This window comes from Juglans microcarpa x Juglans regia, chromosome 6D, assembly GCF_004785595.1.
Source record: "Juglans microcarpa x Juglans regia isolate MS1-56 chromosome 6D, Jm3101_v1.0, whole genome shotgun sequence".
NCBI lineage: Eukaryota > Viridiplantae > Streptophyta > Magnoliopsida > Fagales > Juglandaceae > Juglans > Juglans microcarpa x Juglans regia.
This window is the reverse complement of record NC_054604.1, coordinates 9,870,494-9,933,468: the sequence shown is the minus strand read 5'-3', so window position 1 is coordinate 9,933,468 and position 62,975 is coordinate 9,870,494. Positions and strand designations below refer to the sequence as shown.

At 37.4% G+C, this 62,975-nt stretch overlaps 3 protein-coding genes across 8 annotated transcripts; 1 reads left to right on the top strand and 2 right to left on the bottom strand.

Moving 5' to 3' along the window:
• Window positions 1–6,951: 6,951 nt before the first annotated feature.
• On the bottom strand, window positions 6,952–11,303 carry LOC121236013 (tubulin-folding cofactor A). 2 transcript variants are annotated; one of them, XM_041132499.1, is made up of 4 exons: window positions 11,150–11,303; window positions 8,281–8,439; window positions 7,975–8,061; window positions 6,952–7,097 (listed from the first exon to the last, which is right to left on the bottom strand). In XM_041132499.1, the coding sequence occupies exons 2-4, from the start codon at window positions 8,431–8,433 to the stop codon at window positions 6,996–6,998; spliced, it is 342 nt and encodes a 113-aa protein (XP_040988433.1). In that variant the 5' UTR covers window positions 8,434–8,439; window positions 11,150–11,303; the 3' UTR covers window positions 6,952–6,995. The 2 variants fall into 2 exon arrangements, with proteins under 2 accessions (XP_040988433.1, XP_040988432.1); XM_041132498.1 differs by having other exon boundaries at window positions 6,953–7,097; window positions 11,121–11,293.
• A 17,688-nt stretch (window positions 11,304–28,991) lies between these two features.
• On the top strand, window positions 28,992–49,193 carry LOC121235170 (ribosomal RNA large subunit methyltransferase I). Of its 5 annotated transcripts, none has more exons than XM_041131450.1 (8): window positions 28,992–29,268; window positions 36,900–37,125; window positions 37,189–37,323; window positions 38,190–38,412; window positions 40,884–41,070; window positions 42,600–42,784; window positions 46,934–47,042; window positions 48,563–49,193. In XM_041131450.1, the coding sequence occupies exons 1-8, from the start codon at window positions 29,109–29,111 to the stop codon at window positions 48,634–48,636; spliced, it is 1,299 nt and encodes a 432-aa protein (XP_040987384.1). In that variant the 5' UTR covers window positions 28,992–29,108; the 3' UTR covers window positions 48,637–49,193. The 5 variants fall into 5 exon arrangements, with proteins under 5 accessions (XP_040987384.1, XP_040987386.1, XP_040987385.1 ...); XM_041131452.1 differs by having other exon boundaries at window positions 47,002–47,042; window positions 48,563–48,656; XM_041131448.1 differs by having other exon boundaries at window positions 28,994–29,268; window positions 46,905–47,042.
• Window positions 49,194–50,826: 1,633 nt separating this feature from the next.
• Window positions 50,827–58,360, bottom strand: LOC121234706 (ALA-interacting subunit 3-like). The gene is made up of 8 exons (XM_041130765.1): window positions 57,868–58,360; window positions 55,319–55,377; window positions 55,127–55,201; window positions 54,930–55,043; window positions 54,588–54,658; window positions 53,040–53,337; window positions 51,891–52,180; window positions 50,827–51,046 (listed from the first exon to the last, which is right to left on the bottom strand). The coding sequence occupies exons 1-8, from the start codon at window positions 57,953–57,955 to the stop codon at window positions 50,992–50,994; spliced, it is 1,050 nt and encodes a 349-aa protein (XP_040986699.1). The 5' UTR covers window positions 57,956–58,360; the 3' UTR covers window positions 50,827–50,991.
• Between the last annotated feature and the right edge of the window lie 4,615 nt (window positions 58,361–62,975).

Sequence of the window (62,975 nt, the reverse complement as noted above, 5' to 3'; positions counted from 1 at the left end):
TGATTTTTGTTGCCACATAGTTGTTCATAATTTTTTTCGAATCTCTTAGATTTTTGTTTTTTTAAAAAAAATTCAGTCATGAACTCTGTAGAATTTTAAATGATCTACATTTTTATGTTCACCTGTACTAGTAGGGGTGAAAGAAAGTCGGTCTAGACCGAAAATAACACTGGTCGGTTTCGGTCCAGGGAATTCAAAGTTTCGATCTTCGGTTCAGTCCCAGGGTGGGGGTTTCTCGTACTGGACCAGACCGAACTGACCGAGTAGGAAATTAGTTCTTTTATTTTTTATATATATTATTTTATATAATAATTATATAATAAATTATGTAATTTTCATCTAACCTAACCCCATTTACAATATAAAATTTTAAATATATAATTACAAATTAGTATTCTATTAATTGTATATTAGCAATTAACCTAATAACCTATCACCAATTCATCATTAACTAATTACTAACATATACATCTATGATCTAATTAAAGTTATTAGATAAGGTTTTTGTAAAATACCTAAGTTGTAAGTAAATATAAAGCAATTAAAAATATTATTGTAAATTGTAATTAACTAATGTATGATATCAATTAATTAACCTATCACCAATTCACCATTAACTAATTACTAACATCTACATCTATGCGACTACGAGACTATGACCTAAGTTACAAGTAAATATAAAGCATGTATAGATATATGGATAATTAAATTATTTATGTTTATTGCTTCATATACAAAATGTAAAAAGTTATATATAGCTCAATATAACCTTAACTAATATTTATACTAATACTATTATATAGTTATACTAATACTAATACTATTATATAGTTATAACTTATACTAATCACTGATTCATTATAACTAAATCACTAAAACTATATATAGTATTAACATCACTATGACTATATCACTATAACCATATATTATTATATAGTATTAATATCACTATTAGTATAGTATATAGATTAGTAATAATTTAGTATCAATGTATTATTATATAATATATAATATAATATATATTCCATAATGTATAACATATAATATTAGTATCACACTTGAATTATAATATATATATATATATATATATATACACTATATGTAGTAGTAACACTATAATAATATAATATATAGTATTAGTATATATTAATATATTATAAGAGTTATAGCATTTATATGTATAATAGCATAGTTAACTTAATATGTTAGTATTAATATTACTATAACTATATATAGTATTAATATCACTATTAGTATAGTATATAGTATTAGTATTATTATTAGTATTGGTATAGTTTATAGTTATTTAGTATTACAATTCTAATTTATTATATAACTTTTTGCAAAATACCTAATACAATGATTTATTAATCATATACAAAATATAAAAACTTAAAAATTTAATATATTGATAATTATCATAGATTCGGAATACATTTATATACTCTAAGTAACAAATTAGGAATTAACATCATAAATATAATTATAATTAATTTTTTTAATGAGTTAATTAAATAATCCAAATTAAATAGTTTACTTAATTTAAATTTTATTAATTTAAATAATTTTTTAAATTAATTTATGCGCCAAAAAGATAAAAGAATCACAAGTTAAAAACACACATAATGTGCCAAATAAGAAACGACATCGTTTAGTACAAAATTGGATCTAAACAGTGTCGTTTTGATCCAATTTCAATCCAAACGGCGTTATTCACCCCCGTGATTTCTCAACCCCCCCCCTCCAGCAGCAATCTGTCGCATCCCCTCCCCTCTCTAGCCCCTCCGTCACACTTTCTCTGTTTCTCTATTTCTCTCTCATCCTCGGCATGATACTCTCTGTCATTTGATTGTGTTTTATTTTTTGGGAATTCATTTTGGTGTTGAAATCCATGTTGATTTTATTATTTTCTTATGTAATTTTTCTTTTTCTTGTGTTGAATTCCATGTTGAAATCCATCTAATTTTTCTGTTCCATTTTTTTTTTGTAAGTTTTAGTTTTAGATTTAGTTTTAGTTTTAGTTTTGAATTTGTACGAATGGAAATATACGGAGATAAATGTAAAAAATAGGGTCCATTAAGGATGTGTACGGATGAATTTGTATGTATTTGACTTGTGTTTATGATCACTAACTAGTAGAGGCTATATATTACATCTCATGAGGGTTGTCTCTCTAGCTAATTTTCAGCATGCATGCATCATCTTTCCAACCTAATCACTTTGCTCAACCTAGTAGCTATGATATGATATGCATTGCATTGTATATTAATAAAGCAATTTTTTTGATACTTTAAGAAAGTAGTTATTAACATTGTGCATATTTGGACATTAAAATATGGAAGAAAAATATCAAAATAAATACTTGATGCTCAACTTGATCACTATATCTATGATCTATTATTCAAAATCATGCTTGATCACTATATCTCACTTTAATAGTTTTGGCATCTCACTTTAATCATGCTTGATCACTATATCTATTATTCAAAATCAGTTGTTGCTATTCTAATTTTTTTTTTTTTTAAATCTAAATGTTGATTGATTATTTTTCTAGATGAACCCTATTCTAGAATTAAGGGAACAAGACTCTACTACAGATGATGTAGAATCAACACAGCCTACACATGGGCAAGACATTCCTCCACTCCCACCCAATGTAAGTACTAGTACTAAACCGAGTGTTAGTGGTAGGCCTAGGTCAATGGTTTGAGATCACTTTACAATAATACCAAAAGGTGATCCAAGTAAGGCTGCATGTAATTGCTGTGGTGCTTCGTATGCATGTGATATGAAGACCAGTGGTTTCAAACTACTCTCGGTTGGAAGGTGGGTGGAGAAAGTGGTAGTAGGGGATTTGTGCCCATAGCATTTAGTATTGAGGCTTGCAGACAAACTTTAGCATATATGATTATTTTAGATGAGTTGCCCTTTAGGTTCGTTGAAGGAGAGGGTTTCAAGAAGTTTATGCTTGTTCTTTGCCCTAAGTGGGTAGGGATTTCATCTCGTGTTACGGTTGCGAATGATTGTTTTAGTATGTATATGAGAGGAAAAAATAAGTTGAGAAGTGCTCTTCAAGGGCAACAAATTTTTCTCACTATGGATACATGGACATCTGTGCAAAATCTCAACTATATGTGTCTCACTGCATACTTTATTGATGATACTTGGAATCTATACAAGAAAATTCTTTCTTTTTGTTTGGTTGAGAATCACAAGGGTGATACATTTGGTAGGGTCATAGAGATGTGTTTGCATGACTGGGAGCGACCGAAAGTACTTACAATCACACTTGATAATGTAAGTTCTAATAACAAAGCAGTTTCTTATTTGAAGAAAAAAAAACCAAGTATAGGAGGCACACTGTTTTGGACCATGAATTCTTGCATGTTCAATATTTTGCCCACATTTTAAACTTAATCATCCGTGAGGGGTTGATGGAATTTGATGAGTCTATTGTGAATGTGAGAGGTGTTGTGAAATATGTTAAGTCCTCACCTCAAAGGTATAGTACATTTAAAAAATGTGTTGGGCTGGAAGAGATTGCATGCAAAAGTGGCATTTGTTAGATGTACCGACTAGGTGGAACTCCACCTATCTTATGCTGGAGGGGACTTTAAAATTTTGAAAAATTTTTGAACGGTTAGAAGAAGAAGATTCGGAATTCCTTACTAGTATTGGAGATGATGATGACAATGATGTGGTGAATAGGAGAACGTAAAAAAAGCTAGGGCCTCCCAATAATAACGATTGGAAAAATGTAAGGTTTTTTGTAAAGTTTCTTCAACTATTTCATGATGCAATTTTACATTTTTCGGGGGGTCAATATGTAACTTGCAATTCCTTTTTTCTGGAGTTAGTTACAATAGCCGATGTGATTGACTTGGAGTATGAAGAAGAAAGACCTATAGTGGGATTAATGACCACAAATATGACGAAAAATCTTGACAAATATTGGGACAAGTTGGATAATATGAATATGTTGCTGTTTGTTGGGATTATTCTTGATCCTCGGTACAAGATGCAATATCTTGACTTTGCATTGGAAGGGTGTATGCCAATGATCCCACAAAAGTAGTTGATTTGAGTTGGAAGGTAAAAAATGCTTTAACTCGCATGTATGAGGCATACAATGATAATGAGGAAGACAACAATTCTGATCTACAACAGCGGCGCACAAGTTCTCCATGTGAAGAAATAAATACTACAGATGGTAGTAGAGTTAAGCATAGGACGGCAGAAAAAATGACCCTATTTAAGCAACGGTTATAGTCAGAAAACTCTTTAGAAAGCAAGAGTGAGGTTGATAAATGCCTAGATAAAAGTTGTGAGAAGGCATTTGCAAGTTTTGACTTTCTTATTTGGTGGAAAGTAAATTCAGTTATATATCGCGTGCTTTCAAAAGTTACACGCAATGTATTTGCAATATCGGTATTTACAGTGGCCTCTAAAACTACATTTAGCATGGCGGGTCGTGTCCTTAATTCTTTTCGAAATAATTTATCTTCAATGATGGTTGAGGGTCTCATTTGTACACATAATTGGCTTCATTCTTCTTCTACTTCAATCATCCTTAGGACTTTAATGGATGACGTGGAGGATTTTGAGAGGCAGTTGGGTATGTTTCTTATTCACTTCATTTTATAATTTTTATGATCTATAATACTATATGTTACCACGGTTTTCCTCCGCCACAAGTGAGGATTCATTAATAAATTCGGGCAAGGGTCACTATTGGACATGTGACTACATTCTCTTTAATTAAAAAAAAATGTAAATTTATATAATTTGTTTGGTTTCTTTATTGTATAGAACTTGTTCGAGAGGGTAAAAATTTTATGGAGACGTCAAATACAATGTCTACAACCAATGCAAGTTAATGAGGTGAATCTGTTTTAGCTTGTTAGTTTTCAGTTTTCGATTTTCAGTTTGTTTTGGTGTTCTTTATCGTATAGAACTTGTTCTGAATTTTTATTCAAGCAATTCATTTTATACTCCAACTTTCTTAGAATAATTTCTTTTATTGCTTTTGTATGGTTAATTAGATGTGAATAACTGTTTTTCATTACTTTTGTATGGTTAATTAGAGTAATTGCTTTTATTGCTTTTTATTGCTTTGTGTCAATGTAAGTATCAAAAAAGGCTTAATTGTTTGATGATGATCCGATTCCTTGCTCTTAGTGTGATGAAAGTTGTGCATATTTGACTGTTTGACAGTCTGTTTTCTTGTCTCAACTCAAAGTTTGGTGCACAAAGTTTGGTGCACAAGCTGAAGCTGCTGCTAGACACAATTTGTTATTCTCCTGTTTGGTGCACAAGCTGCTGGTGGTGGACACAAGTTGTCATGTTTTCTTTTCTTTTCCAGAAAAACATGTTTATTAAACACTATGTATCTCTGTCATGTGGTTTGATAATTTCATGTCCAGCATGTGGACATTGCAGTATCTTAGAGAGTGCTTGGATTGTAATTTGTAATAACTTATATATATATATATATATATATATATATATATTTGGTTTTTTAACTTTTTTTTCATTTATTTCGACTCTTAGAGTTGGAGAATTGGAGTTTGTGTTATAACTTATAGCTAGGTGCCTTTGTTTTGTTTTTTTGCTTTCCTTTCTTTATTTGGAGTTTGAAATTTGGATGATTCCTAATTGGGTATTTTTTAAAATTTCTTTATATCTATTTTTTTATATAGATTATTTTTCTTTTATCATTATTTTTTTTCATATCAAGTTTTTTTGAGTATTTTTTAGCTTAAAATTGGAAAGTGGACCGAAAAACACAAGAGTAGCTGAGTAGGTCATTGGGCTGATTGGCCCATTTTGGATAGGGCCCAGACCGACCGTGACTGAAGGGGACCGATCCTATGGACTACTCGGTCCGGTCCAGGGTGGGAAAATCCTAGACCGAAAGGGTCTAGTATGGTCCATAAAACTCCCTATGGACCGAATTCACCCCTATGTACTAGTATAATTCACTGCATATGAGCTACAAAGAATGTGACTATTTTGTGGATTGATTATTAAACTTGTTGAAAGAATGACTCTCTTTGGGGCTTGTCACGATAGAGGGGAGGTGAGGATGCATGAAAGTTTGGATGAGCTTAGCATTGATTACTCTAGTTTTATGACTTTGGTACTTAGTTTAATGGCATGATTTCATAGGCCACACAAAATACAACCTGGTCTTTGTCTCATATTTGATTGCACTTCTCTAACCTATAAAAAGATTAAATCGCTCAATATTTAATTGAATCAATCATTTAAAGTGAATTTGATGCAAAGATCTCAAGAGGGGCAGATGTTCCTGATTAGGAAACACTTGATGAGGCTCAACCCCAAGAGGTTCTTCCTTCATATAAACACAGGCAACAAGATCCTTCCAAATTTTAACACTACTGTGAATTGTGAAATTGTAACACTGCTCATCCGAGTGTTTTAATCACCTATTGTTACTGTTGTGAAATTGTTTGACAATATTTTAATTGTAGAATGATGTTGTGAATTATGGAATGATGCAGTGTTTTACTTATTGGTGCAATTAGATGTTATAATTTTATTCTCTGGTGTAGAAGAGTTGTTTTGTTAAGATTTTTACAGTTTCTCTACCAATCATATGTTAATTATAATTTGATTATTAATTAATATATGATTGGTCAAATCATAAAGTATGACAAAAATAAATTATAAAAAAATATTACTATTAAGTTAATAATATTTTATTATTATTTTAGCTAATCGATAGATAATCCAATGGGAGAATAAGTTTTGAGTGAAATAGCCAAATGCAAAATCAGGTGATATTATGCAAATTATGACTTTGCATTTGCATAATCCAATGAAAGTGCTCTTAGTATTAAGTAAAACAGTGTATTGATATCTAAAATTAACATCACACAAACAAACAAATAGTTCCAGGTAGCCAGGTTTAAAACGAAAACAAACGCAACCCCTTCACTGACTGCCACTACCGATGAAAGCCCCCAACAACATTAAGCTTCAGTTGTGTGAAACAACTGCTCAACCTCCGCTAGGGTGCTTTGTGCTTCCAGTATTTCTGGGGCATCCTTTTGGTTCGACTCCTCAAGCTCAGCCTGAAATTTAATATCACATTTAGCAAAATGTAGTTTATAAAAACAATAGCCCCATATTCTTTTTACTTAATGTTCCATATTTTGGAGACGACTCCACTTTGGACAAGATACTTTCCTTGTTACTAAATGTGAGCGCCCATTAAGGTTGCTCAATGTGAAGGTCAGGTCACCAAAATTACGAAACAAATTGGTCATAATCCATAAAAGCTTGATTTTTTTTAGTTCCATACAATCAAAAGCTATCACAAGTGTATCATTAGTTGACTAATAGAAGAAGCCTTTAACCTACTGTTGCTAGAGGATTGTTGAGTGCAAAGAATCATTCCATTTTGAACCTAGAGTCCAGCCCATTTGGATATGTTACAAACCCCACACTAGAGGGTTAGGCCAGGGTTATTAACCTATTTATCCAGTACTAATATCATTCACTTCTAAGCTCCCCATTCTGAAACATGTAAAATTTATGATGATCCTGTTGGATAGACCTTTAACCTGCCTGTGCCAAAACATAATCTAATTGCCTAGAAAACAAACACCCACACTCACATTACCAGAGCGCATTCTATATAAGTGTGCCCAAAACCCACAGCTCGAAGGGGTGGAAGAGTCAGTAATCTACTTATCGGTCCTATCGCAATTAATCCATTACAGTTACAAAAATTTAACATAACTATGGAGGAAGATTCATATCTGGCCCCCAACAACAGTCTTCAAATTCTACCTAAAAAGGGCAAGGCATAAAAGACTTGGCATGTCTTTTTGGATACAACAACTTACAAAGAGTTGCATTCCGGTATATAACTAGGGCGACATACCTAGAATGAAAGCAATAAACAGTAATATTCAGAAGGCAAACCAAAAAGTAATGACTCAATACCAAAGTTCCTTTCAGGTCAGCTAATGAGGCCTCTAGGCGCTTGCGACAATCAGGAATCATCATCCTTGACTCAGCAAGCACATTCTCCTGTTCAAACACAACCAAAAGAGTGCGTCTAAGTAGGAAGTTGGAGGGAAATATTAGAATAGAATACACTCTCATTCCTTCAGCTGGGTAATAGGGCTTTTCAACAATGAATTACGAAGTATGATATAAGTTTCTCTTCTGGAAACGATATTAGTTGAAAAGGCAGCAGCAGCCAAGCAAATACAATTTATTCTGAAGTATGATTTTAGTTTGTCACACCTGTTGCTTAAGGTCATAAGGGTCAGCTCCTTTTTCCTTCATGTCTGCTGTTTTGGCAGCTTCTCTCTCAACCTCTTTCTCATATGAATGCAACTCCTTAATAATTCGTTTGCAAGTCGCTGACTTGATTTTCAGATTTCTTATGGTCGCCATAGGAACCTATTGAAGAAAGAATTTCACTGTGATTTGTACATGACAAGAAAGCTAGGATAGGCAAAATGCTGCTTGATGAATTTCTTCTCATTTGAGACATTATAGAGTTTACTAAAGATAATCATCACACAAACAAATTATTGAACATCTGAAAACAAGGTTCTAATTTTTTTGTTTTTTGGTAAGTAAAAGGTGGGGCAATAATGAGGCTCTGAATTTACATGCTATCATAAACAAATATGAGGTTCAAGTTTTTGCTACCATAACATTAAGGCCTCGTTTGTTTTTAGAAAACATCTCATCTCATTTCATCTCATCTCATCTAATCATTACAACTTTCCCAACTTCCAATACAAAATAAAATAAACAATTCAACTTTTTCAAATTCCAAAATAAAAATAATATTAAAAAAATATATTTTAACAATACTTTATTCAACTTTTTAACTTTAATCTCAACTCATCTCATCTCATCTCATCTCATCTACGAAAACAAACGAGCCCTAACTAAACAGAGGGAAAAGTACACTTTGCAATCCCAAACTAGCCACAGTTTTGCACTTTGTGACCAAACTATCAAAACTGACACTTTGCAACTACAAAATAACATACAATTTGCATCATCTTTCAATTCTAACCATTAATATAGATGAAAAATAGGTGATGTGACACAATCTTGATGGTCAGATCTTAACAAAAGGTACAAATTGTTAGGTTTTGGTAGTTTAAGTGTGCAATGTATCATTTTTGGTAGCTTGGAGAGCACAGTGTAAATTTCAATAGGTTTTTTGGAAGTAAAAGAAAGGTGGTAAAATGATGGCATTACCCCTCATATGGCAAAACCTATTGTAATTTTGAGGTGCAAAGTATATTTAACCCCTCAAAAGGCTCCCAAATAAAAATATGAGGAAACACAACATGATATGAGTATGCACTGTTTTCTTATATCCCAAGTAGTGCAAATAAGACTCTACTACTCATAACACAAACAAGCATACTCTCTCAATCAGGAATGCAAAACATAAATAAATTAAACAGCAGCATCCTTTCTAAAACAATTGGGTTTCAGAAGATAAGAATCGAGTTTCAAACATAAAATGCAAAAGAATTGGCTACTTTGTTGGTTTTTTGCATATAGGACATGAGAACCTTCAAATATCCGGCATAGACTGCATTGCATACTTTGTAACTACTTCTATTCAACCATTGAAATGCAAACGAAATGGCTACTTTGTTGTATCCACATCTGTTGTGAGTGCAACCTCAATCATAAAGCATACCTTTCTATTCAATGCCATATCAAAAGAACATAAAAAAAGTTTTAAAAAAAAATCAATCAAGTATTTGATAAAATTCATTAAATGACGACACATTATCCAAAGGCTACACAAGACATAATTTGTACACTTTTAAGAAACAAAACCCAAAAAAGAAAGAAGCCAGGTGATCCCAATCTTAGATTTCACTGTACAGCTCTAACCCGAGATGAACACTAGTCGGAACTATTCCAGTCTTAGAGTTTCCGATCAATTTTACAGCGCTTGATTAAGAAGTATGACTCAAAGAAGAAAGAAACAAAAGGATCCAGCGATTAAAACAAATATATCTAAAGAAAGAGAGAGACTAAATAAAACATGGATTCAAAACTCCAAATGAATCCAAGAAATCTAAGTTCAAGATTTACCCCTGGTTCAAGATTGGAGGAGAATGGGCAGTAAGAAAATAGGATGGTGGGCCGCGTGGCTGGGCTGTGACAGCTGGAGTTTGTCGTGCTTGGCCATGCAGATTGTAGATTGAGAGCGTGCGTATGAGCACTAATGCTGGGTTTTCTATTTTTCTAGCTAAATTTAAGCTAAAGATGGCATATTGGCTATTTTAGCTAATCTAGTTCTCATACATTCCACATTGATCTATAAGTTTGGCTAATCTCTTAAATTTTTTTTAATATTTCTCCAAAAGAAGTGAAAAGAAATCATCTAGACATGCCAAAGTATATGAAGAAACCACGAGGAAGAAGATCTTTGTTCAGGAACTTAGACAAATTGAATAGTGAATCAATAAAATACATCAAAAGGTACCAAAAATTACAAAAGACAGGAATGCTTTTGCACTAAAAAGCTCCGTGCATGCATCAAAATGAACTTCAAAAACATATGTGTGAACAATAATAACGATTCAAAGTCTTTAATTCAAGATCAAGCTTTGAGGGTCAAAAAATCCAAGAATGCATCAAAGAGATCAATGGTGAGAACTAAAAACGAGATAAAATGGATTTATCAAATGATTTATGCGCATTTACATCATAAACAAGAACACAGCATTCGGCCCCTCTATAAAATGCAGCCCCTAGACTTTGAAATGATCAAAATAAAACCATTTTGGGTTTTGTAACAAGCAGCCAGACAGCCATGAAACTTAAAAATTTACAACAAGCTATTGATTTTATTGAAGAACCCAGCAATGCAACCAAAACAATTATAAAAATGTGGGAGAGAACTGCATGCACAAACCCTAGAATACAGAAAAATCCAACCATATATTCCTAAATTTCCAAAGCTAAATCATCACAAATAACAAATTAGTCACCATAAAAAGTACAAAACAGAAGCGAGAGAGAGGGGGATGTTTAGAGCGGAAAAAATCGTCCAAGAGAGGTAGAGAAATGCGGGAGAGAGGAAGAGAAAATAATGGAGAGAGAAGGGTCGTCTATGGAGTACTTGGAAGGCGGCGGCGTCTTCGAAGAAGACCGTGGCGGTTGGTGCGGTGGTGAATTGCTCCGAGTTCACTGGCAGCGCGCAAGGCTTCGCGTGGACAGTAAGAAAATACGAGAATGAGGTGCCGAGCTCCTCCCTCCCCTTTGGTGGAGAAATTAAGCTCTAGTTAACTGTTTCGATCGGTTGATGTGATCGTTTAAAGGGCAGTTGAATAAAATATAATTAAAATATTATTTTCTAATATTATTATTAGTTTTTAAATTTAAAAAAGTTGAATTATTTATTATATTTTATGTAAAAATGTGATAAAGTTATAATGATGAGATGAATTGAGATGAGTTGAGAATTTCTTAAGGTCCATTTTGAGAAGTGATCTCAACTCATCATTATAATTTTTTAAAATTTCTACACAAAATATAATAAATAACTCAATTTTTTCAAATATCAAAACAATAATAATATTAAAAAATAATATTTTAACAATATTTTATTTAATTTATCTAAAAAATCTTATCTCTCAATCCAAACAGGACAAATAAAAGTTGGAGAAAAATTATTACAAAAAGAACGGGCATCATTCTATTCATCCATGTTTGCGATTGCGCCTGTTTATGAAGATGGAGATTACGGGTGTAACAGATTCGATCTGATCTAGTTTTTGACAAATTTTAAGATCAAATTGGTATGCACCGGTTATATATTTTTTAAAACCGATTACGTATTGATTACTCTCCTAACCGGTACCTCCGATTTTACCGGTTCAGTCTGGTTTTAATAGTATTAGTATTAGGACATAAAATATAATTAATACTAATATACATTAGTATATTAATGTATACTAATATAATTAATATACTAATGTATATTAGTATTATTAATATATTATGCATTTATGAATATATTGAGAATTTATTAAGCCATAAAATGTTATTAATATATATATTTTATGTTTAAAATATATGATCAAATAAATTTTTATATTTAAAATTAAAATTTTATGTTATAAATTATAAAGAAGTGATAACTACCCTATTACTACCCATCTATTACTCAATTATATTTCGATTTTTTTAATTTTTTTTTTATCATTTTCTTTTAATCATTTTTTTAACATCCTTAATCACTAAAAAAAATATATAACTTTACTAATACTCAATTCCTTAATCATTAAGTAAATTAAAAAATTAAAAAAAATCAAATACAAAAAGAGTAGTAGATGAATAGTAGTAAGGTAGTAACCTTATCATTATTCTAAATTATAATAACATTATTTTATATATATAAAATTTATAATATTATATATAAAAAAATATTATATACAATATTAAAAAAATTAATTTAAAATATATAATATAGTGAATCAATCAAGTCCGGTCCTAAAAAGCATAGAACTGGAACCGGACCGGTACTAGCTAGTTTTGGAACTAAGGGAACTGTCTCAGACCGGACCGGTTCCATCGGTTCGGGCCAGGCCGGGCCGATTTTCCAATTTCTCAATTAATTTTTACATCCCTAATAGAGATTAGTAATAAGTATTATAAATTTAAAAAATATTTTTTGAAATAAAAATGATATAAAACGTCATTTGATTTTTTAAAAATCATAATCATATCTTGATAGAAATTAAATTTACAATAAAAATAGCAGCAAAAATAATTTAATAAAATTTTCAATAAATATAATGAAAAAAAATCCTTTCAACGATCTATAAATAAAATAGCAATACAATTATGCATAAGATAAAGAGCAAAGTTGTAATTATGTAAAATTTATATAGGTATTTTTACCTATTGAAAGTTGTGGAATTACGTTATTTGATATTCAAGAAAGTTTGTTTGATTTCTTACTTTTTAGCTTTTTTAATATTAAAAATATTTTAATATGTGTCAAACAAACAATCTAATGTTATTATTAAAATGTTTTTAAGGTTACGAAACATGATCATGAATTATGATGAAGACGCACTTGCCGATATCATGACATATATGGTACATAAACATTGACTTCTAAAGAACTGACTTTAATAATAATATATATAACTAGCTAATGTATGATAATCATAATTTATGATCAAGGTACTTAACTCGCGGCGCTATTTTCTGAAATCTCGCCTCATAGTTCGTCACTTATACAAAGTACTGATGTCACTAAATTTCTAGAAGTACATGTCATAATATTCTATTTAATAGTTAAATGCATAGTGTGAGGGGAGTAATCCCCAGGGCTGGGCCCGAGTCCAAGGATAAGGCCTGAGCTGGGCTGAGTTGAGTAATACTTGGGGTTGGGTCCGGGGAGTGAGCTCGGGCTCAGGTCTAAGGATAAGGTTTGAGCTAGGCCGACAGGAGGCCCAAGAAGAGAAGCAACCAGACAGAGTATACTGACAAAAGGACGAGAGGTAGGGCAGAACAATTTGATACTACCATTGGCCAACAGTCAAAGACATCATTTATCCCTGACTCTATTGTCCGGATGACGCAGAAAGAGGAACGTGCCTGACCAGAACTGCCCTGCATTTAATGGAGTGTGGACAGGCATGCCATGACAGAAGCCACGCCGTATTGAGTGCATCTAGGGGGTTGACACGCTACAACATGCCCCCTAGGGTGTCAGCAACAGTCGTAATAAGGCCTGGCAGGTCTGCAGGGCAGCAAGGAGTTGGTAGGGACACCCGATCACAATACGGAGTTGCACACCAGCTAGCTTTGCCTCGGGATTCACTTCGGCCAAGTATATATACTTCATCCCTCAATCAAGAGGGGGGTTCACAATCTTGAATACTTAAACCCTCATATTCCTCGATTGATTATCTCTCTTTTTCTTAACTACACTGAAATTAACTTAAGCATCGGAGGTACCACGGCTCTCGAGCCCCTCATTCTTCATCTCTACATGAACCAGGTCCGAGCCCAACAGCGTGGCCGCGAAACACAACATCAACATATAATATGAAAAATAATTTAACAATTATTATTTTTATTAATAATTGCTAGTGTCACATAATTATCCTTGACATATATTTTTTTCTAATTGTAATCTTAATAATATAATTAGAATTTAATATTTAAAACTAAGCCCATAATACAATAAACCTATATGGTAAGGTAAGCCCAAAGTATGATTTATGATTTAAGGGCAAGAAAGAAATTTAAACACAAAAGTAAAGGATATTATCATGAGAGAAGCCTATGGCATTTTTGTAATAACTTAAGAAAAATGCTTTAGCCACCGTTCCCTCTTGCCGTTTTTGCTTCCCGCTTGACATGGACATACCACGCATGTTTTTTTTTTTCCTTCCCCCTCCATTTCGTCTTCCCCTCCAGAGTCCATTTAGTCTTTTTTTTTTTCTTTCGTTTTTGCTTTCCCCTTTTTTTCTTCCCATTTCATATTCGCCCTCCATTTTGTATTCCTTTTTTTTTTTTTTTTTGTGACAAGAAATAACAAGATCACCTGTTTGTATTTCCATTATGAGTTGAATTGAAGTTCTATTGAAAGGTAAATATTTCAATCTCTAAATAATTTCCTGAGATTCATATGGATGAGCTTACCTGAGTCCAATTCCTAGGTGAAACAAAAGCAGTGCAACACAAAAGGGAAAAAAAGAATATTCAACAAGTTTCACAAAGGAAGATTCATGAAGGTTTATCTTCTACATGGGTGGCAACCATTCACGCTACTGAACTCAAGCCAAATTATTTCGCAATGGTGCTGACCCTTTCTGCAAAAGTTATGGAGGTTATCATTTCATTTTCGTTTTTACAGATGGCAAGAAACAGGGATTTATGGTTTGAATCTTGAAAATATGTGCCAGTGTTGGGGGTTTGGATGGGAGACGGTTTGCAGAGAGATGAAATGCAGAGGGGCTTCGAAGTGCAGAGAGACAAAATGCCGAAAGAAAAAAAATGCAAAGAGATGAAATCAGAGGGGAACGAATCTGTAATGGGTTGGAGGGAAGATGAAATGAAAGGCTGGAGAGGGAAGACGAAATTGAATGGGATTCGGGAAGATGAAATAGAATGACGAAGACGAAATGAAATGAAATGGGGAAGACGATGTGGGAAGAAAAAAACAAATAGAAGCAAAAACGAAAGAAAAAAAAAGCATGCCACAGTGACATACCCACATCAAGCGAGAAGCAAAAAGGGGAAGGGGAACGGTGGCTGTAGCACTGCCCATAACTTAAAGTCTATGGCATGCCTTACAGAAGTGCGACACGGCAATAGGCTTAAAAAAGGCATTTACAATTACTTATAAATTTGTGGATAGAATAAAAGACAGGATGGAATTTCTTATGAAGTATAAAACTTGTCTGACAGAAGGGCTAAAAGGGAAAGTAATATCATTTGTTTTACACTTATGCCGCATGTGTAACTTGGAAGAACTTGAAAATGCCGAAAGAACGGGAAGTGAATAGAAGAGTCTTTCCAGAGCCTTGTAACAGCAACGATATCCAATGGCAACCACCTCCTATGCATACTTGAAAAATTAACTGGGATGCAGCAGTAAATAAAATTCGAGCTAGAGTTGGGATTGGAATAGTAGTCAGAAATTTTGAGGGAAGAATTATTGCTACTTTGAGGAAGAACAAATGTCTATTTCCTAACCCTTTATTGGCTGAATCTTATGGTGCACTACAAGCAGTAACTTTTGGATTGGAATTGGGACTTACAAAGATAATGCTTGAAGGGGACTCTTTACAAACTGTTCAAGCACTACAGAAAGGAGAGGACCAATGGACCAATTTTGGTATGTTTGTTTCTGAAGCCAAGGAGAAACTTAGGAACTTTGCTAGATGGGATGTCACTCATGTAAGAAGAGGTGGCAATGTAATGGCACAAGAAGCCTTAGTCATTTATGATGTAATTGTTACTATGGAGGACTCTTCTCCATGTATTTCAAATTTGATTTAATGGAAAAGCATAATAGCTTCTTTTCAAATAAAAAAAAAACTTGGAAGATAAAACAATTGAAAACAATGGGGTTCGGTGAGAGAAGAGCAGAGGAAAGAGATACAATGGGGTTCGGTGAGAGAGTAGCAAAGGAAAGAGAAAGGGGTGCGAGTACTATAGTAATAAGTCTCAAAAGGGATTAATTATGGTAGGTCTAGGCGTCAAATCAACAGCCTATAATTTAGTCTCAAGATAAAGCCGAAAATCAAGTTAAGAGATAAAACCAAGAAGAGATAGGACAAATTGACTCAGACTCTTAAGAGGAAAAGTACACAGACTCATAAGAGGAAAGGGACTCAGACTCCTAAAAGGAAAATGCTTCATAAAACAATCACTCCAAGGAAATAGACCTTTTTATATATGAAGAGATCTCCCATAAAACGGACGAACTCTCGACAAGCTCTATACACACAAGATCTCCCTACAGAAGCTTCCTACGCCAAACTCCACTACAGTACCTAAGGATCTTCCCTAAACTCTCATATTGTATTGTGAGATATGTGAGGCCATAAAAGAATGTAAAATCACCCATTATAATGGATTTCGTCCCCAAACAACCCGTGGACGTAGGTATTATGCCAAATCACGTAAATCACTGTGTCTCTCTTCATTTACTTTTATTCACTTATTTATTATTTATTATATGAATGAACGCGAAGAGTATCGTATCGAAGTCCAAACCATCATCGTGGATTGAGGATAATTCTTTCCTCCCTTTTGGTCTATTGTGCAAATTAAGGCATTTACAGTTGACACCGCCTGTGGGATCAACTAATCTTCTACATCGAAATTAGGAGAAGGATATTCTCTGACTCATGAGATCGTCTTCAAAAAACCAGATAAGGATGTGTGTTGAGCACATGCAGCATGCAATGCGCACGTAAGGTTGCACGTTGTGCACTCAGTTCCTTCACCAGGCGGAACCTATAGCCACCGATGACTCACTGGTAACCCATTGGTGATGCAACGGCAGCGGAGATACAACGATGGTGAAGACTTCCTCTGGTAACTCACCGGACCAGAGTGCTGTGTGCATTGCGGGCAGAGAGAAACAAGTTGCCGGAGGCCTGCACGTCGATGTATGTGAGTTGGCAGGGACCCCATCGGCAGCCACCAAAACAGCCGACGCTGTCTATAGCCAGCGTGGTAGTTCCCCCACCATGGGAGCCGCTCACGTCAGGCATAGTGCGAGCAAAGGATGCACACTGCCGAAGAACCACCAAAACTAGGCGTCCATGTGTCGGCATGCCTATCACTGACCATCGTCAAGCTCACCGGCTTCGTCTGTCACTGGAGCGATAGTTCCCGAACACAAAGATTTTCCTCTCCTCTTATCCTTGCCTCAATAGCGCACCGTGTGAACACTAAGAGCGTGATGGCGAGTGCCCCAAGGGAACCAGCTCAACCACCACCTAGCTCGCCAGCTTTTCCTGTTGCCAGCGTGAAGCCCCTCTACCACAAAAGTCCCAGACGCCGTGAAGCTCGCATCCTTGCCCAAGCTCACCACAGAATATGGTGTGATGCATGATAGTTCACCATACACGCCTTCGTAGAGCCTTAGCTAGAGGCCAACGTGCTCGGTGCTTGGTCCATTGGCATTTTTTGTGGCCGCCATGGCGTCATCGACCCCTAGCAAGCTCTAAACTGTCACTCCTAACCTCCACAACCATCCTCCAATGCGGCAGCTCCAGATTGAAACCGTGCAGCTCTGCCGTAGCTAACACCTTCACTAGTGCTCTTCGCCACCCTTGTGGCGAGCTACACCTCGCCACCCTTTACATGGCCCTTGGCAATCAACCATGGAAACCTCCCCGCCACAGGTCATGAAACTGCACGCCATGGGAGCTTCTCACCATATATTGTCGCCATCACCAAAGCTCGCATCAGAAGCCTCTCGACGTCAACACCACAACGTGCTCACCAGCCCAGCCCAACTGTGAGCTCGTGGAGTCACCACAACCATGCCATGCACCTCTGACTCTCTCTTTATTTGACACAATGATCCTCTGCCACCCGCCGGGTCTACCACAAAGCGAGGAAGCCATGGCTGAGGTTGTTGGCCTCTCTACTGCACGTGACGTCTGGCTCACTTTGGAGAACACTTTCAGCCATCGCTTGAAGGCCCGCGAATTACGTCTCAAGGACGATTTACAGTTGATGAAACGCGGCTCCAAACTAGTTGCAGAATACGCTTGTGCCTTCAAGGCCCTGTGTGACTAGCTTCATGCAATTGGACGGCCCATCGACGACACCGACAAAGTCCACTGGTTCCTCCGCGGCCTCGGCTCCGATTTCTCCAGCTTCTCTACCGCGCAGATGGCTCTCACCCCGCTCCCCTGTTTTGCAGATCTGGTCTCTAAAGCCGAAAGCTTTGAGATATTCCAGCGGTCCCTTGAGCCCTCTGCCACCACTGCTGCGGCGTTCACCGCCACCAACCGTGGCCTCGCAAATCACCATGGTCTCCCCTCTTCCAACCGAAGCAATCAACGGGGTCGTTCTAGAAACCCCGGCAGCAACTCTTCCAACCGTGGGCGCTTCACCTCTGGGCAGGGACGTCGCCCACCTCGATGCCAAATCTGCCACACAGAGGGTCACTATGCTGATCGATGCAACCAACGGTATGCCCGAAATGATTCCTCTGCTCACCTTGCCGAAGCATTCAGCACCTCTTGTTCTCTCTCTGGACCCGAAGCATCTGACTGGTATTTGGACACTGGGGCTTCGACCCATATGACCACCGATCCATCTACTTTGGATCAGTACACTAATTACACGGGTAAGGACTATGTGATTGTTGGAAACGGTGCATCTCTACCCATTACCCACACTGGTACTCTTTCTCCTGTTCCAAATATTCATTTATTAGATGTATTAGCTGTCCCTCATCTTACTAAAAATCTTCTTTCAATTAGTAAATTAACGTCTGATTTTCCTCTCTCCGTTACATTTACTAATACTTTTTTTACTGTCCAGAATCGTCAAACAGGAAGGGTGGTGGCGACCGGTAAAAGAGATGTATGTCTATATGTGCTGGACCGCGGAAATTCTGCCTTTATTTCTGTCCTTAAGAATAAATCCCTACATGCTTCATATGATTTATGGCATGCTCGCCTTGGACATGTGAACCATTCTATCATTTCTTTTTTAAATAAAAAAGGGCATCTTTATCTTACGTCTTTCTTGCCATCTCCCACTTTGTGTAGTACATGTCAACTTGCGAAAGATCATCATTTGCCTTATTCTCGAAATGAACATCGATCGTCTCATGTGTTAGATCTTATTCATTGCGACATCTGGGGTCCCTCTCCCGTCAAATCCACTTTGGGTTTTGCCTACTATGTTCTTTTCATTGATGATTATTCCCGATTCACTTGGCTCTATCCTTTAAAATTTAAATATGATTTTTTTGATATTTTCACTCAATTTCAAAAATTTGTGGAAAATCAACATTCAGCTCGTATCATGGTCTTCCAAAGCGATGGTGGTGCCGAATTTACTAGCAACTGTTTCAAAGCTCACCTACGTAACTCTGGCATCCACCATCAACTCTCTTGTCCATATACACCTGCCCAAAATGGTCGCACTGAAAGAAAACATCGCCATGTGACAGAGACGGGTTTGGCTCTTCTATTCCACTCTCACATTTCCCCTCGCTTCTGGGTTGACGCCTTTAGCACTGCAGCTTACATCATAAACCGGTTGCCCACACCGCTTCTTGGAGGTAAGTCACCTTTTGAACTTCTTTATGGCTCTTCTCCAAATTATGAGAATTTTCATCCCTTTGGTTGTCATGTTTATCCTTGTTTGCGTGATTATATGCCTAATAAACTTTCCCCTCGCAGTATTCCTTGCATTTTCTTGGGTTACAATCCTTCTTATAAAGGGTTTCGTTGCCTTGATCCCACCACCACTAGGCTATATATCACACGACATGCTCAATTTGATGAAACTCACTTCCCTTCCCTTGATAGCTCCCAGGCCCAACCCCTATCCTCTCTCCATATTTCCAATTTCTTGGAACCATGTCTCCTTCATACCGACTTACCCTCATCTTCCATCGCGCCCCCTTCCCAGCACGTTCCTCAATCCGGCTCTTCCCTGTGTGATCTTTGTACTGACCCTGTGGATGAGTCTGTGCAGGCTGTTGATTCTCTTACAGGTCCCTCTTCGCCGCACCCGGCTTCCAGCCTGCCTTCCATTGAGACCACTACTAAGACCATTGCAAATCCTTCTACTCCGGCATTTCCATTGGCTTCTCATCCTATGCTCACACGAGCTAAAGCTGGGATTTTCAAGACTCGGCATCCGGCGAATCTTGGCATTTTGGGATCCTCTGGACTTCTTCCTGCTTTTCTTGCCTCTACTGAGCCCAAAGGATTCAAATCTGCTGCCAAAAATCCTGCCTGGCTTGCAGTCATGGATGAAGAAGTACAAGCTTTGCAACAAAATCGCACTTGGGTTTTGGTTCCTCGCCCTGCCAACACCAACATTGTTGGTTCCAAATGGGTGTTTCGGACCAAATATCTACCTGATGGATCCATCGAGCGTCTCAAAGCTCGCCTTGTTGCCAAAGGCTATACACAGGTACCTGGTCTCGACTACACTGACACTTTTAGTCCTGTTATCAAGGCTACCACTGTCCGTGTTGTGCTTTCTCTTGCTGTGACCAACAAATGGCCTCTTCGGCAACTTGACGTCAAGAACGCCTTCCTCAATGGTACTCTTACTGAACATGTTTATATGGAGTAGCCGCCTGGGTATATTGATCCTCGTTTTCCTCATCATGTCTGTCACTTGAAGAAAGCTCTCTATGGTTTAAAGCAAGCGCCTCGTGCTTGGTTTCAGCGCTTCAGCTCTTTCCTCCTTACACTTGGTTTTTCTTGCAACCGTGCTAACACCTCTCTCTTTGTTTTTCATCAGCAGTCTAGCATCATTTATTTGCTTCTTTATGTTGATGATATTATTATTACTGGCAACAACTCGTCTCTTCTTGACAGTTTTACTCGCAAGCTTTATTCTGAGTTCGCCACCAAGGATTTGGGTTCTCTCAGTTATTTTCTTGGTCTTAAAGCCTCGCCCACTCCTGATGGTCTATTTCTCAGTCAGTTGAAATATGCACGGGATATTCTCACTCGAGCTCAGTTGCTTGACAGCAAACCTGTTCACACCCCCATGGTTGTTTCTCAACATCTTTCTGCTGATGGTCCTCCTTTCCCAGATCCTACTCTCTATCGCTCTCTTGTTGGTGCCCTTCAGTACTTGACCATCACACGTCCAGATATTGCCCATGCTGTCAATTCTGTCAGCCAATTTCTGCACGCCCCTACTGCAGATCACTTCCTTGCTATTAAGTGTATTCTTCGCTATGTCAAGGGTACACTTCACTTTGGTCTTACCTTTCGTCCGTCTGCCGTTCCTAGTACTCTAGTAGCTTACTCGGATGCCGACTGGGCAGGATGTCCAGATACTCGTCGTTCCACCTCAGGCTACTCTATTTATCTTGGCGACAATCTGGTTTCTTGGAGTGTCAAGAAGCAACCGCTGTCTTACGCTCCAGCTGTGAATCTGAGTATTGTGCACTTGCAATGACTGCAACCGAACTTCTTTGGCTTACACATCTTCTTCATGACCTCAAGGTTCCACTTCCGCTGCAGCCTCTTCTCTTACGTGACAACAAAAGTGTAATCTTTTTAAGTTTCAATCCCGTTTCCCACAAGCGGGCCAAGCATGTTGAGTTAAACTACCATTTCCTTAGGGAACTTGTTGTTGCTGGCAAATTTCGCACGCAGTATGTACCATCTCACTTACAGGTTGCTGACATCTTCACCAAAAGTGTCTCTCGCTCTCTTTTTGAATTCTTCCGATCCAAGCTTTACGTCCGTCCAAATCCGACGCTTAGCTTGCAGGGTGATGTTGAGGATACTTAGCCTTACTCTAAGGCTTAGCATATGCTTACAATATGTGACATATTTGACCCTTAATTCTAGGCTTAATTCTAGGAATATTTCATTGTATCAATTTACTCCTACTTACCATATATTTTGTAATCAGTCTTTATGCTATTTGATTTGTATACTGTAAATGGTTATAAATAGAATATACTAACCACTTCACAAGTGTGGTGGTTTCATCAAACCCTCTCACAAACCATCACCCTCGCGACAATCATGAGCAATGAGCAAGCACACCAGAAAATGCCGAAGAAAGTTTCTGTCACTGACAATGGGGTCATCACCATAGGCGAGCAAGTTGATGATGATCGTGGGCGAGTGAGCTAGCTGTCCAGCTTGCCATACCCTAACACGGGTCCATTACCAACCCTGCAATAGGCAAGGAGCCTACCAACCCAACGGAAAGAGGAGCAACCATCCCGCCACAAGCATCCAACTCCTTAGGGCTTAGTCATAGCTCGTGGGCTATGATTTCCCTTCAGGCCCAGCTACTGCATGGGCCTCTGGGCATAGCGATTTGGAAGGTGTTGCATTTTCCTGAAGATAATAGTCTAGCAGAAATCACCTCTAGTTTCAGGAAGTTGATATGCAGCATTGAGACTCTTAGAGTGACGGAAACTCCACTTGCTACAGACCTCCTCACCATAGTGGCTGGCAAAAAGCATACCACAAGGGTTGGAAGCCAACAAGCAAACCACGTGCAGGTTGTATTCTTGCAGACGACTACATGGCAGTATGGACACCCACATTCCCGCCATGAGAAAACACAAAGACCGATGGTGATCATTTATGCCACCGGACAGCTTCTACAAAGGCGCAGAACAACGCCATAAATCCGAGCATTCCCACAGTCCCCGCCACACTAGTGGCAGACAAGACCTCACCTAAAGGAACACAACCTTTGGCAGTCAGCGATACTCCCACAGAGCTTGCCACCCTTGTGGCGGACAACTAGAACGCAACACCTCCAGCGGGCAACGAGCATGCAGTACGTTTAGGTTTCACGCCAAGGTGACCAAGGTTCCGCATCACAAAGCTCCTCACCACCCTATGGCGACCAAGGTTTCAGGCCACGAAATTTCCTCGCCACCCTCATCGACTTTGTACACACTCGACCATGGAGAATTTCCTCACCCACAACCGAGTGAAGCCACCAATGCCAACCATCCGATCCATCAATATTTTTTTCCATGGACTCCATGTGAGTTAGAAAAGACAGACAACTTCCCTATGCAAAAATTATTCATCAGCGAACAATTCCAATAAGGAAAAATGGAAAACAATGGCAAAAGAAATGGTTTGTCTTTCTCAAACTTTCTATTTTAATTTTTACTAACATATTTGATTTTTGGAGATTTTATCCACCGTAACTCCTCGAAATTCCACAAGAATTCGAGTGACTACACGCCTTAAGAATATACTTCACAGAAATTACCCGTGGCATGGAACATAGGCTATAAAAGCTCGTCTCAGGTGTCGTCTAGGCTTCTTAATATGTTTGTATCAGAATAGACTGCTTGGTATCGATTGCAGGCATCCCGGGCCTTCACCAATGCTAAAGCATGATCTCATGTGAGCATCGCCTGTGTGTCACCAACTTTCACCACACTCTAATGAAATGACTCAAGTTTACAACTCTCAAAATTGTAATTAGTACCATGCTAACTTATTTGGTTTTAGGTAAAACCTCTCAGGACGGTCGAACTCAGCCTCCCATCATGATAATGTGGTTGAGCATCCCTCAAGCACCAAAGTCGAGTTCCTAGACTCGAGGTGAGCAATAGCCCCACCAAAGTCGAGTCCCTGGACTCGGGGTGAACAACAGCCCCACCAAAGTACGACCTCAACAGTTAGCCACTGAGTCCAAAGACTCGTGGTGCACTCAGGCGTGGAGGTCAGAAAACCCCACGATCTCTACAGTTAGCCACCAATGTCGAGTCCAAAGACTCGGGATGTAACGAATGAGCGTGGAGGTCAGAAGACCCCACGACCTCTACAGTTAGCCACCAGTGTAGAGTCCAAAGACTCATAGTGCACTCAACAGGTGTGGAGGTAAAAAAACCACACGACCGTTACAGTTAGCCACCAGTGTCGAGTCCAAAGACTCGCGGTGCACTCAACGGGCGTGACCACAACCTTTACTGTTAGCCACCAGTGTCGAGTCCTAAAATTTGCGGTGCAACGCATGGGAGTGGAGGTCAGAAGACTCCACGACCTCTACAATTAGTCACTAGTGTCAAGTTCAAAGACTCGCGGTGCACTCAACTGGCGTGGAGGTCAGAAGACCCCACGACCTTTACAGTTAGCCACTAGTGTCGAGCCCAAAGACTCGCATTGCACTTCTCTAGAAAACGTTGAGTATTTATGCTCATGCCACAACTGCAGCCGGTGGGTTACCTTCGGGAATGAGCCACCAAGCTCTACAATCGCCTCGCACAGGTGTCCTTCGGGAACGAGTCAACGGACTCAACAACTGCCTAAGATGGATCCAGGAGGTCGACGAGCACCCTGACCACTTAAGCACGGGTTCTTACAAACAAACAACAAAACGAGAACACCAACAACAATTTACACTAAGGGGCAAAAAATTCACTATTACCAACAAAAGTAAAAATGATCACAAAAATACACACAAAAACCAATCATATAAATATGCACTCTTCGCTGACAATAAAAAATTTATCAGGCAAACATCTACAAAAAATAAACAGTCGAGCCTCGCGCTCACGACTACCGCGGTTGAGTACATCTCCCTCCAAAGCAGAGCTCCACACTCACACTTAATGCGGTTGAGTACATCTACTGCCAAAGTAGAGCTCCATGCTCACACCTCATAAGGTCGAGTACACCTCTTGCTTATCTCTCCAAGTTAAGCTTCTCACCGCTTAGCACAAAACAAATAGAAAACCAGGGATCGAACAACAAACCATGGACCAAACAGTAAACCAGTGACCAATTTTCAAAATTTATTCTGCAAATTATTGACTTGAAGATTCTCAAGGCTTTCTTGTACAAGAAATCACAAGCATTTATAGGGATCAAATCAGTAGCCTATAATTTATCCTCAAGATAAGGCCAAAAATCAAGTTAAAAGATAAAACCAAAAAGAAATAGGACAAGTTGACTTAGACTCATAAGAAGAAAAACACACAGACTCCTAAAAGGAAAAGGACTCAGACTTCTAAAAGAAAAATACTTCACAAGGCAATCACTCCAAGGAAATATGAAGAGATCCTCCACATAACGGACGAACTCTCGACAAGCACTATACACACAAGATCTCTTCATAGAAGCTTCCTACCCCAAACTCAACTATAACGCCAAAGGATCTTCCCTAAATTCTCCTATTGTATTTTGAGATATGTGGGGCCATAAGAGATTGTAAAATCACCTATTATAGTGGATTTCGTCCCCAAACAATCGGTGGACGTAGGCATTATGCTGAACTACGTAAATCCTTTTGTCTCTCTTCATTTACTTTTATTCGCTTATTTATTATTTATTATATGGATGAACGCGAAAAGTATCGTATCAAAACCTGAACTAGTATCGTGGGCTGGGATAATTCTTTCCTCTCTTTTGGTCTGTTGTGCAAATTAAGGCATTAACAGTAGGCTACTAGTTCTTTTTCTAAAGAAAATAATTGAAACGTAGAAGTATTCAGTGAGAGAGAAAAAGAGAGAGAGAAATCGAGAAAGGGAGAAAAAAGTTGTGAGAGAGAAGTGAGAGAAGGAGAAATCAATAGGGAGAGAGCAAGTCCGAGAACTTACTGAGAGGGGAGAGGCTTGGGATGGCTGAAAATCCAATCAAAGACTACGATGGCAAAAGTTAGGAAAAATGTGGCGGATCTGGGCGGCTCAGCCGAGATTGACGGCGGCAGCAGAAGTTTAGAGGAAATAGAGAAGTTGTTAAACAATGTTGGGCTGAGGAGATGGTAGAGGCTTGCTATGAGATTTGAGTTGTTGTATTTTGAGAATCGGAAAGGAAAGGAGGTGTATATATAGACGGAAGAGATTGTTGGATGTTATTTGATTTGGAGTCAAATAATGGCTCAGTTTAGGAGAGTTTGATGTTCGGAGTGTATAAGGGAAAAACTGACTTGATGAAGTTGTGCATGATGCGGACTGTGTGCATATTCGTTGGAGTTGTCTGGTTATTTTTTATAAGATTGGAAATCTGAGGATAAAATAGACATGTAAAATTTATCTGATCAATGACTAAGATTTTAAGAAGCGGCAGAGATTTAGATAATAGTCAGTAGTAAATTTCAAGAGAAGCTTGATCAATGGATTTAGATTCAAATTTAGTAAAATCTAAACTGATAATTTAGAATGAAGAAAATTCTAACTCGATATTTGACCGCGCTTATCCATTTATATATAAAGAATAATACTATTCAAAATTTAAAATGTCTAGCAATTAAGAAAGAACTAAACTAAAGTTAAATTATTTATTGTCCTAATTTATTTATTTATTTATCTATTATTATTATTTTCGGATCTGTATGTTACACATAAGCTTCTGACATGTCAAGCTTGAGAGCCATAGTACATTTCTTTCCTTTCCGTCTACTTTTCATAGTATGCAAAGTCTCGTTTGCCACTATGATATTATCTGTTATGAGTCTTCTTGAAATGAATGCACTTTAGCTACTTCAAATAATAGAGGGTAGGACATTTTTTAATATATTGGCTAATACTTTTGATACAAGTTTGTAAAGAACATTACATAAACTTATTGGTCTAAACTCGCTTACAATAGAAGGATTATTAACTTTTGGAATTAAAGCTAGATAAGTAAAGTTACTACTCACATCTAACCTTTTCCCTTTAAAAAGCTCAAGATAGCTTGACATACCTCCTTCTCCACTGTGTTCCAATGGGTTTAATAGAAACAAACCCCATAGCCATTAGGTCCTGGGGATTTGATTGGTGTTATTTGTTTCATTGATGCCTCAACTTCTTCTCCTGCGAATTCTCTTTCCAATTATGCATTCATAGATAATGTGATACTTGGTGCAATTGACTCTAGGCAAGCAGCAATATTCTCCACAGTAGGATTTGTAGACTTGAATATCTCTTTGTAAAACTGAGTGAATACAGACATTCGAGTTTAACTTTAGCCCTAAATGTTAGGTATGAGGACAACAATTTGGATACATACATTCTAGTTTAACTTTAGCCCTAAATATTAGGTACAAGATTGTAAGTGAGGACATAGTTATAATCTGGGAAAGTTGCTAGTTTAAAAAATTTAAACACAACACATTGAGTGACATTAGCATTAGCATTAGCATTTTGTCAAGCACTTGCACTTTTCCAACATTGCATGGCAAATTTCTAAGATAGATGGAGTGGCTTAGCGTAGATGATATGGTAACTCAATTTGAGAAATGAATGTAATGCCATAGATTGTGGGGAGACATTGAGGCACAGTGAAGAGAATGAGAGAGAGATGATTGTAAATATTGCGGACAAGGAAGAGTGAAGATTCTAAAACTCTTTACCGAATCTTACACACTCATGTCCAAATTATTTATAGTTCGAATATGGGGTTTCAGGAGATTAGGAGATCCAAATTCAAAGGAGAGTGATTGGTGGTTGGGTGAAAGGCGGCGGCAAGACAAAACATTGAATTACAAATAATCGAGAGTAAGCGTATGACGAGAGAGAGAGAGAGAGAGAGAGAGAGAGAGGGGATATGGGGCGTTTGGGAGGAAATAATCAAAAGTTTGGGTTTCGTAAATATTGCGCATTTCTTTTAAAAAAGAGTAAGGTTCGTCATTAAAAAATTAATTTTGTTATACGGATCTCATATTTATTCAATTTTTTTAAAAAGAATACACAACGCTTGTGCACTCTATGACTATAAATATCATTTTTCAAACATAATGCATAGTATTTATACAACTCATGACTATATATAATATTATTCATCTAATAAAATGAGTTTTATAAATAAAATTATAAATATATATACTATTACTATTTGAAAATGCTTTAAGATGTTTTGAGATGTACCGTTTTATTGAGATTTGTGAAAGTATATAAGAAATTTTAAATAAATTTATTTTTTTAAAAAAATATGTTTTCTATTAATGGAATTTTTAATAATGAATAAGTAAAGTTGAAAAATTGTTTGAATATAAAAGGTAGTTTATATTTTTGATTTTTGTGAAATTTGTTTTGGTTTTTGTGTTTTTTTTTTTTCAAATTGAAAAAAATTTCGACTGAAATTGAAAAATCTTGATTTCTTGTTTCGCAAAAGGTCTTAATGGCATGTTTGAACACAACAAGAATTCTCAAAATTTCATTTTCTAACATTACTTAAATATAAAATATATTTCAATTTCAAATTTTAAACTTTCTCATTTAATCATTACATAATCTTTATTCAAACATAAAATTAAGTACAATTTTTATAAACTTTTAAAAAAATTATATCAAAAAACATATTTAAATAATTTTTTAACTTTTTAATATTTTTATTTAATTTTCTCTTTTCTTTTCCAAAATTCAATAAAATATTTCACTCAAATTATTTTACTAAGTAATGATACATGTACAACTTTTTTTTTTTTTTTTTTTTTATAGAACACCTATAACTTTTTTACAATTACTCTATAACTCATTTTATAATCGACCAATACAATCACGCTATTTCATTAAAAAAAAAATTCTCATATTTACAAAACTGCCCTCAATTTCAAAGAGAGTTTTAAAATAGAAATAAGAGTCGTAATGAAATCATTTTCATATTTCACTATTATTTATAATTGAATTTTACTATTCATCATTCCCATACACTATATATTATATATATATATATATTATTTTTTAATTTTTTTTATTTTATTCTTCGTAAACTTATTAAATTTTTTTACTCATCATTTAAATACAATACATTTAGTAAGAATAAATATAAATGATGGATACAACTTACCGCTGAGGACCGGACCTAGTTGGATAGTGTACACCGGGTTTTCGGGTAAGCGCCAATGGGCCACCCATCGACACCCTAAATGGTATCAAAACACTGGATATACACATCCATGGAAAATGTGCAATGCATCGCTCAATAACTCGTTCCTTTTATGTTAAAAAACATGCAGCAGATTCCTTCACGCCTCATGAAGTCTCTAGCTTTTTCTTCACCACCAGGCATCACCATTCGCGAAGAAATTGCTTATTCTTTGCCCAAAGGTCTCTGCATGTTTGTGTGTGTGGTCGGTAGCTTTTCTATTACATTTGCTATATTGGCTGTCGGGGTTACTATGAAAGCGTTTCTTTCTCTGCTTGTTTTGTTTCTATATTGGCTTTTGGGGTATCTGAACCTTTTGGCTTCTGGGCATGTCCAAATTTGAGCTATAAATTGGATGTAAAGCCATAAGCGTTTAGCATTAAACATGTTTCTGTGACGTGGGGAATCGAAGGGGTAATTGCAAAATGGAATATGTTGGTTAAGTTGTAGTTTTTCCTTTTCCTCATAAAAATGGCTGCCAGACTTCTTCGGCATAATAGCAATGGCTCTCTTTTCCTATGAGTCCAACAATTTGACTGGGATCATTCTGAAGATAATTACAAAAAAACAGCAGAAAAAGGTTGAAGAGAAATCTGAAAAAAAAAAATTAGGGAGGCTGAACAAGACAATCCCTTTCCAGTAAAAGGTGCCAATTTGGCCACGTACAATCAACATCTAACAACACATGGATACTCTTTATATCAATTCCCGACTATTTTATTTTAATTCTAATGTTACCGCATCCCTTCCATGATCCCATGTTTCCAACGGCATGTTTAATGACGATGGGCTTGTAATGTTTGAGCTTCAGATGCTATCAGAAAGGCAATTTGAAAGATTCAATTCCCATAGTTCAGTAAAATTTGTGCTTTTCTCTCTCTGTTTTTTCAGTTTCCATTTTTATTCTGATAATTGAGTAGATCTATGCCATGCTCTTTTAAAGAGTCTTTATTGGTGAACACTCTTAGGGGTTGTTGACACGAGTATATTGGTGGCATACTTCTTAAGCTCATCTTTTGTAAAGGGTTCTGGTGGAGAGAAGGAATTAGCTGGGAAATGAAAGGAAGGATAACATAATTAACTGTAGGTGGCAAAATGGTGCGTGGCATTTAAATAGAATGGTGTGTTTTGATGAAGAAGGAAGGAAGGCTTGTGTAGAATAAAACAGGGTGTGCGTGTGTTAATGAAGTGGTGCGTTTAGGTAGTGTATGGGGCAGCAAAGGACTTAATAAAATGGTTGCATATTTGATGTAATGTTTGTAATAAATGGTGCGCTTCACTGGTTAGTAGCCGTAGATATAAAGCTTGAACTAGTGAAGTGTATTTTTCATTCTGGATGTTGTGGACTCTTTTGGTGTTTGGAGATTACTCAAAAATCTCTTCCAAGAAATGAGAATTGCTTTCTTGGTTCTGTTCTTGATTTCTTGAATTGTTTTCTTGAGTTTTCTTGCATTTCTTTGTTCTGAATTCTGGTGATTGTGTTGGAGATAAGTAGACCCGTAACAATTCATGTCAAAGAGACTGATCCTCTCATGGCAGAAAACACACGATCATTAGCCTTGAAGGCGCAGCACAAAGGTTCACTGAGGCAACAAGAAGGTATTGAGCATAATCATGTGATCTGTGGAATTACAGGCAGCTCATACCAACTCACTGATATGATTAGATCTTTCATAGAAAGTCAACAAGTTAATTCTGTCCCTAATGGTTCTTGTGGGGGTAGAGATATGAATCATGAGGAAGGGTTTTATGGGGTGGAGGGATGAATCAAGAGGAAAGGGGATCATTGCCAAGAGGGGTTAGATTGGATTTCCCCCACTTTGATAGTACCAAGCCTATCGGATGGATTTTTAAAGCCACCTAATACTTTGAATTCCATCAAACATCGGTGAACCAGAGGCTTTTAATGGCCTCTTATCACATGAAAGGCGAGGCTCTTGTGTGGTATCAAGATGCTGTGGATTGTGAAATTTTTACAAGTTGGGATTCCTTTGTGAAAGCCCTTCAAGTGAGGTTTGGCCCTACGGCCTACGATGATGCTATGGAGGCTTTAACTCGTTTAAAGCAAATGTCATCTGTGGTTGTTTACAAGGCACATTTTGAAGCCGTCAAACAGATTGAAATGATTGTCTGAAAAACATAAACTAAGTTGTTTCATGAGCGGGTTGAAGGATGAGATTCGATTGCCTGTTGGAATGCTCAATCCTATTAATCTGAATGTAGCCTTTGTTCTTGCAAAGATTCAAGAGGAATATTTGTGGGCTTCGAGGAAGTCATGGAGAAGCAGTACAGGAAATGTGGATAAGGGTAATTCTGAAGTAGGGGGAGATAGTGCTAGGGTACAGAAGGGTAGTGTTCCTATTAAGAAGATTTTTTCATCTCAAGTGGATGAGAAAAGAAGAAAAGACCTCTATTATCATTGTGATGAGAATTCTTTTTACTTATAAAAAAATAGTTATCATTGTGATGAGAAATGGAGTCCAGCTCATTTGTATAAGAATCCTTTTTTTTTTTTTTTTTATAAGTAAATACGTAACTTTATTGAATATAATGAAACTAGGCAATGCCCAAGTACACAAGAAGTATACAAAGCGAGACACCTAATTACATTCTAGTGAGCTGAAAAGAATATAGAAACTCATGGACATTCTCACCCTTCAAAACAAAAGTAGAAAACCACTGTAAAAGAGAAAATATAACAAAATTCCAAATTTCCCCCACTGCACGCTCCTTGTTGTTAAAGCACCTCTCATTCCTTTCCGACCATAGACAACACATTAAGCACAAAAGTATCATACGTCACACTGCTGCCAATTGTGCACTGAAATGCCTCTTGTTCCAGCACGTTAGTAATTCCGCCACACTCTTAGGCATTACCCAACTCAATCCGGCTCGGTCAAGGATACCAGCCCATAATTCCCCTGCCACCTCACAATGTAAAAGCAAGTGATCGATTGATTCTCCATTCTTTTTGCACATGTAGCACCACTCTATGACTACCATACCCCGCTTCCTTAAATTATCAACCGTCAAAATCTTTTCAAGCGCAGCTGTCCAAGTGAAAAATGCAACTTTAGGCGGATCTAGTACCTTCCAAATGCTCTTCCAAGGGAAGGAAGTGGGCTGTTGTATTGTCAAAACCTTATAAAAGGATTTAACAGTAAACTTTTTTCTCCTTGTTTGAATCCACAACATACGGTCACCCCTATTTCCTCCTACCTTTGCTCAATACAAGTAGCTATAAAAGGCTGCCATCTCATCAAGTTCCCAATCCTAAGCATTTTTAGCAAAAGTGACATTGCAAGTTACCGTCCCATTGGCACAACACAACAAATCTAAAACTGCCGCTTGCTGATTTCCAGCCATGTTAAATGCGACTGGAAAGGCAATGGAAAGAGGGCTCTCCCCACTCCAAGCATCAAACCAAAAGCAAAGTCTTGCTCCATCACCCACTCCAAACCTAATATGTTTTGCAAAGGTGGTCCACCCCTTTCTAATAAATTTTCATAGGCTTACTTCATATGACCCCCTACCCTCCTTAGAACACCATTCCCCCCACTCACTACCATCCTAAGGTGTACTTGTTGAAAGTAGAGCAGCCTTTGTTTGAGCAGTCATTGTTGGATGAGAATGAAGAAATATCCACTGTTGAGGAGGTGCAGGGAGGTGAGGAAGAAGGTTTAGAAGTTTCTATCCATGCAATCTCAGGTTGTTCAAATAACAATGCCATGAGATTACATGGAAGAATTGGGGCATGTTCTGTTGAGATCCTTGTAAATTCAGGAAGCACTCATAACTTCTTGGATTCATTAGTGGTTCAAGAAGCTAAGTTGAAGACTGAGAAGGATTCCAGTTTATAAGTCAAGGTTGCTAATGGAGCCAAGATACTGAGTCAAGGTAGATGTGAGGAGGTGATCAAAATCCAAGGGTCCAAGTTTTCAGTCCCTTTTCATGTGTTGACTTTAGGTGGCTGTGGTATCGTTCTTCAGGTACAATGGCTCAAGACCTTGGGTTCCATCTATTGGGATTTTACAAAAATGTCTATGAGTTTTAGATTGGGAACAAAAATTGTGATGTTGTAGGGAATTAAGTTTGGCAGTGAGTATGTGTTGGTTGGTAGCAAGGGGTTGAAGTCTGATTTTGTTAGAAAACAAGGGTGGTTTTCACAGTTGATGGCTGTGGATCAAAAGTTAGAGATTGACAGTCCTAAGGGTATCATTAGATTACCGTGCATTAAACCAAGAAACCATCAAGGACAAGTTTCTCATACTTGTTATTGATGAGTTGCTTGATGAACTCTTTGGAGCTAGAGTATTTTTTAAGCTGGATTTGAGGGCAGGCTACCAATAAATTCGAGTTAGGGATGTAGATATTCAAAAGACAGCCTTTAAAACTCATGACGGCCATTATGAATTCTCAGTCATGCATTTTGACCTTACAAATGCCCCTGCAACTTTCCAAGGGTTAATGAATAACATTTTCAAATCATTTTTGAAGAAGTTTGTTATAGCTTTTTTTTTTTTTTTTTTTTTATATGATATATTAGTTTATAGTTAGAATGTTGCTGACCATGTGTTGCATGTGAGAACTGTTTTGGAGGTGTTGAAGCAGCATACTTTGTATGCCAAATTGTCGAAATGCAAGTTTGGTGTTGAAGACATTGAGTATTTGGGTCACATTATCTCAAGCAGTGGGGTGCAGGCAGACCCTCCCAAAACTATAGTCATGGTGGAATGGCCTATACCTAGAACTTTGAAGTCATTGAGGGGGTTCTTGGGTCTTACCTATTACTATAGAAAATTCATAAGGAATTATAGTTCTATAGCAGCCTTGCTAACTGTTCTATTGAAAAAGAACTCATTTCATTGGAGTGAAGAAGCTGCCACAACCTTTGAGCAGTTGAAGCAAGCTGTAAGTCATCCTTCTGTTTTGAGATTGCCAGATTTTTCTAATGGCATTTACCATTGAGTGCGATGCTTTCGGGGTTGGGGGCTATCCTTATGCAAGAAGGCCAACCTATTACTTTTTAATTTTTATAGCAAGACTTTGAAGGGAAAAACCTTACTCTTAACAACCTATGAAAAAGAATTGTTGGCTTTAGTTTTTGCAGTAAGTAGATGGAGGCCTTACTTATTGGGGCATACCTTTAAGGTCAAAACAGATCAATAGGCCTTAAAGCACTTACTTGAACAAAAAATTGGAACTGAAGCTCAACACATTGATTACAAGAAGGGTAAGGAGAATTTAGTGGCTGATGCCCTCTCAAGAAGAACTGAGGAAGGATCAGCAACTCTTGCCTTGATTTCCTTTCCAACTCCCTTGGGGATAGAGGAACTTAAGGCTAGCTATTCATCATGCCCTAAGGTGTCTGAGATCATTTCTAAGGTGCATCAAGGGCAAAAGGGTCCCAAGTATTTTTTTATGTAATAGGGTTTGTTGTTGAGGAGAGGAAGATTGGTGGTGGTTCCTTCTTCATTGATCCAGGCCAAGATTTTGGAGTATATACACCATAATCCACAGGCAAGACATGTGGGATACCATAAAACTCTACAGAAGGCAAAGATGGATTTTGATTGGGAAGGTATGCGCAAAGACATCAAGAGATTGGTTAGAGAATGTGAAGTGTGCCTGGCCAATAAGTATGAAACCATCCAGTCACCTGGGTTGTTGCAGCCATTGTCAATACCTGATTCTCCATGGTTAGATATTGCCATGGATTTTATTGAAGGTTTGCCCCTCTCAAATGGGTACTCTATGGTTTTTTCTGTGGTGGATAGATTGACCAAGTTTGCACATTTTTTCCCCTTTGTCATCCTTACACAGCTAGCAAGGTAGCACAATTTTCTTTTCTAGAGTTTTTAAACTCAATGGGTTCTCTAAGGCCTGGTTTGTTTAATGAAACCATCTTATCTAATCATTACAACTTTCTCAAACTTCCAAACAAAAATACAATAAACAATCCAACTTTTTCAAATCCTAAAACAAAAATAATATTAAAATAATAATATTTTATTTAACTTTCAATTTTCAACTTTCGCCTCATCTCATCTCAACTCACTATCCAAACCAAGCCTAAGTCTATTGTCTCGAATAGGGACCTTGTTTTCACTAGCTCATTTTGGAAGCAACTATTTTACTTTCAAGGGACTTCCGTAGATTTCAGTTCAGCATACCACCCTCAATCTGACGGCCAAACAGAAGCATTGAATAAATGTTTAGAGAGTTATTTGAGGTGTTTCGGCAGCTAGAAACCAAAGGAGTGGAGTCTATGGTTGCCCATGGCTGAATGGTGTTATGACACCACAACACACTCTTCTATAAGGCTGACCCCTTTTGAGGCTCTCTATGGGTATGGCCCTCCTAAGCTGTTGTCCTACATTCCAGGCACCTCTACCAACGATGTAGTGGATCAACAATTGAAGTCAAGGGAACAACTATTGTCTTTGTTGAAAGAAAATATGCATAAGGGTTAGCACAGAATGAAGTTTTATGTTGAAAGGAACAAAACATAAAGGAGCTTCCAGGTGGGTGATTGGGTTTTTTTAAGACTCCAACCCTACAGACAAAAGACTATATCGATGAGGCACAGTATGAAGCTAGCTCTGCAAGGTTTTGCGGGCCTTTTCAGGTGTTGCAGAAAATTGGGTCAATAGCTTATAAACTGAGTTTGCCAGCTTCCTCAAGAATAGACCCAGTTTTTTGTGTCTTGTTTGGAGAAGAAACTTGGGCAGAATGTCACACCATTGCCAACATTACCTCCAACTGATTCACAGGGGCAAATCCAACCTGAACCAGAACAGATTTTAGAAAGAAGAATGAGGAAGTGTGGTAATCATGCATTGACTAAGGTGTTAATCAAATGGGTAGGAGCACCAGTAGAAGACAACTCTTGTGAGTCCTGTGGAAGTTGAGGAATCTTTACCCACACCTTGTGGGCAAGGTTCTTTAATGAGGGGGAGATTGTCAAGGCCTTGTGGACAAGACCGTTAAAGGGGAGGAGAACGTAAAGGGTTCTGGTGGAGAGAAGGAATTAGTTGGGAAATGAAAGGAAGGATAACAGAATTAATTGTAGGTGGCAAAATGGTGCGTGTCATTTAAATAGAACGGCGCGTTTTGATGAAGAAGGAAGGAAGGCTTGTGTTGAATAAAACAGGGGATGCATGTGTTAATGAAGCGCTGTGTTTAGGTAGTGTATGGGGCAGCAGAGGACTTAATAAAACTGTTGCGTATTTGATGTAATGTTTGTAATAAACAATGCGTTTCACTGGTTAGTAGCGGTAAATATAAAGCTTGAATTAGTGAAGTGTATTTTTCATTCTGGATGTTGTGGATTCTTTGGAGTCTGGAGGTTACTCGAAAATCTCTTCCAAGAAATAAGAATTGCTTTCTTGGTTCTGTTCTTGAATTGTTTTCTTGAGTTTTCTTGCATTTCTTTGTTCTGAATTCTGGTGACCGTGTTGGAGATAAGCATAATCGTAACATTTTTCCCATCATATTCTAAAATCTAACATTCATTGTCTGCAATTTACTCTTATGCAATAGATATTTCAGGCCTGTATACCACTTTAACTTTATAAAATGTTTGCATTGTGGCCCAGACGTGTATTTATAGTTTCCTTATCCTTTGATGTGGGTGATATCTGAACATCGCATCTTATCATCTTTCCCTATTATATTTATACTCCAGATACCATAATTTTGCGAGTCTAAACCTTCTGTTACACGGTCATTGCATTCTTTTTGCCTCGTCCAATTTGAGCAAAGTGTTATGTGTGAAACCGTACATAGATTTGTTTGACATTAGAAACCTTGTTGTTATTGGTTTGTGTTTGGTAGGGGTTGCAACGGTTGTACTAAAGAAGGGGAAGGCACAACTCTTTAAAAAGGGTAGTCCAATGGTGTACAGTGGAGCAGTTGATAGAATACTTGGTAGACCACCACCAAGAACTGGAGATATTGTGCTGGTAGCTGATGGGGCAGAGAAACCAATCGGATGGGGATTGTATAATTCAGTCTCCATGTTCTGTGTTCGGCTTATGCAGCTAGAAGAGGAATTAACAAGGTACTTACTTTGTTTGGTTATATCACCTTCACAACGATGCTAAACTGTATCTATATGATGCAGAGATCCTTCATGTGCTTTCAACATGAAGAAACTGCTTGAAGCAAGAATAGATGCAGCAAGAGAACTACGTGAGAGTTTGGGGCTTCCGTCAGCCAATACAAATGCATATCGTCTTGTAAATAGCGAAGGAGATAGGTATTGACCATTAATTGAACTTGTTATGGGTGCTCTTCCCCCATCGCTCCTCCCCTCTTAATAACTTCTTCCAAATTCATAAAAGTTTACAGTTTGATTTGATTCTAAGATAAGGGATTTTATAACATTTTCCCCCTCACTATTCATTAATGCATTTGTGCATATGCATACATGCTATCCCCATCCACAATATTTTGGACAAGGTCTGTGCGGGCTTAATTAGGTTATGCTGTATAGAGTGATAGACCTTTGGCACGTCAGAGAGGCTGTTTTGTTTGCTCTGAAAGTTATACTTTTATGGAAGATGATTCCCATCTTGTGTTATGTGGTGCATTTGGAGGGAAAATAATGATCGGACTTTCAAGAATTGTGAGGAGACAAAGTTAGAAGTGTTTTGTAGGACTCTTTTCTCCTGGATGGTTGCTTAATGTCTTCTATTTCTAGTTATCAGATTTGATACATTTTTTCCTTGTTTTGCTTAGGTGTCTATCATGTATACTCCCTGTGTACCTAGATTGCATCCTTTTTATTATCAATAAAGTTTAACTTACCAAAACAATTTTCTAGCAGCAATGTGAGGCTTTAGGTTTGGCTATGCTTAAGGTGGGTGGCACATTATTATATGGAGTGAAATTAAGTTTATATTGGGGTTGTACCTTTTTTTTTTTTTTTGGGGGGAGGAGGTTTGCAGCCCCGGTGTTATGATACGGGTGTATTCGGAATTACTATGTACTGCAATAGGGTTTGGTTATATAATCTTTTGGTGTGGTTGGTTCTTTGGAGTATTTTCATTCCCCTTTCTATTTTACATTGAATTGTTTCTGGACATGCTAGTACACTTATTGAATGTCAGTGCTTTTTCTCAGATTGTCTGGATTAATTGTTGATGTTTTTGGAGACATAGCTGTTATAGCATCATCAGCTGCTTGGGTTGAGAAGTACAAACAAGAAATTGAAGCTGGCATCAGTAGGATTGATGAAATTAATCATATATTCTGGAGACCTTCTGTTGAAATTTTGAAAGAAGAAGGAATCAATTTATCAGAGTTGAAGGAAATGCATCCATCTGCTTGTCCTGAAAGAACTAAGGTAGAAAATCCTTCGAAGCATTATATATTGATCATTTGAAATTGTTCTCTTCTGCGAGCTCTTCAATTCATGAGTATCAAGAAGAAATTGCTAAAAGCTGAAATTGAAGCTACAATAATATGCACTACACTATGTATTCTCCCCAAATCGTACACTCATGGTCCTGAGTCGAAAAATTAGCTTGTTTCTTATGTGTTTTCAGCATGGTGCTATCATACCATCGTGTGCACTATAATATGAATACAACACAAAGGAACCTCCTGTTTCCCAAAAATCCCATACTTGTCAAATCTATCAACTTAAGTATTGTTTGAATATTTTTTGTACAACTCAATAACTATTGTTTGTTTAGATAAGCAGCTACTTATCATATGAAGGCTTACATGTCTTGTGCAATGAGAGAGGTGGTTGGTGGCTAGGGACAGTGTTGCCGTCAGCGGCAAGTGGGTGTGTGTGTTTGATGCATAGTGGAGGGGTCCAGTGGTCACGGGAGGGAAGGGGGAGACAGCACGGAGAGAGAAGAAGGGGGAAGGAATCTGGCTTAGGGTTTTCAGGTACCCAAACGACGCTGTTTTTAGTAGTGGGCTGAGTGGACTTCTAAAGACTTGGGGTCTTAGAGGCAGGCTGTGCTTGGGCCCTCTTTGGGGCTGAGCTTCACAGTTTTTGACTGTCTAAGTAGTTTTCCGACTCTCCTTTTGGAAATCGTTAGTGGGCACAAGCAAATCGCACAAAAGGCGGTCACTTGCTATAGAGAGAGAAAGCAATGGAGGAGAAAGGGAAACACGGTAGAAAAGCTTACCGTGGCAGCACGATGGTGGCTGATCTAGTGATTTTTGGGGTTGAATAAAGTGATTGAATGCAGTGGGTGTCTCGGTTTGTACTGGCTTGCTTGGGTGGTGCTAGGGTGGTTTGTGGTGGTCTGGGTATGAGGGAAGTGGAGGTGGCTGCTGGGATGGTGAACGGCGGTGCTATGGCTGACGAGAATGTGAGGAAGTGTCTAGTAGTTTGGCTGTGGTGGCTTGATGTGAGGAAAGAATGCTATGGTTTTTGGGGAAATTGTAGAAGGAGAGGAGATATAATGATAGGGAAAGGGTGTTCAACGTTTCAACTTGGAGTCTGTTATTGGCTGCCGTAACGCTAACCTGCTGAAGGGTCATTTGGGAGGAGAGAGAGAACAACGAAAGTTTAAAAGCATTGCACAACAGTTTAATAAACATGGGACTTGGAGTGGCTGTGATTGCTAGTGGGCATCATGTGGTTTATCCTTTTACAGAGGACTAGGTCAATCACCGGGATTTGGTCAATGATGATTTTAAAACAAAAATCTTGACTAATGATTCAACTACATTTTTTCTTTTAATAAATAAAATTAATAATAATAATCCGAATAAAAAATGAACTGCTTATTAATGAAATAGAAATTGATAAAAACTCATAATAATAACAATAATAGAATGTTTACAATAATATTTAAAATAAATAAATAAACCAAAAATTATTTTATGGCCTAATTTAGGATCCATATGTTGCACTCAAGTTACATATGGGCCTATACTCCAAATGGACTCGTCAATGGTACTATTGGAGCTCCTTGGAATCGTTATAAAGAACAAGAACTTTTTCCTACCAAGCAATGTGAGATCCCATTCATCACCTATATTTACTCAACATGGGATTTCACAATCTTCCCGCTTATATTCCCGACGTCCTCTTTGGGCCATTCCATCATTGGTAGCATGACTCAAGTCCCGCATTTCTAGTTGGAATTGACTCTTATATCGTTTGTGATGCCCCAGGTGAAGTCCTAGCCACATATGTGCCCATACTCTAAAAGGACTAGCCAATGTTACAATTGGAGACCTTTGGAATCATTATAAAACCAAGAGCTTCTCCCTCCTAAGTGATGTAGGATCCCATTCACCACCTATTCACTCAATATGGGATATCAGTAATATTGATTTCTCTTAAATAACCAAATTCTAAAAACTAGCATAACTCTGTTGAATTTTTTTCTACCGTTAGAAATCCTAGTTATCATTTGTGCGTGGTCATGATTTCAATTGGCATGTGTACTGGGCCATTCACCTTCTAAGGATCTTCTGATTGAAGAATTTTACTTAACACCATGTATTGAATATAGGAAGATCGTAATGGATTGTTTAGGAGGGAGAAGTTACTGTTCTTTATATTGATTACAGGGGCTCCACTTGTGGCCTTGACTAGTCTTTTTGGAGAGAGAGCCTAGATGTGGCTTGGGTTTCCTTGGGTTACATACTTTCATGGAATCAAAGATTTTGAAGTAAATTAGGAGAAATAATTATGCTTCTATACTGAATGAGCAGTGATTCTAAGCTAATCTATAGCAGGTTTTATCTTTGTGCAACTTGTATATTATTTACAGCGGCTTCCCCTTGAAATGTCGGTGCCTTGTCTTGTGCCTGCTAACTTGTGGTTTTTTCCCCTAATGCTAGGTAATGGAAAATGGAATTTTTTATGCAATTTCATTGGACGGGCAGAAGACCGGATTTTATGCTGATCAGCGCGAAAACCGTCAGTTCATATCAACAATTTCGGGTGGTAAAAAAGTTCTTGATATTTTCTGCTACAGTGGTGGTTTTGCTCTGAATGCAGCACGTGGGGGTGCTGTTAATGTCACTGGTATAAGTTTTTCTGACTCATTTATTTTTCTTTATCACTTCGTTCTAAATGTGACCTTAATCTATGGTCACGACTATGGGGCTCCACTTGACCATCTCATGTAAATTTTGCTAAATACAGATTTGAACTTCTTGAAGCCATTATTGACGTTTGTTTTGAATTTGATTTACTATTTTTTTGTGGCAAAGATCTTTTTCTTAATTGAAATTCATAAAGTTTGGCCATGATGGATGAAATTTTTTTTCAAATGTATTTTTAGTTGAATCTAAACAGAACTGTTCCAATTTGAAGGAGTCCAGATTTGGCCAAAGGATTTATTTCACAACTTTCCTAATTCAAAGTAATTGAAACCAACCAACGCATTGATTGTGGTGAATTCTAGTTCTTTTTTCCAATCTGGCCTGTTGCTCATTCTTTGGGATGTCATTTGTCATAATTGGACACAGGAACCTAGCAGTTACATAATTAGAGGTTGTTTTATGAGGTATAGTAGGGAGGGCTGCAGATTTTTATTGGCAACGGGTGTCCAGGAATAGCTTCCTGACTAATCCCGGGGTGCACAGGCCCTTGGCAAGGAGCTTCTCATAAGTGCATCTCGATAATTCAAGGGGAAAATCCCCCAGTCCGATGGCCCCTAGAAATTGTTTGCACCCGATGGGATTTGAACCTTGGATCTTGGAGGGAAAAGCTCAGCTGGAAGCAATCCTTTGGCTGCTTCTCAAAAGCCACCTTTGATGTACTAGATGTCTTTTTCAAAAAGGAGTTATGTGCGCACTGTGCCCCTTTGGTTGGGGCGCTTTGCTTGACCTGATTGTTGTGCCAAGGGCTGGTGGTGCGTTGAGCAGCTCTGAGTTCCGTTCGCCGGGCCCCTGACGGTAGGCTATACAGCAGGCTAGAGACTTATGTTGTGTGCTGCCAAAAACTGCCAACAACCATCTTACAAGTAGCTTTTGCTTTTTAAAAGCTGAAGCATCCCCCCCCCCCCCCCCACCCACAAAAAAAAAAAAAAAAAAAAGAGGGCTAAGTTTATTAAAAGATTATAGATTGTTTTCACTTGTTTCAATAAAATTTTATTTTACTTCCAAAAAAAAAATTATAGATTGTTTCATAGATAACAAACCGTGATCATGAGCTTGTTGGAAATTAATAATAAGGCAATTGGCCTATGTATTTTTGGAGAAGCTAAAAGGGCCATTAGAGGTTATGAATTGCTTTCTTACAGACAACCCCAACTCCTGGTATGGATACACCTGTAGTGCATTCATTACCTTGAGCTTCATATTGTATTGGCTTTTTGTATCCTTTGTTAATATGTATAGCATTGCTTTTAGGGGTTCAAGGAGAACTCATCATGTGAGGCTTTCATTATTATATAATCTTCTCTGTATTTATTCTCAAGAGCACTTCTTGACCAGGACAGTCTATGTTATTCTAGATTCTATTTGAGGAAGTCATTTTCAGATTGCGTGTATCGCTAAAGCTAAAGAAGTTTCCCGACTATAAATTATAATATATCTGTATACTCTCAGGGGTTGATACATCATTGCCAGCTCTGGAGCTTGCAAAAGAAAATATTGTTCTTAACGACATGGATCCAAGAAGAATAACCTTTCTCAGAGAAGATGCAATGGAATTTATGAAGGGTGCTCTTTCTAGGAATGAATTGTGGGACTTAGTCGTTGTCGATCCTCCTAAACTAGCACCACGAAGAAAGGTGACATGCATTGTTAATGTTTATCAATGTGCAATGAGGTTAGGATTGATTAATTTCATACAGAGAAATAATATCCCAACCTGATTAGGGATAACATATTTAGTTATTTGTGGGCTTGACACATTGGGAACAACTCGAGCTTTAGATCAATCCAAGAACCAAAAGTACCTAAGTGATGGTTTGAACTGGCTTTATTTTGGGTTGCAGTTTTCAATGTCTTAGGGTATCTGAACTTTTTGTTTTGCTGTCAATTTCTTCTATGGCTTTATTTTTGGTTGCAGTCTTCAGCTTCTTAGGGTATCTGAACTTTTGTTTTGCTGTCAACTTCTTCTAGAACTTCATATGTGAACTTATGAGCTATTTGTTTGCTTGTATTATCCAAATTACCAATAGATACGTCGCTGTGATGGCTCCAAAATCTTTATCATCTTATCTCAAGTCAGCAATTTTTTGAAAAACCATCGGTGGAAATAATTATCCCTAAGGTTGGGAAGGAGTAAATTACTTGCGTTACCAATCATATATGAATTCAGCTACTAGTAATTTTCCTCTTAAGCCCCAGTTTATAATTGACCTTTTGGAGATGTTGTGTGGCATGTATGAAATATGATATATGAAGCTCATATTAACATCATCATAATTTTGGATTTTCCTTTTAGTAAACAAGGCGACCTTGAAGAATTTCTTTGGATTTATTTTTTCTATGAATAATTTGGTTGTCTGGGAAGGGGGGACAAGGTTGGATTAGCTTAATTCATGTGGGTTGATGCCCATAAGCTAAACAATTAAAAGAAACATTTAAATGTGGTGTTAATAAGTGCTGGCAGATGAGAATGGGCATTGACTTGGCTCCAAAGGTAGAAGCATTCATGTTACCCTTATTTGATAATAGTAGGGTTTCAAAGCTTAGGTAGCATTCAAAGACCTTTAATTTACATAAATGATGGAAGAAAAAGACTATATATATAAAGCAATCTTATTCAATAGCAAAAGGCTGCAACTCAAGTACACATGAAGTATACAGTAGTAAACACCCAGCTAGGGGATGAGGAAAAAGAACTCAATTTCATGAAATGAGAAAAGGAAACTATTGTATGCAGCTATCCAAACATTAAGTGCCCGTTTGAATAGTGAGATGAGATGAGATGAATTGAGATGGTTCTTGAATAGTAGCGAGATTATTAGTTGAAATTAGATGAGATGAGATGAATTGAGATTGTTCGTGAATAGTAGCGAGATTATTAGTTGAAATTAGATGAGATGAGATGAGGTGAGCTATATCCAAATGGGCCCAAGAGAGTTGAACATAATAACTCGTAATTCTAACATTGTCCTCTCACAATCTTTGGAGGTCCAAGCATTATGTTCCCTCCAAATACACTACCACATCATAGACAAAGAGAACCATCCAAACCTCTAAATTGCTATGGCTACCTAGTGGACTTTGTCAACAAGCCATCAAGTCCATCTAGGGCTGTAAATGAACCAATCCGTACAATTGCTCGCCCAATACTCACTCGGCTAAACTCGAATCGAGCTCAACTCGTAAAAAAAACTTGATTGTGAAAGCAGAAATCCGCTTGATTAGTAAATGACATACTCGTTAAACTCAACTCGATTCAGTTAATGCTCGTTAAGGTCCGCTCGTTTATGCTAGACTTGGCTCATTAGCTCGACTTGATTAGTGCTCGTCCATAAATCATTCAATATATATGTATATATATGTATAATTTATTCCTATATATTAAGACTCATATATATATGCTTTTGTATATATTAAATTTAATAATAAGTATAGTAACCTTTATAATTAAATATGTAGCATGTAACCCAGTTACTTATGCATTGTCATTTATACCTATATATTGAATATAGTCCATAATTATGCATAAGTTACTTAAGTAGTTAAGTGATTAAATTATAGTAGCTATTTCATAATATTTATAATAGTTAGTATGTAGGACTTTGTAGTTTCATATACTATAATGTAGGAACCATATAAGAAATGTATTCATAAAAATGTTATAATATTGTAATTTAATATAAGGTTTTTATATTAGTTGTAAAAATTTCATTAAATTTAATACTTTTTTTGTAATTTGGTATTTTTAATTATTCAATTCATTCAAAAATAAAGAATAATATTTAAAAGAGTATGAGCAAAACTCAAGTAATAACTCGACTCGGCTCGGGCTTGTTAAGGAGCATGGGCAAAGATCGATAAATAATTCGACTCAGCTTGAGCTCGTGTTTGATCAACTCGACGAGCTCCCAGCTCGAGTTATTTGAGTCCAGCTTGACTCGATAACCCAAAGATTGACTTGTCTCAGATCAATTACAGCCCTAAGTTCATCACTTGCTCGGGCATGACCAACACGATCCCAAAGGTATGGAATGTCAATGCCCATAGATCCCTAGCCACCTTGCAGTGAATCAGAAAATGATCAATACTTTCTGCCTTGCATGCACATACAACACCAATCCATTGCTTCGACATTTCTCTTATTCAAGTTATTCACCAAGGCCAACATCCAAACAAAGAATGCACCCTTGATGGCGCCTTTTTTCTTTAAATATTCTTCGAAAGGAAAGAAGGATTGACTTGGGGGTAGAGTGCATGTCAGTAAGACTTGACCTTAAAGGTTCTTTGGAAGCAATCTAACAAATCTTATCAACACCACCTACTCTCAACTTGAAAGATTGCAAACAATTAAAGAATGAAATTGTCAATTATCAGAGATATTCAAAAGTTCTGCTACCGACTCCTCCTTACAGTTAGCATTCTAAATAATGACAAGAAAGCTATCTTCAAAGGCTGATTCCTACACTACACATTGTGCCAAAATTTGATGATAGATACATCTTCCACCTCAAATTTAACACACCATGAGAAATCCCCCCATATTCTCCTAATGTTTTTCCACAATCCAAGACCAAAAGTCTTAGTGACCACATTTGAACACCATACATATTACCGAATTTGATTTCCACCACCAATCTTTGCAAAGCTTCTATCTCTGGTTCATCATGCCATACCACTTATCTTACAGAGCTTTGTTAAACAATAGCAGGTTTTCAACCCCCAAACCACTTGAAGAAATCTGGGTGTAAATCCCAATGACACTTGAATTGTTTCACAATAGTTCTCATTGAAGTGTCCCAAGTGCAATCCAAAGGTTTTGGTGCATTTGTTGTACTAGTTTTGGGCCCATAACAATGAGCTCTTAGAAAATCGTCTGTTCACTGTTTTGGAGCATTTTCAAAATTAATATTGTATTTTCTGTGAGAGAATTACCCTGCAAGCCATACACCATTGAAAACCTCTATGTATCTAGTTTTAAAAGCATCAACCGCAGTCCAATTTGGAGAATTTTAGAGAAGTTATGGCAATTTAATCACCAGTTATCTGTGCTGACTGTTAGCAATCAGAAGTAGCAAGTTTTGGTAGTCAGCATGTTTCATCTTCCAGAGGCCTTTTCTTGTTCCTAAGCAGAGTTTATGAGTCGTATTAGTTGTGGTTTGAATATTTACTTGTCTTAAATCTTTCCTTAAATATTTGTGTTGAGGTTGTTATTATGGAGGTGTGAGAATATTTCATGAGTGCCTACCTGTACTTCAAGAGTTGTTCCAAGTTAGATCTCTATAGGTCTATAGCTATGTATGAGCTTTTCGGTTTTTTGAGTTTGAATAAATCAACCTTCGGCTTCTTTGGAAGAAGATTTTCTTCTTGTTTAAAGTTTATTCTTGCAATGATGGTGAGTTTTTATTTGTATCTTTTGCTGGATATTATTGAATGATGCCTGATGAGCATTTTGGTGACTGTATTACTTTTCTCACTTGCTCTCAAAAAAGTTTGGTATCAATACTGTACTTGTTTTGTTAGATGCTTTGAGTTTGAGTCACAGTTTGCTTCTTTACACATCTTTCAGCCTTTTTCTATTTATTAAATGGGGTAGAGTGTAGAGTCAGGATTCGAACTCAGGATATTTGCTCTGATATCATGTGAAATCATCACTTGTTCCAAAAGCTTAACCTGATTGTAAAACGTAGATTTAATCATTTATATTTGTTGTAACATTTTTTAAGTTTGCTTCTGCTCATGGGGTCACTATTCAATTAGGTTTTACAAAGTGCATTAGGCATGTACAGAACTTTAAACTCTTTAGCAATGCGGTTAACAAGGAGGGGTGGACTTCTCATGACCTGTTCATGTTCAGGAGCTGTGACCCAAAGTGGCATGTTTTTGTCTACTCTCCAGGCAAGTAATTTTTTCTGTACTGTGTTACCTGACTGAAAATCAATGCTGTGATCAACTTCTCAGTATCATCTTCATTTCTGTACTAGAGAATTACCTGCTACATTTTGTAATCTCGGCGATCCTTCCCTCATTCTTTTTCTTTCTTTGGTAATATCTAACTTTTTGATATGAAAGAAAAAAGAGTGACATTATATATGGAATAATCTAAAACCAGGATGTGGTGTGAAAAGGCCTTTTACGCCCTCCAACCAAAAGCTGTCAGTCACATCAACTTTTTCATCATACCTAAAATACACTCATCCACATAGAATAAAAAATTATTATTTTCTTTTTGTTTTTTTAAAAAACTAATGGTGGCTGCTGGCCACTGAATTCCACCCAACTCCGGTGACCTCTCAGGGTGGCGGCCACCCCAAGTAATGGCCGGAGTAGTAATTAAAGTTGTCTTGAAAATAATTAGCAGTAGGGTTTTTAAGAATTTAGTGTTCATATTTTAGGGTTTTAGAAATTTTCTTTTAAAAAATTTAATTAGGTGCAATTTAGTTCGTTGTAGAATTGGTAGAATTATGATGTCGTGGTATGTGATTGGTGGTGTAAAAGTCAATTTTACACTACGTCCTAACCAAAGATGCATCTTTATATAACCCCTTAATTTAAGAAACTAATACCAAGGCTATATAGTATATACACTGGATGGGGCTATATCTACCTTAGAAAGCCAGCGTGCTGAGTCTGGAACTTGTTCAGGAATAATGATACAGCCACAACCTCTTTGACAACTTTTTTAACAACTCTGCTTTAAAATGGAGGGCATTTTCTATAAAATCATTTGACTATTTTACTGAGAATTGTTTTTTTATAAAATTCTCTCAATTTAAAGTAGAGTTGTAAAAGATATGTAAAAAATGTAGTATCTTTATCATTTTCTATTAAACTGGTAGTTGGGAGTAGATTGATAATTGCAAATGCTATGGTAAGGAAAAAGAGTTATGGATTCTCCTTCAACTTTCTTACCGATAAACCCATCCAATAAACTGCAACTTGCCCTTCAAAAAATATATATTTAAAGAAAGAGGTAAAAAAAAAAAATTAGAAAATTTTCAGGAAAAGTAAAAGGAAAAGATATTTAAAACTGTTCTTGAGAAAGTGCTTGATTCTCTGCTTTCTTATCAATAAATCCACCCAAGAACTGCCATTCTCCCCTACTCTCACCACAAATAAAGCTTAAAATGATGATGATGATAATAATAAAGATATTGGAAGGCTTCCTTGATACAATACTTTCATTTGTGTTCCCTAGTCCTTTTATTTTAATGGAATAAATCAATGGGTGAATAGATGAAGCCCCTTCCACTGAAATGGAGTCAGTAATATTACATGTTAAAATCAAGATTTCTTCCCAGAAGTTTTGGCCACAAGTGTGCAGTTTGAGGGGCAAGCATGTAGTCACTTCTCTTTAATTGGAAGAAAGTAACAGGTTTCTCTAATAGACTTCAACAACATCTTTTCTTTGTGATCAGGGTGCTGCATCAATGGCAGAGAGGAAAATTACTGTTCTACGACAGGCGGGAGCAGCCTGCGATCATCCTATTGACCCATCCTACCCAGAAGGTGCATATCTTTCCAATGTTTTCCTAAGAGTACTGTGAATGGAAAGCCATCATCTGATGAAAAGAAAGGGAAAGCCTCCGTGAAGTGCTGAATCTAACCCATATAGAGAGGACCAGAATCTTGCAAAACATGAATATCATGTAGAGCAACTAAGCCTATCCTGCAGATAGCAAATCCTATCCACTGCTTAATTTCTTATCTAGAGCTGCATTTTTCGATCAAATCATAGATGATCATTTAGGTTCTCGCCATCTCAATTAATGTTCTTTCTCATAATCCTTGTCCTTGTAGCTCCTTTATACTGTTGCTCCCCACTTATAGATGCAGACTTATATGGGTCTTTAATGCTCATAAAAAACCACCTTAAATGGACTTTTGTGCAACTTATCCAGATTTTTTTCCTTTCTCATTGGAGTTGCATTGGGTTTATGTGTTACCAATGGAAATTAGCCCTCTTTTTCCCCAAAACCCCGCTTCCTAAGACACAAGCTGGATTTGATTTCTAATTATTTATACGACCATGAGAGATTTATCAGTTGAGCTAATTGGTACCTACTTTTGTGTTGCTTTTTTTTTTTTTTTAGCACTAGTGTTGTATTTGATGATATTTGAGTTGGAGATTTATTCCCAGTGGAGAACATTATCCAATTCCAAAGGGCAATAGCATGATGCATGATTTATTATTGTTATTATTATTAGAAGCATTGACACATTCTCAGAACAGGAGTCTAGAGTCTAGTTCATGAATACCAATAAATTGCTTTTATCCTTTGCTTTTGGGTAAATCGATCGTTCTGTCTTACAGATTCAAAATCTTCAAAATTTTCACACGAGTCGACTTCCTGAAGAGGTCAAAAGACTCCAAAGAACAACAGTAATTTTGAAGTTATATCATACATAGATAAGATCAAAGGGAACAAATAAGAACATAGGAGCAGTTACACATGGTCTTAAAACAATATTTCAAAGGAGATCCTCTAGTGATCGCCACTTCTTTCACGCAATCTGAGACTACCAAGTACCAACATTAGCAACAGACGTCGGATCTCTACTTGGATCCAATGCCTATAAAGCTGAGAAATTCCATAAAATCCATGGAATAATAACTTGTCGTGTAGCCATGTGATTGGCGCAAGTACTTTGATTACCGAGTATGAGCATTGCTACGTTCACAGAAAATGGGTCTCGAATAAGGATCCCGAACAGTCTATTTTATTTTTCTATTTTTCTTTTCTTTATTTTTCATGTATTTTTTTAATCATCATAAACATTTTTAAAAAAAATAAAAAATTCACAATATCATTAAGAAACACTTTCTTAATCACTAAGTTAAAAAAAATTCATTCAGAATACAAATTCGGGACCTATTTTCGAGACAAAAAGTATTTCTCATAAAATATATATGCAAGACAAAACAGTTTGAAAGAATGCAAGATTTTCCGGGAAAGACCCATCAAGTTCGGGTATGTAAATTACTTAATTTCTCGAGTTATTTTACTTGGACGACAATGGATCTGCCGTGCATGCTCTTGTAAGATCGTCCATTGTGGTAAACTAAACTAGGTCAATGATATCCTACAAAATGCTCAAGAAATATTACATCTTTGCATATGGCTCGTAGAAATATGATTTATATATGTATAATATATGAATGTAAGTATATCTTGCATGAGAAATTCTTTTGCAACAAAAGAATTTCACAAAAATAAACTCACAAACTGACGTGATTTTATGTAGTACGTTAAATTGTATCGCTACTTTGATTGCAAATATATCTAGATTTGAATTCAAGATCCAGATATTTAAGCACCAATTACCCCCCAAAAAAATTCAAGTTGATGAGATCTTGTGAGTTTAACCAATTAATTAGTATTTCAATATAGTTTCGCAACTTTAGGCTCCCTTGCTATTACTCTTTGTTATCATGTTCATGCATTTTCATGGTCTTTTTCCTTCCCAGTTTTTTCACGGCGCTCCATGATCATTAATGTCTCTGGCTCGCTGCTATCTGCAACCATAAGAAGCTATGAGCAGAATATGGGTCTCACATTCTTTCAACATGGGAAATAAGTTCTCATTAGAACATCACACAGAGATCCCACCACAAAAAATCATATAGATACATATAAAACCAAAAGAGCAATAATGGTTTAAATTCGAAACATTGACTGTATCTTAAAATAAAGAGCTTGTTGCATATCTATCCAGAAAATTTATCAACAATCTCAGTGCTGTTCACGCAAGTATGAAGTGCACATAATATTACATCATAAAACATTGTCCACCACAAAATGCACGAGACAAGGTATCAGGCTATCAGCAGTGGTCCGGAAACTTTCTACCGCCCTCCCGGATTTCTGTTCCATGACAGGTATGAAGGATCACCAAGTCTCCTGAAAATAGAGAGAACAGAAAGTGAGATAAGTTGCAAGAAAACTATTTTGCCCAGGAATTCCGTCATGTATTCACATTGCTTCAATATCTTGGATTAATTAACCACAAGAACAATAAGATAATGGGGGCATTTTTTAATTATTGGGTTGGGGCCAATGAAATGAACCTGATCTAGAGCGATACACAGGATATTTGCTAATTTTAAAAGAAAAATATTTTTCGTAAGACTTCACTTGTAAAAAATAAATATACTTTTAAGGAAGACTAGCAGTAAGATATACCAGAGAATAAATGTGTCTTTCATATAACAGAAACAGAGCTGCTACAAAGGATGAGGAGCTATATAAGGAAATGTGGATACACTAGCCAAAGTGGAAGCTTTTTATTTATCTTTCTTCGTTCCTTTTTATTTATTTTTTTAGTTTATTAGATTAGTTAGTGGCCCCAGGGTGGATGGAGAGATTCAAAAGCTTCTATGTGCCTTCATTTGATGCATTAATCTACATAACTGCACATGTTTGCCTAGGAGCTAGTTGAGAGCCTCATAAGTTCCATGATCAAAAGGCCATGCCCAAATCATTTTGCAATTGGATAGAATGAGGTGAAAAGTTAACTTTCCATTTCACCAAACCCAACAAGTTTAAACCTGTGCAGTACCTGGATGCTAAGGCAATTAGGCATGGAACACTAGTTGACCCTAGCATGTTTCCCAGTGACCAGTCAAACACGTGTACAGTAGATTAGGCTGCAAAATAGGAAAGCTCACATGGGGCCACCTACCGACAGCCTCACTCTTATAGAGAGGCCGACGTAACAGGCTGAGTACGTGTTTAAGAAATTTACCTTGGCTTAACAAGATATACTACAGTGAAAGTCAGAGCCAAGACAAAGCACAACCCGCCAACAGTGAGATAAGCAATGCCAAGAAAGTCATTCTTTCCACCAAGCCAGCTAGTTGTAGAAAGCACAAGCTTCTTCTTGCCATTAAAGCTGTATGTATTGTAATTATTCTCCAATATCACTTGTATGATATCATTTGCCTGGAGATCCACCTCTATCTTCCCATACAACTTTCTGAAGGTTGGCAGAGCTGCGGTTCGCATCCAGACAATGAGGTCCTCCTGCTCACTCAACTGTTACACAAAACAGATCTGACCAGGTAAGCCATTTCCCACATTGAATGAAGCAAATTTAGGCAAGACTCAAAAACTACACCTAGTAGCCATTCAAATAAAACAAGGTGAAAGGGCAATTAGAGGTAAATTGTGCATTTGAATTTGTCTTGTAAAATTATTCTGACAGAATGACCATGAATGCTCGAAGGCAGTGCTATTTTAGGTGGGGAGGAAGAAAAAGGACGTTTGTGGAAGGGCAATCAGCATTCCTCCAGCATCTTTAGCAAGATCAATCAGCAAACGTTGCAAAAATCAGCTAGCAGGAGAAGGATTTGAGAGACAGTTTGTTTCTAAACATAGCAAACAAACGTCTCTGATGATTTGTCAGAGTTCCTTTAGAGTTGGGGAGGGTGGCCGAGGAGGGGTAAAGTAATCTTGAGAAAAGTTCCTTAGTAGGTTATGTGGCATCAGGAATTTAAAAAGAAAAAAAATTGACACGTGGAAATTCCTTTGCATAGAGCCTTTTTTTACCTTTTCTTCTTTCTGTGGGATATGCAATTGGAACGCACAAACTCAATATGAATTTAGATCATTATTTAATTCACATTATGTTCATACCAGCTTTATTTCTTTATTATTTTCCCTTTTAGAACTTTTAGCTATCTTAACCTATAAGGGTTGAGCTCTTTTGGTTGGTCAGGAAATCCTCTTGCACAGATCCTGTATACTGGAGTGACATCCCCTCGTAATGGAACACATTTTCCCTTCAATAATGAATATAAATGCTCCATTTGGTCCAGAAAGTCTAACTATTGAGCACAAATATGATAATGGTCATACATCAACTCTATAAGAATAGAAGTAGTGGAAGGCTTACTGGTGTAAGGGGATCAAGGGTGGCACCACCTTTAAGAGTTCCATTCTGAAAGTTGGTAGGATAGACATCTTTGCCAAACTTGTTCTCCCTATCACTCTTCCATGAGATACCCTTCTTGTTCACAGTCAATTGCTGGTTGTTGCGTGAAAAGCTATATGTGTCATTAAACAAACTCCAGGCGATAAGACCACAAGGAACAATTCGTTGCCCATTCGCCATATCTTCAGGCTTACAAGAGCTCACATCGTCAGCACTTGAATTTTCTTTCAACTGTGCATCACTTCGGCTTTTCACATACCTACATTATATAAATCCATTCGTAATGACCAAAAGTGAACTCTTTTAAGAACCAAGTATAAAGATACTGGAAAAAGATTTAAAAGAAAAAAAAAATATCACGATATATAGAAGTAATTGCAAAAGGTGAGATCTTGGGGTGTTTCTCTTGTAAGCAAAATAAAATTTTATTGAAACAAGGCATCGCCCAAGTACACAGAAAGAATACAACTGAGAACATCAAGTTCCAAACTAAGAGGAGCTAGATCTTGGGGTATTTGTTAGGGATTCCTACCCCTGCCTGATGTGTTTCTCTTTAAATTTATATTCCCCCCAATAATTGTGAGATATGAGATTGATGTTAGCACATAGCTGCCCTCATTCCTGAAGCTGACATATAGGGTGCCACAATGCAAGACACTTTCTTTCATTCTCAAGTCAACAAAGCATGTAACTTTTGTCCTTCGTGTGTCATACTACAGGAGTTATCAAATATTATCATTTGATCTAATTTTTCCGAAGACTTTATTTGTGGTGGAGTGCCTCACATAGGATCTGATGATTCCGATCCCAACCAAGTACGCAAACATGGGATAAAATTTCAATCAAGAACAAAAGGTGGTGCTATAAATGAAAACTACATGGTCGCGTATTTGTCAATGAGAGAGAACTACTACTAAATCAATATGGAAAGCACACTTGGGAAGGGGGGCAATCTGTGTGAATGCCCAGCCTGTCCCCTAGGATTTTTTTTTTTTTAATAATTCGACTTCATAAAAAGCACAAAATACCCAAGTACACGGGACATATATATAAGAAAAAGCACCCAAGTAGGGAGAATAGGGAGAACAAAGAGACATGATATCAAGAGATCGTGCAGACATGCTTAGTTGCTCTTCAAAGCCCACACTCATGCACACAGCCCCACACGCCCACCTGCAACACACCCAGACACTTTTTTTTGGGTAGGTAACACACCCACACATGCTTTGTTGATATACACATTCTCACGCACCAACAAGCAAGTCTTTGTGATGCTTTTCATACTATTTGAAAAAATAAAATATTGTGGCTACTTTTTTGGTACCTAACAATGACTACAGTTTAAGATTACAATGTCACAAAAACATATAAGAAGAAGGTGCACTCCTGCACCACAAGTCATCTTTATTGACAAGAATAACTACAAGATTTTTTAGATGCTATAACTCTAAGTAGCAACAATCATATTAAGCATATTTCGAACATATGACAAAGGCATGGGATGAGTACCTGCGATGATTCTGATAGAAATTGTCGAGTTGATAGTACACATATATAGGATGCTTCATTCGCTTCGGTACCTTCCATTTAAATGATAAAAAATAATAATTTTTTCAATTTTGTAAACTCAGGATTCAAGACTATCACTATAAATAAAACAGTATGCATGCTTATCAAAATAAAAAATAAAACACTATGAATAAGAACATTACATGCCAGAGATGATATGGCAGCTTCTAAGATCCCCTACTACTACCACCATAGCTGCTGAAGAATTACAGCAGTGGGAATAGCCCTCTAATTAAAGAAAAACAATAGCATAAATGAGCACTTGTTCCAGAGGAAGCTTACTGTTAGAGTTCGGCTGCAAGTTGTATTTTCAGTGGTTTGTATGTATTTGACCTTATCACTTCTTTTGTCCGGTGGTATGCATTCAGTTTCATACCGATCAACAATTTCAACAACCTGATAAAAGAAACAGATTTCCAAATAAACTATATGTGGAACAACAAATAAACCACAAAAGATTGGGTCATGCTTAGACATACATCCCGGGAAGCAAACAAGGAAGCAACTCCAATTGGAATGAAGACAACACTAACAAGCAGGAATGCTGAAATCACCTGCATAGAGAGGGCGGAGGGGGAGGAAGGGAGACAGAGATTTATGTTAATGATGATTGTCATGCATACTGATAATGTCACCTGCCAGATACTAAAACAAGCAATTACAACGCTCACCCATTTTGGTGTAAGAATTGGCTTGCATGCTGGAAGTTCCTGCTGAGTAAACCTAGAATCTGAAATTTTGTAAACGGAGCTCTCTTTAGTCAGTTAAAATTCCAGCCAAGTTTCAGAGGTCGTAAAAAATTACTTTAGCAATATCAGCAAAGATTCTAAAGTAGTTTAAGCATATAATGCTGATCCATGTTCTACAAAAGGAAAATCTTTTGAGGTTAAATCATTTTACCAAGCCCTCCTTCCTAAAGTTTAACTTTTTTTTCTGTTAGAAGAGCATTTGGAGATCCAAGGCACCTTTGAGGGTGTCAGTTTCCGGTGGACTGCATCTTTTAGGAAAAAATCTCACTTTGGATAACCTTCATAAGCATCATATTGTAGCAATGGATAGGTGTTACATATATAAATGAAATTAGCAAACTGCTGAGCAACTTCTTGATTGCAACATTTTTTTTTTCTCAATTGCAATATTACAAGAGATTTGTACTGTTTGGTCCTTAAGAGGTTTGGAGTAAACTAGGTTGCCTAAATATGTGGTGGAGCTTTTGGCATGTTGGAAAGGAAGATTTAGTCGGAACGACCTTAATGTTGTTTGGAATGTGATCCCTTCTTGTATATTGTAGAGCATTTGGAGAAAACAAAATGCCTGAAGTTCCAACGATTGTGAGAAGAGGAGTTCAGCTTTACAACTTTGGTTTCTTAAGGTCACTTTCTGAGTGGTGTTCTGTTAATGCCATCATTGATGTTTCTAACCTCGTACATTTTTGCACTCTTTTTCGTTGGCTTTAATGCTGATTGGGTTTTTCCTCTTGTATATTTCTTGTGTACTTGGATTGCACCCTTTGAGCTTATAGCCCAAATGCTTTAATGGATAAAACCAGTAAATTAAAGAAAAAAAGAAAATCCATGCAATTGTCACCCCTACTCGAAGTTTCATTTATTCGACAAAGCCTTCAAAAACTAGCCCACCTTTACTACCTTAGCTTGAAGACATCTAGATCAGCCTATAAGCAGCTTAAAACACCAGCATTAAATAAACACAATTCATCACAAGAAGACTTACAATTAATATGATTAGTACTTTGGAACGTTCCAGCTGTGAAAAACTAATTTATTCATTGAAAATATGTAAATATATGAAAATCTCAAAATTCCAAGCAAGAAGAATGGTAAAAGACTTGATAGGTATAAACCAGTTCTAGGATTAGATTAAAATAAATTGGGTTATCTCAATATATTTTCCTGAGTTCGTAGTCATCCATCTTGAACACTAGAAATGTTACTAATTCAAGTCTAAATTTGATTATGCTTGGGGTGGGTGATATTCTGGTGAGGTACCTAGGTCACATGGTGTGGGGTTATGGAAAAAAATATCAAAGAGGATGGCATTTTTTCCAGTCACACTAAACTTATGGTGGCCGATAGCTCTAGGACTTTTTAACATGACTTATGGTGTGGTAAAAGGGCCCTCAAGGAAACTTTCCAAAAGGGTACAGTATTGCATGTGCGCTAGGTGTTTTAATGGTCAATCTATTGAAGTTCTCCAGTGGTTCCCCTCGGTGGAATGTTTTTCGAAGAAACTCATTACTGAGAGGTTGGTGCTTACATTAAGTTCTTTAGTCTCTTGAACTCTACTAGATTATGTCTTGGGGGTGAAGATAAGATTTTTGGCCACCTTCTAACAAAGGGATGCTCGCTGTTCGACATTTTCTTGTATCAATACTGTTCGACATAAGTCCTTACACCTCAAGATAGCAACCACTTCACTTGGAGGAGCATTTGGTTAACGAAGGCACTTCTAAAAGCAGTTTCATTCTCGATGCTCTATCCCTTCAGGTAGCTTCTTTAGATTTTAATAGGCTAATTTTTCATGATTTCCTTGTCTCCTTCTCTAGATCTGCTTTGGTGTTCATTTTGTATACTTCAGGGCAGTTATTTTTTTCAAGAGAGAAGAAAAGGTCAAACCAGTTACAAGAATAAAAGCCAAGCTATTAACTATAAAGCCAAGATAAACATGAATAGAAAGTTAAATCGCACTTTAGCGACAGAATTAAGTGAAAGCACAAGCCTAAAGAGATTCCAATATATGTATATAATTTATATGTGCGTTTGTACTAGTAAACAAGGCACAGATAATTTCGATCCATAACAGAAAATTGTTAATTTAACAAACCAAAGTAGACCGAACCCCAAAAGGCCCACAGATAGGCGAAAACCGAGCTCATTAACGCAATCAGACACATCGCCTGGAACATAAAAACACTGATATCGCACAAAATCCTAAAAACTAAAACATAAACCAAGAAAGGTTTTTGAAAAATAATTCATCTGGGTTCCTCCCAATTACAGTCAAAAAACATATTCGTGAATTTTGGAACTAAAACTCACTCAATAAAAAGTATCTAATTATAAATCGAAAAAGCAAAACAGATGAAACTTATCTACCAAATTGCAAGTGGATATTTAGGAAACAGACCAAACCTCTGCACGTCCCCCCCGTTAGATAAAACAAAGAACCATGAAAAAAAACAAAACTTCTGAGAGGAAATTACACTTGGGTCGCTTGGAATTCCTCCTGGGAGCTGACGCATCCGCCGATCCAGCGGCCCCCGAGCTCGACGATGCAGTATTTGTACTCATCACAGCCAAGACTGTTTCCTGCTCTGTTTTTTTTGTTGAATATCAAGATTTAAAAGGAAGAACACGACAACCCAGAAAAGAGAGTGAATTAGAATGAAAAAGCCTCGAGATTTCAGACACACAGAGACAGAGAGAGGGTATTCGGTTGTTGTCGTCGCTGTTGTAGTTATCGTGAGAGAGGGGGGAATGGGGTGAGGTGGTGGTTTGGCTTTTGGTACTGTTTTGACTTTTGAAATGATGAACAGGTAGCTGAATTTTCTCTCCCCGTCTTTCTATAGGAGAGACTCTGGAATTGGTGGTCAAACCAACCCAATACAGCAGACGCGGTTGGACTCCGGAATCGGCAGCTGCAGTATTGTAATTTTCTGTTGATTTTTATATGACAGATACAGGATGGGAAAAACAAAAACACAGAAAAATATGCATGATTGTGAAATAAAAGTCTTGAAAAATCAGAGTTTTATTTTTTGAGATGTTGTTAAGTTAAAAATATGTTTGGATTTCAATTTTTTTTTTTTTACAAAAAAATACTCTAATTAGTCATTTTAGATTTTAACATCTTAACAATTTGGGTTAATAGGATATATTTTAAATAGTTTTATGTGTTTATTAAATAGTTTTATGTGTTTATTAAATTACTTAAAATATATTATAATTCAGATTAAAAAATTTAAATGAATGATAATTTTTTTATAAAATACTTAAAATATGTTTTATATTGATTGTGGGTTTATTTTTTTTTTATATTTTTAAATTGATTCTTGTAGTTTTCAAAAATTCCAAAAGAGAGGCTAGAGGTATGTATATCAAAATATTCCCTCTATCTAAACTATGCTAGTTTAGAGGAAAAAAATTTACATTAACACATATTTGTCATGTTATAATCATTTAATGAAATAAATGTATTATATATATGCAATTTAAAAAAAAAAGTGAAAAAAAAAACACAATCAACATGTAAGGTAGGCATAAATATAAAAAACAACCTTAGGACGAAATATGATACTCCTCCCCTTTCCAAAGTTGTTCGGAGTGTTCTATTATGAGTAATGATATATACACAATATATTATATAATAAATTATATAATAATATTATAAAATAAAAATATTTTTATAAAATAATGTTACTTTTATATAATGTTTTATAAAAATATTTTTCATTTAAAATATAGTTGTTAAAAATATTATAAAAAATATTATGTGTAAATCATTTTCTTTCTATTATTGTGTGGGCCCAAAACTTGAAACTTTCTTCATTTTTTAAATAAATACTGGTAATAAATAAATGGAAACTTGGTTCAAATGTAATCATAGGATAGGGGCAAGTTCTAGATCTGGACTCACCAAGAAGGTGTCAACTTTGTACGCCTATCGCTTTGTGAACGTCCTTTCATTATTTCTTCTCTTTGGCACATTCCAAGTGGACACGCAACCACATATTAGACCCTCCCCCGTATATCTCGATCTGAGTCCCCTATAACATATTTATAACATGTTTCATATCACATGTTAATGTAAAAACTGGCACAAAAAAGGAAGAAAAAATAATTTTCGATCCACTGCGACAATTCAAATCTCGATTAGTGTGGTCTAGAGCTCCCAAAGACAGTCCGGTACAACTGTACGACATCCGTACATACATCCATGACAATAAAGAGGAGATAAATGTAAGAAAAATAAAAGAAATAAAAATATACAAATTTACTTAGTTTGACATAGTGCCTATGTTTACGAGTCATTTGAAGGATAAATTCACTATAATATGATTGTTTTACAATCTCTCATTTTCGATGTATAATGGAAATTGGAGATCTATTTTCTAGTGGAGTTCTTCTCTCTGGAACTCTCGTTCTCGAGTTGAAGAAGTTGAAGAAGAAGTCGAAGTAGCAGTCTGCCCTGAGTCTAGAAGAAATCCCCCCTTTTCTTTTGCCCTTGTCCTTCTTTACATCACATCCCTCCCTCTTTTATGTCACATCTCTCACTTTCCTCCTTACACCCTTTCTTTTTTCCAACCTTTTGTCCCCTCATTTACTCCTTTCTCGCTTCCCTCATGATGAGAACCCCACCCTTAGCCTGGGCTTGGAAGACCATATTGAGCCTGTGATATTTTATCTCCTTCAATAGGTTTTAAAATGAGGGCAATTTTATAAAATGATGTTATTTTTATAAGTTATTTTACAAAACTACCCCTCATTTTAAACAAAGTTGTGTAGAGTGTTAGTAAAAATGAAATTTACATGAATTTAAAGGGAGACAAACCGGGGTGATTTAGCCACTATAATCGATTTTTGCTTTATCGAAATTGCCCGTTGTTGGTTGCATTCTCTCTTTTTTCTTCTTTTTAGCGCATCAAATTGCTTGATCAACTTATATTGTGTGGCTTTGACTGTGTGGGTTGATCGTTGATTGGGACATGAAACGTGTGACCTTGCATGGCCAAGCAACGTCTGAACATGCATGGTTGACCATTTGTTAGAGAGGGTAGTCGAGTGCATACTTGCTTGCCTATGTACATGGCAGGGTGGTTATCCGCGTGCATGGCCGAGGGGCTTAGAGTAGCAGAGCAGTGGCTGAGGAGCAGTGCGTCTAAGCAGTGACTGAGGAGCTAGGTGTCCAAGTAGCGGTTGAGGAGCCGTGTGTTCGAGCAGAGGGACTCAAGCCGAGTAGTTGCTCAGGCCGAGCACTTAGGTGGCCCTATTTGTTTGGCGGGTTGTTGCCCACTTGTGTGGCTGAGAAATGAGCCTAGTCGAGGAGGGTGTGCCCACCACTGGGTGGTCGAGCAAAGTTCATGGCCGTGGAAGGTGTGCCCCCAACTGGGTGGCCAAGCAACACACCATGTGGTCATGTACCCTTTGCGTGTGGGGTGCACCATGTGCACTGCCACCATGGATGAGGACATCGACGGTCCATATGGTGGCCGCCAGAGTCCCTGTCGTGCCACAGTGGGGCCAGGCCGAGTGGTTTTTACCACGTGCCATCTCGTGCACATGGTTTGCATGGCAGAGCCACCCCCGTGGGGGGTGGTTGGGGACCATCCCGGTGGGGATAGAGGATGCTGGTTGTCCACATGGTGGCCGTCAGAGTCCCTGTCGTGCCACGACGAGGCCAGGTCTATTGGTTTTTACCACGTGCAATCTCATGCATGTGGTTTGCATGGTTGAGCCACCTCCGTGGGGGGTTGTTAGGACCATCTTGGTGGGGACAGAGGACGTTGGTGGTCCACATGGTGGTCATCGGAGTCCCTATCGTGCCATGACGAGGCTAGGTCGTATGGTTTCTATCACATGCAATCCATGCATATGGTTCGCATGCCGGAGCCACCTCCGTGGGGGGTGGTCGAGGACCATCCCGGTGGGGACTGAGGATGTCGGCGATCCACATGGTGACTGCTGATCCTCCCCACTAGGCTCACAACGGGCTGCCATGAGCATCTCAGGCGCACATATGCGCACAGTGCATAACGTGCACGATCATCGTTGGCTGCCCAGCACGGCTTGGACAAAGATTGTGTTAGAGACCCCGGTCTTATCCCTAATACTAAGGACCACGAGCTTGCCTTGTGAGGATAATGACCGAGTGACCTTGCCAACTTGTCAACTTGCTTAGCCTTTAACAAAAGGTTGATGCTTGAGTGATAAAATGATGAGTATGATGATGAAATTGGGTAGGCTAAGTGTTTAGTGGAGGCAAATCAATGTAGCCGACTAGACTTGCCCTTGAGTGTGACGCCAAGATGATGGGCTAGGGTTGGATGAGTGAGGTGAGGTTAGGGTTTTGGGTGATGGGTGGCTAGGATTGGCATGGCTAGGATGAGGAATTAAGGTTTAGGATGCAAGGCAACTAGGGTTGCCGTGGGCTATGGGGATGGATTAGGGTTTTGGGGTGCAATGCACTAGGGTTGCCAAAATGGGAGTGGTGGAATTAGGGTTGGCGAGTTGGAGGGAGTTGGCTAGGGTTGGATGATTTGAGAATGGATATGAAAAGATTCTAGGATGGAAGGAATCTCGTAGGATAAGTGGAGGATTTGGTTTTGACTAGGATGGCAAGTCAATGGTTGACTTGAGAGATTTTAGGAATAAGAGATTTAAGGAATTGAAGAGGATTGGAAGAGTGGAGTGATTCAAGGGATGGAGGGATTCTAGGGAAGTTCCTAGAATTAGGGGATGTGATTGGATTGAGTCAACTTTTCTTGAATTAAGTAAGTTTCCAAAGAGGACTCTTGATGGACGACTAGGATTTGAGTGGGTGGAGGCTATATGTATTTTGGCCAGGGCTTAGTTGGATGAGGAAGGCTAGATATGGTAAGTGATAAGTATGGGAAGATGGAAGGCAATTAGGGCTTCGGCTAAGTCAATGGTTTTGATGGATGAAGGCAAAACTCATAAAAGGAAGTAATTACCTTTTAAAGGCTTGAGGTTGGCGCCTAGGATTTTATGGAGATGGGAAGATTTATGGGCAAACCAAGTATGGTAAATATGACTCACGGCTAGGGCAATGTATTTGAGGGATGAAGAACAATTATGGGAAGTGAGTTATTATGGGAAGTAGGGCAACACTAGGTTTGGTCGAGTGGTGTATGTGGGCAATATGGCTAGGGTTTTATGGAGGGGCAGTAAGGTAATTTATGGAAGGTGGACTAGGCCAAACAATGAGGTGGTTGACTTTTGTAGGTGGCAAGGATCAAATGGATAAATGGGTTGGTTTGTTGGCCGAACAACACAAGGATTTCTCAAGCACAACTCAAGAACAATGCACATAAAATAATAAGATCAAAAGATAGAAAATGGAAGACAAGAGATGGAATGAAAAATACTCATAAGATTAATTGATTCTTAGGGATTCACGAATTGCACCTTAAAGATGAAAATAACAAGATAGATAGATTGAATCACACATATTCACGAATAGCAATGTGATGATTCTTTACTAGGGATTCATGAATTGCACCTAAGTAGCCCAAGTGTTAAGCACTGAAGGATGGTCTCAAGAATAAGTTTACCCATTTAGGGAATTTGCCAA

Coding starts and splice junctions, on each gene's coding strand:
- LOC121236013 (XM_041132499.1), bottom strand. CDS start 8,433: ATGGCGACCATAAGAAATCTGAAAATCAAGTCAGCGACTTGCAAACGA. Junction 8,062..8,280: donor CTTATGACCTTAAGCAACAG/GTGTGACAAACT, acceptor GTGTTTGAACAG/GAGAATGTGCTTGCTGAGTC. Junction 7,098..7,974: donor CTGACCTGAAAGGAACTTTG/GTATTGAGTCAT, acceptor ATTAAATTTCAG/GCTGAGCTTGAGGAGTCGAA.
- LOC121235170 (XM_041131448.1), top strand. CDS start 29,109: ATGCATCGCTCAATAACTCGTTCCTTTTATGTTAAAAAACATGCAGCA. Junction 37,324..38,189: donor GTAAATAGCGAAGGAGATAG/GTATTGACCATT, acceptor GCTTTTTCTCAG/ATTGTCTGGATTAATTGTTG. Junction 42,785..46,904: donor AACTAGCACCACGAAGAAAG/GTGACATGCATT, acceptor CTATTCAATTAG/GTTTTACAAAGTGCATTAGG.
- LOC121234706 (XM_041130765.1), bottom strand. CDS start 57,955: ATGAGTACAAATACTGCATCGTCGAGCTCGGGGGCCGCTGGATCGGCG. Junction 55,044..55,126: donor CCTTGTTTGCTTCCCGGGAT/GTATGTCTAAGC, acceptor TTCTTTTATCAG/GTTGTTGAAATTGTTGATCG. Junction 54,659..54,929: donor CTTGCAGCCGAACTCTAACA/GTAAGCTTCCTC, acceptor TTTAAATGGAAG/GTACCGAAGCGAATGAAGCA.